Below are 72,089 nucleotides of genomic sequence, written 5' to 3'. Positions count from 1 at the left end.
CCAACCCCTCAGACAAAGACAAACACCTACAAGATCTCTATCATGCATTCCTACAACTACAATACCCACCTGCTGAAGTGAAGAAACAGATTGACAGAGCCAGAAGAGTACCCAGAAGTCACCTACTACAGGACAGGCCCAACAAAGAAAACAACAGAACGCCACTAGCCATCACCTTCAGCCCCCAACTAAAACCTCTCCAACGCATCATCAAGGATCTACAACCTATCCTGACGGACGACCCATCACTCTCACAGATCATGGGAGACAGACCAGTCCTTGCTTACAGACAGCCCCCCAATCTGAAGCAAATACTCACCAGCAACCACACACCACACAACAGAACCACTAACCCAGAAACCTATCCTTGCAACAAAGCCCGTTGCCAACTCTGTCCACATATCTATTCAGGGGATACCATCATAGGGCCTAATCACATCAGCCACACTATCAGAGGCTCGTTCACCTGTGCATCTACCAATGTGATATATGCCATCATGTGCCAGCAATGCCCCTCTGCCATGTACATTGGCCAAACTGGACAGTCTCTACGTAAAAGAATGAATGGACACAAATCAGACGTCAAGAATTATAACATTCAAAAACCAGTTGGAGAACACTTCAATCTCTCTGGTCACTCGATCACAGACCTAAGAGTGGCTATACTTCAACAAAAAAGCTTCAAAAACAGACTCCAATGAGAGACTGCTGAATTGGAATTAATTTGCAAACTGGATACAATTAACTTAGGCTTGAATAGAGACTGGGAATGGATGAGTCATTACACAAAGTAAAACTATTTCCCCATGGTATTTCTCCCTCCCACCCCACCCCCCACTGTTCCTCTGATATTCTTGCATAATCACAGGTTTCAGAGTAGCAGCCGTGTTAGTCTGTATTCGCAAAAAGAAAAGGAGTACTTGTGGCACCTTAGAGACTAACAAATTTATTAGAGCATAAGCTTTCGTGAGCTACAGCTCAATGCATCCGATGAAGTGAGCTGTAGCTCACGAAAGCTTATGCTCTAATAAATTTGTTAGTCTCTAAGGTGCCACAAGTACTCCTTTTCTTTTTTCTGATATTCTTGTTAACTGCTGGAATTAGCCTACCTTGCTTGTCACCATGAAAGGTTTTCCTCCTTTCCCCCCCCTGCTGCTGGTGATGGCTTATCTTAAGTGATCACTCTCCTTACAGTGTGTATGATAAACCCATTGTTTCATGTTCTCTGTGTGTGTATATAAATCTCTCCTCTGTTTTTTCCACCAAATGCATCCGATGAAGTGAGCTGTAGCTCACGAAAGCTTATGCTCTAATAAATTTGTTAGTCTCTAAGGTGCCACAAGTACTCCTTTTCTTTTTATCTTCAGCCAGTTTTTGGTCCCTTAATTTCTTATCTTGGACATGTCTAAACACCCCTCTCGTCAGTCAAATCTGTACACTTTTTTGCTTCCTAATTCATGCTGCCCTTTTTTGTCATCTTTCGGTATTTCATATTCAAATAATCCTATGGAATGAAAAGTACTGTCCCCTGTGTCTTTCTTGTAATTCCCACAGGTGTTAGTTGCTTGGGTGTTCCATACATCTTCTAATTCTAATTCTAGTTCCCCATACAGCTTCTAATGGAAGAGAAAAGTCTCCAAACAGCTCTGATTTTTCTTGCAGTTTTAGAATGAATTCTATGAGACTAGGACAGTTTTCCTTCACTCCTCCATTAGTGGAGATGACAATTTTCACTTGTTTAATGCAATGTCAACCATTTTCCCAGACAAGGACATGGCCATCAGATTCTTGACAAATTATTGATTTAACCTACACATGTCTGTGTACAAGCTAATGCAAAAAATTTAAGGACAAGTAAACTAATTAACATGCAGCGTATTTCTCATAGCAACAAGAACAAAAGCACCACAAGGTCAACACTGTATTCATCATTGCCCCATGCACTTGTCTGACAAAGCCTCATGTATTGGAGGTGGCCTGAGGTCATGCTGCCCTTTTATTCCTATGTAGTTTATTAAGAGAAATAGTCTCCTCCAGAACTGCCTGTGCCAACCCTCTCCTGCTCCTAGGCACTGCTGTGGAGAGGGGCATACACTCCCAGCATGTTCCTCTCATGTCCACCATCCCCACTTTTACTGCAGAACTGTACCAGTTCTGCTAGGAGGAGCTTCCTGGCTGTGGAAGTGAGGCTAGATTTTCCCCCTTAGACACAGCCACTAACTGAAACATATAAACACATGCAAGTGGAAGAGAAGAAAGAGAGAATATGTGTCTTTAATTGCTCTTGATTCACTTCCTAACACTTTGCAGCAAAGCTTAGCCAGGGTAGGGGAAGACCATCCTAGGCAACTATCCAATTGATCTAGGGTTTCTGTATTTCTGTAAAGGTTGGGAGGCTGCAGCTGGTTCTTTTCTCCAGATGGAGGTCTGGTTATAGATCCTACCTGACAGCGGAACCCTCAAGACCAGGCAAAGCAGCAAAGATCTGAGATGGTTGAGTCTAAAAACAGATACATTTAAGGTTAGGAAGGGGAGGAAAGTTAAAGAAAAAGCAACACATAAGTTTAGGGGTATATATCTGTATCTCTCTTCTATCTTTATACCACAATTAGCATTCTTAGACAATGACAGTGAAATCAGGAGTTTGGACAATAGGAATTGCAGGCCTAGAAAAACTGATAAATCGATATAATTTAGGGTCTTACCAAAACCTGGTTTATTTCCTAATATTTAGATTTTCATTTCAAATTAAGAATGAAATTCGTAGCCTTTTTGGTTGTGTGAAGAAACTTGGCAATGTAAAACCAGTGTGTTGGGGACACCGGGCATGGCCACTAGATAACTCAAGGGGATGGAAGACACACCGGTGTGATTCCCGGGGGCCTTGGAGGGGCATAGCCCAACCAGCCCCGTAGGGTACAACGGTGCAATGCACCTGATAAGTGGAGAACGGGCGACGGTGGGGAACCGGTCCTTCGGATAAGGTAGGAACCTTTTGAAATCCGGATTGTCTGCTCTGTTTTGAACCTGGGGATGCCCAGAGTTACCCTGTAGGCATGGGACAGGGACAGAGCTCGGGAGGGAGGGCACAGTGTACGCCCCTAGAGTGTATCCTAGCAAATTGGAAGGTATTTGGATCGGATCCAATGACTAAGAATAAATTAAAACGATACTGTACAGTTGACTGGCCTCAATATCAACTAGAGGACCAGGAGCAGTGGCTACCAGGAGGGTCAATTAATTACAATACGATCCTCCACTTACTTTTGTTCTGTCAGCGAACAAGGAAATGGAATGAACATCTGTATGCGCACTTGTTTTTGGCTTTGTGTAATCGATCAGATGTCTTACAGCGATGTAATGTGACTCCGACTGGTTCGGTAGTGGCTAATGTTAGTCCCCAGATCCCCACCCCAACTGTGATGGCAGGTCCGGTGTCCCGTTCGGCCTCCATGCCCCCACCTGATAGGGCCCCTACAGTGGGCTTATATCCTTTACTTACTGAAACTAAGATCTCCCGTACTGGCACGGGTGAGTGTCCGGCCATGACTATGCAGGTCTATACCCATGTGCCCTTTAACCCTATGGATTTGGCTGCTTTCAAAGTACAGGCAGGGGAATTTTTCACCAACCCGAGTAGGTTTATTTCAGTTTTTGAGGGCTGCCTTAGCAGCTATAATCCGGATTGGGACGATTGCAACGTCCTCCTGCGCACCTTATTGTCTGAGGTCGAACGACAACAGATCGTGTCTAAGGCAAGGGAGGAGGCACAGAGATGGTACGACCAGGATCGTAATAATGTCCCTGACCCAGATGAGCAGGTCCCCCGAGTAGGCCCCAGGTGGAATCCAAATGATCCTGCGGGTATGACCCAGCTTACCACCTATAAGCAGTTGCTTTTGCATGGACTCCGTCACTCGGCTGTCCGACATAATAATTGGGCAAAACCGTATGAGGTAATGCAGGATCTAAAAGAAAGCCCAGGGGCCTTCCTACAGCGTATTCGGGACGCGATTCGACAGAACACCAGTGCACCAAGTGCCCAGTGTATGCCCCAGCAGATGCACTTTGGGAAATAGGACTGTATCTCACAAGCTGGTCTATCTCCCCGAGTGCCTGACACCTCTGCTGGGACGGGATCTGCTTTGTTGCCTAGGCGCCACCTTGCAGTTTACTCAAGACGAAATAACCCTTACCCTACCCTCCGAGAATGCATGGATCATGACCCTTACAGTTGAGCCCTCAGCTATGCAAGCCCCAGAATGGAGCCTGTGGGAAGACTGGGTGTACCCTCTAGTGTGGGCAGCGGGGGTCTCAGGAAAAGCTACCCATCAAGTCCCTGTTAAAGTTCAGCTCCTGCCAGGAAAAGGCCCAGTGCAAGTTAAACAGTATCCAATTGCGAGGGAAGCCAGTGTCTACAGGACACTATAGATCGGTTCCTAACATATGGAATCCTCCGGGAATGCCAGTCATCCTGGAACACTCCCATCCTGCCCATACGAAAACCTGATGGCACGTATCGCTTGGTACAGGATCTGAGGGTGGTTAATGAACGGGTTAAAACTCTGCACCCCCTGGTTCCGAATCCGTATACCTTGCTGGCTTCTGTAGGAGGCCAGTATACCCATTTTTCGGTCCTTAATTTGAAAGATGCTAATTTGAAAGATGATCTTCGCTATTCCCATAGATACCTTGTCCCAAGAAATCTTTTCTTTCGAGTGGGAGGACACAAAAAGGGTTAAAAAAACAACTATGCTGGACAGTATTGGCCCAGGGATTTAAAAATTCCCCCACCTTTTTTGGCCAGGCTTTGGCCAGGGATCTGGAAGAGTGGAACAACGAGGAGGGGGCTCTTCTTCTTCAATATGTAGATGATTTGTTAATTGCTATAGTGGGCCTAACCCCATGCCTCAAAGCCACTGTGGGTCTCCTGTATTTTATTGGCCTCCGAGGATATTGGGTATCGAGAAGCAAGGCTCAAATTGCCCTCCCAATGGTACAATTCCTGGGATTCCACATAAGGCAGGGGGACTGTCAGCTTTCCAATGAGAGGAAGGAGGCTGTCTGCCAGGTTCCCGTTCCCATTAATCGTAAATGCCTCAGAGCCTTCCTGGGCATGGTGGGGTTCTGTCAGATATGGATCCCGGAATTTGGACTGTGGGCTAGACCCCTGTATGATTGTGTAAAAGGAGCAGATCATGACCCCTTCTATTGGACCCCAGAGGCCGACAGGGCATTTAAAATCTTGAAAAGGAAGCTGATGGAAGCTCCAGCTCTGGGCCTCCCGGATCTCACTAAGCCGTTTCAGCGGTATGTACATGAACGAAAGGGGGTGGCCCTAGGAGTGCTCACAAAGTTGTTTTGAGCATGGAAACGTCCCATGGCCTATTTCTCTAAGCAGCTGGACCAAGTGGCAAAGGGAAGGCCAGCGTGCCTGCGAGCAGTTGCAGCCACAGCCCTGACGCTGGTTGAAGCTGAGAAACTAACTTTGGGAGGGACAATACAGATATATACCCCTCATATACAAATGTGCATTTGCTTATATACAAATGCACAAAGCCTTGGAAACAAGCAGGGAGAACTGGAGGTCCTGGTGATGTCAAGGAATTATGACGTGATTGGAATAACAGAGACTTGGTGGGATAACTCACATGACTGGAGTACAGTCATGGATGGTTATAAACTGTTCAGGAAGGACAGGCAGGGCAGAAAAGGTGGGGGAGTAGCACTGTATGTAAGGGAGCAGTATGACTGCTCAGAGCTCCGGTACGAAACTGTGGAAAAACCTGAGTGTCTCTGGATTAAGTTTAGAAGTGTGTGCAACAAGAGTGATGTCATGGTGGGAGTCTGCTATAGACCACCGGACCAGGGGGATGAGGTGGATGAGGCTTTCTTCCGGCAACTCACGGAAGCTACTAGATCGCATGCCCTGATTCTCATGGGTGACTTTAATTTTCCTGATATCTGCTGGGAGAGCAATACAGCGGTGCATAGACAATCCAGGAAGTTTTTGGAAAGCGTAGGGGACAATTTCCTGGTGCAAGTGCTAGGGGAGCCAACTAGGGGGAGCGCTTTTCTTGACCTGCTGCTCACAAACCGGGTAGAATTAGTGGGGGAAGCAAAAGTGGATGGGAATCTGGGAGGCAGTGACCATGAGTTGGTTGAGTTCAGGATCCTGACGCAGGGAAGAAAGGTAAGCAGCAGGATACGGACCCTGGACTTCAGGAAAGCAGACTTTGACTCCCTCAGGGAACAGATGGCCAGGATCCCCTGGGGGACTAACATGAAAGGGAAGGGAGTCCAGGAGAGCTGGCTGTATTTCAAGGAATCCCTGTTGAGGTTACAGGGACAAACCATCCCGATGAGTCGAAAGAATAGTAAATATGGCAGGCGACCAGCTTGGCTTAATGGTGAAATCTTAGCGGATCTTAAACATAAAAAAGAAGCTTACAAGAAGTGGAAGGTTGGACATATGACCAGGGAAGAGTATAAAAATATTGCTCGGGCATGTAGGAAAGATATCAGGAGGGCCAAATCGCACCTGGAGCTGCAGCTAGCAAGAGATGTCAAGAGTAACAAGAAGGGTTTCTTCAGGTATGTTGGCAACAAGAAGAAAGCCAAGGGAAGTGTGGGCCCCTTACTGAATGAGGGAGGCAAGCTAGTGACAGAGGATGTGGAAAAAGCTAATGTACTCAATGCTTTTTTTGCCTCTGTTTTCACTAACAAGGTCAGCTCCCAGACTGCTGTGCTGGGCATCACAAAACGGGGAAGAGATGGCCAGCCCTCTGTAGAGATAGAGGTGGTTAGGGACTATTTAGAAAAGCTGGACGTGCACAAGTCCATGGGGCCGGACGAATTGCATCCGAGAGTGCTGAGGGAATTGGCGGCTGTGATTGCAGAGCCCTTGGCCATTATCTTTGAAAACTCGTGGCGAACGGGGGAAGTCCCGGATGACTGGAAAAAGGCTAATGTAGTGCCCATCTTTAAAAAAGGGAAGAAGGAGGATCCTGGGAACTACAGGCCGGTCAGCCTCACCTCAGTCCCTGGAAAAATCATGGAGCAGGTCCTCAAAGAATCAATCCTGAAGCACTTAGAGGAGAGGAAAGTGATCAGGAACAGTCAGCATGGATTCACCAAGGGAAGGTCATGCCTGACTAATCTAATCGCCTTTTATGATGAGATTACTGGTTCTGTGGATGAAGGGAAAGCAGTGGATGTATTGTTTCTTGACTTTAGCAAAGCTTTTGACACGGTCTCCCACAGCATTCTTGTCAGCAAGTTAAGGAAGTATGGGCTGGATGAATGCACTATAAGGTGGGTAGAAAGCTGGCTAGATTGTCGGGCTCAACGGGTAGTGATCAATGGCTCCATGTCTAGTTGGCAGCCGGTGTCAAGTGGAGTGCCCCAGGGGTCGGTCCTGGGGCCCGTTTTGTTCAATATCTTCATAAATGATCTGGAGGATGGTGTGGATTGCACTCTCAGCAAATTTGCGGATGATACTAAACTGGGAGGAGTGGTAGATACGCTGGAGGGGAGGGATAGGATACAGAAGGACCTAGACAAATTGGAAGATTGGGCCAAAAGAAATCTAATGAGGTTCAATAAGGATAAGTGCAGGGTCCTGCACTTAGGATGGAAGAATCCAATGCACCGCTACAGACTAGGGACCGAATGGCTCGGCAGCAGTTCTGCGGAAAAGGACCTAGGGGTGACAGTTGACGAGAAGCTGGATATGAGTCAGCAGTGTGCCCTTGTTGCCAAGAAGGCCAATGGCATTTTGGGATGTATAAGTAGGGGCATAGCGAGCAGATCGAGGGACGTGATCGTTCCCCTCTATTCGACACTGGTGAGGCCTCATCTGGAGTACTGTGTCCAGTTTTGGGCCCCACACTACAAGAAGGATGTGGATAAATTGGAAAGAGTACAGCGAAGGGCAACAAAAATGATTAGGGGTCTAGAGCACATGACTTACGAGGAGAGGCTGAGGGAGCTGGGATTGTTTAGTCTGCAGAAGAGAAGAATGAGGGGGGATTTGATAGCTGCTTTCAACTACCTGAAAGGGGGTTTCAAAGAGGATGGTTCTAGACTGTTCTCAATGGTAGCAGATGACAGAACGAGGAGTAATGGTCTCAAGTTGCAATGGGGGAGGTTTAGATTGGATATTAGGAAAAACTTTTTCACTAAGAGGGTGGTGAAACACTGGAATGCGTTACCTAGGGAGGTGGTAGAATCTCCTTCCTTAGAGGTTTTTAAGGTCAGGCTTGACAAAGCCCTGGCTAGGATGATTTAACTGGGACTTGGTCCTGCTTTGAGCAGGGGGTTGGACTAGATGACCTTCTGGGGTCCCTTCCAACCCTGATATTCTATGATTCTATGATTCTATATGGACTGAGCCTTATTGGATGCAAAAGGAGGCCTTTGGCTCACGCAGGCTCGGATGACTAAGTACCAGGCTAAACTTCTAGAGAACTCTGAAGTCACCTTACAGTCTTGCCCCTCCCTTAACCCCACCGCCCTCTTCCCGGAGACTGAGGAACAGGAATATGATTGTTTAGAGATCATAGATGCTCAATACTCTAGCCATCCGGATTTAAAAGATATACCCCTCCTAAATGCAGATCATGAGTGGTATACTGATGGTAGCAGCACTGTGATAAATGGGCAAAGGAGGGTGGGCTATGCTGTCGTAACCCTCCATGACACTGTGGAAGCCAAGGGTTTGTCCACTGGGACTTCTGCCCAGCTGGCTGAACTAGTCGCCCTGACCTGTGCGCTTGAACTGTCAAAAGGAAAGCAGGTCAATGTTTTTACCGATTCAAAATATGCCTTTGGAGTGCTACATGCTCATGCTGGCTTATGGAAGCAAAGGGGAATGCTGACAGCTCAAGGCTCCCCAGTCAAGTACGGACCCCAAATTCTCTGGCTCCTAGAAGCCGTACAACTCCCCTTGGAAGTGGCAGTGTTACACTGTAAAGCCCATCAAAGGGAAGATCAAGATGTGGCCAGGAGTAAATCCCGGGCAGATAGAAAGGCTAAGCATGCTGCCACCCTGATATCCCCTCAGACTGAGAATACCCATATGCATGCCCTTATCCCACCCGTGGGGGAGCTTCCAACCCCCCCAGTACTCTGGAGAGGAGAGACAGCTAACCGACAAACTCGGTCTCCAGGAAAAGGAGGGATGGCTCCATTCCCCGGAAGGGAAGGTCCTTCTACCAAAGGGCCCGATCCAGTCAGTGTTACAGAAATTACATCAAACCATTCATGCTGGCAGGGAAGCACTTATCCAACTGATGGGAAAATACTTAATAACTTCTGGACTCCAACCCCTGGCTACCCAGGTACAGGCGGACTGGTTAGTCTGTCAAAAGAATAACCCCCGACCAGGACATCCAGGGCCACCCGCTGCTCTGGAACCCACTCCGGGCCCCGGGCGGGAGTGGCAAATAGATTTTACTGAGTTTCCTCGGACTCAAGGGTACAAATATCTCCTTGTCTTAGTGGATTGATTCAGCGGATGGCCAGAAGCCTTCCCATGCCACAATTGCACTGCCAGGATGGTGCCCCTTAAGTTTGTTAAGGAGGTCATTCCTCGCTTCGGACTTCCCCAGTGGATGGAATTTGACAACGGGACACATTTCACATCAAAGATCGTCCAAAGCATCTCAAATGCCTTGCAGATCCCCTGGAAACTCCATACGCTCTGGAGACCACAAGCCAGCGGTGTAGTAGAGCATACCAATCAGACCCTTAAACGACATCTTTCAAAAGCGTGCCAAGAAGCCTCCCTGCAATGGCCTGATGCCTTACCCCTCGTCCTGCTCTGCATCCGCGCTCTCCCAAAGGGTAGATTAGGGCTTAGTCCCTTTGAAATTATGTTTGGGAGGGTATGGCCTATGAATGGCACACCGGTTCTGTCAGGGGAGTGGGAGCTGGGTAATGGTTTTTTGTCTCAGTATATGTGTTCTCTGCTGTTCTCTTGTCTCTTCACAGGTATACTAAAGACTCCCAGCCTCTTCCCTTGGACTCTCCCGTCCACTCCTTACAGCCCGGCAACTCTGTGCTTGTTTGCACCTGGAAAGACGAGCCTCTCCAGGAAAAGTGGAAAGGACCCTACATCGTCCTGCTGATCTCCCATACGGTGGCAAAGGTCGAGGGACACAAGAACTGGATCCATCACTCTCATCTTTGGCAGTACCCACCCCTTCATCAGCAGAGCAGTGGACCGTCCACCCCATTGACTCCTCATCTAGTGACGATCTCGGGCTAAAGTTACTGTTTAAGAGACACAAACAACAGGTACCTTAGCGCCAAAATGGGCCCACTCAAAAACTGGAAACCTGGACCGGGAGGACCCCGGTAATAATTAATCGTGTAACCCTGTTATTTTCTATGCTGTTATTTCTAAACTGTGCATATCGGGAACATAATTCCTTTGTTTTACTTGCACACCATGTTGCTACTTTAACAATCCAAACTGATTGCTCGGTGTGTGCCCCGACTCCATTTTCCCCCAGAACAGGAGTGCCCCTTGTCATGCTGCCCTTAACCCTAGCAGAATTAGCTGCCACCAAAGAGCAGGAAAGTAGAAACCGAATGGACTCACCGTTCTGGGATAAGATCTCTTTGCAGCAAGCTACCTACTAGGATCAGGAGTATTCAGTTGCCGTGCTCACTGAGAGAGTGTTTTGTTTTACCCGAAACCAATCTGATCACTATGGGCGTCCTGTGGGAAGGAGCTCCTGTGTCATTACACAGTGGGCCAATGGATACTGGATAAAAACCGAGAGGGGAGGTCAACAGTGTGGATGTAATGGTTCCTCCCCTTTTGGGGAAACTCTTACAAATGATCCTTCCACAAAAAGAGGGTCAGGAAATATAAATTGCCGTTCAGTTAATATTTCCACTATAGCAGGCCAATGGTGGGTTTGCAGCGGTCCTTATGGTGAATGCAATTTGAACGGCACAATTAGGAATACCCCCCTTGTAGCCACTCGGGAGGATGGAAAGCCCCCCTGGGGGCATATGAATTGTTTGGAAAAGCGGCCTTAAATATCCCAGGAATCCTCTAAGAAACAGTCCTCACTGGGCCCTACAGGGCCACTATTTTGCATGTGGCCGAAAGGCTTACAAGGTATTGCCAGCCAATTGGACAGGTAGCTGTTATATAGCTTATGGAGTTCCTCATCTTTCAATAACCACCACACTGCCCAAAGATTAGATTAGGAATACCCGAGATACCTCTGTTGAGTCACGAGAAGAGACCCTGCGGCAACTCAATGCGGCCTTGGAGGGCAATGCTAAGAATCCCCTCACAACTGAAAAGCTTACAGGGTGCTCCATACTGGGAATTGTGCCACTGATTACCGGGCCAGCCATAGCATGCATAGGCCGCTATATTGTAAGGCTTCAAATGGTGTTTGAAAAAGTAGCCTTAGAATTAGAGGACTCGATTCGTGATCTAGGGTCAGCAGTAATAACATTAAATAAGGAGGTACAGCAGCTCAGAACGTATTCCCTCCAAAACAGGCTGGTCTTGGACTACCTTTTGGCATCCCAAGGGGGTGTTTGTGCCCTTGTCGGGTCCCGATGTTGTGTATATGTAAATGACAGCAGTTATAAGATTTATGATAAGGTGGTACAGGCTGAGGCCCATGCCCGAGCCAGAGCACAGGCTGCTTACACTGCCCCCGAGGGTGATTGGTTGCATACCTTGTTTTCAGGCTGGGGTTTGTCACCTTGGCTTAGTGGTTTATTTAGTCTGTTGTTGAAAAGTTTTCTTCCTGTCTTAATCGTACTGATGGTGTTATGTTGTGCAATATCATGTGTCAGAGCCCTTTTAAAAAACATGGTAATGCATTCCCTTCAGGGCTACCACAAATTGCTTATGCAAAGTCCCCTTATAAAAAGATAAGAGTCCAAGTGAGAAAACTCAGAGACAAGGCTGTTGAGTATTCTTAAAGGAGGGAGTTGTTGGGGACACCGGGCATGGCCACTAGGTAACTCAAGGGGATGGAAGACCATGAGTGTCGATGAAGCCCCCTCGCTCTAGGCCCAGAAGGCCCCCCCTTCCCTTTTCTGCCTGGAGACACTCACAGCGGTCACGCTGAGAAGTTTGCAACAGTGTATTGCAGGTGCAGACTGGCTGGAGCAAGATTAGGTCAAGCAGGACAGGAATGTTAGATAATGCTGAACAAACAACTCCATATATGGGGGAATAGATGATAAGAGGAAAAAGGGGAACTGGCTGGTATACCGGATTGGCTATATGCATACTTAGGGCAGCTTGCTATTGGATAAGTATGCTAAAGAATGAATGTATAAAATATGTGTAACTGCTTGTATTGGTGTGCAGGATTTGAGATTGTTGTCTCCCTGTACCGCTTAAAGCTTCAAATAAACTTTTCTACTTCTCCATCCCATTGTGATTATTGGGCGACGCATACTGGGCAACGAATCCAGCTGTTGCCTGCCTCAGGCATTTTGTGCCAGCAACAGTTTTTGGCGTTCCTGGGTGGGCGAGAGGCTACAACACAAGCCTTGCCCTTGCGGGGACCGGCGGGTGAGGACTCTGACCGACGCCCAGTGCACACCGGCGTGATTCCCGGGGGCCTTGGAGGGGCATAGCCCAACTGGCCCCATAGGGCACAACGGTGCAACATGCCTGATAAGTGGAGAAGTGCCGCGGGCGACGGTGGGGAACCGGTCCTTCGGATAAGGTAGGAACCTTTTGAGGAGACTTATCTGTGATACTGTCTGAGGATTGCACTATATTTGAAAAGTGCATTGAAGATAAGTATTAATTATTAATCATACAGGAAACAAGAAACTCATGTGTTTGGCTAGTGTAGCAGGGTATCTGTAAAGTTATACCTACAGTCTAGAAATGCCTTAAAAAGATATGTAGGTAAATGCAGCTATTATTTATACCCTCTGAAGTCAGTGGGACTGGCGGAAGATTGGAGAATTAGATGAAGTAAGATCTGGGCCATGGTTTATAAAAAAAAAAAGTGTATATCATGTTAACTTTTTGCTGACAGATTGGAGAAACAATTAGCCGATAGCTGCATCTCTCAGAGACCAGATTGGACAGAACTTTTTTTTTTTTTTTTTTTTTGCGTCTTGCAGTAGCAAGTGAAAGCCTAGAGAGAGAAGCTAGTTGCCATTCACTTAGTTTATTTGGTTGAACTGAAGGCAGAATATCACACCAGGTAGAAAGAGCCAAATCACAAGTAAATATGTAGCACTCGGATTTTTTAGGAGCAGCAATTAACAAAACAGAGAAAATGGCTGGTAGGAAGCAGAGAAGAAAATTATATATTGATAACCCACACAGTGTTCTAGGTGATTTACAGAACATACAGCTAGACACAATCCCTGTTTCAAAGAGATTACAGTTCAATGACAGGCATGATGGAACAAGTAAGAGTTATAAACATCAGGACGGGAAGTAGGAAAATTGGTGGATGAGGTTTACAAAAATTCTGTCCTGTTGTTATTTAGTTGTGATGCACACATCTTATTCTAAACCTTTCCCCCTACATTCCCTGCATTCAACTCCCCTTCCAGGGCAAAGTATCCCACTTCCTAACCTCCCCATCCAACTTCCCTAATCCTCCTATCCAATCACCCTGTGTCCTCCCTCTACCCACTGACCCCCGGTGTACTGTCCTGCAAACATTCCACGTACTATTCCGTGTGATGATCAGACATGCCCACACCGAGCATATGCCACCTGCTCCCTGAACCAAATCCTGAATCTTTGGACATGAAAATAAAATCTGAAAGGCACTGACTGGGACATTGTACTGTAAACACGTACGGGTTACGAATCCATGGATGCAAGCATGATTTTTTTTCTTAAATAACTTTTCTCAAAACTTTGCCTGAGGGAAAAGATACTTCGTATTTTCTGCTACAAAATTAAGGTATGTTCAGTTAAGACAAATTATTAATATTAATTATAATTATCTAACCTCATAATGTAATCCCCTAGAAGATTACATAGATTCCTGGGACCCTGTCTGCTGGCAGCTCAGGGAGAGGCACACGGTCCCTGGTAGGGAGGGGGAGCCAAGGCAAACTCAGAGTCCACCCAGCAACCAATAGGGAGTGAGAGGCCCTCCCACGGAGTTGAGAAAAGGGGAGAAGTCATTTTGGAGTCACTCTGGAGCCAGCGAGGGAAAGGGCAGGACTGGCTGTGCGGGGAGCTGGTGACTCCCAGGCCTGCATGCAGGGTTCCCCCTGAGAACAGGCCTCTAGGGACCTGACAGCAGATCCCTCAGCTGGGTCTTTCCCTCTCCACTGATGATTCCCAATTTGTGGAGTTTGCTGGGAAACTTCCCCAGCCAGGCTGAGTTTGCCTTCCAGCTCCCTAGGTGAGACCAGTCACCACATGGTCAGCTCTGCTCTGGCTGCTAGTCCAGGGAAGCTGCCTACAGAGTGTGTGTCTGGAGGCTGGGCTAGGACGCTACAGTTTGGATGTTAGTGTAGTTGTGTAACATACACCTTGAACCCTGCACCCCTCTGTGATGAGGGGAAATCCTGGGACCGACGCAGCCTGATTCCTGCCTGAGGAGGATCCCTGCCAGCAGAGAGCAGCCCCTCTGCAGGGATGGAGGAGTCCAGAGTCATCTTCGAACCTGAGGATCATTCATGGAGTTTGTGAGTGTACCATCATTTGGTTAGTTAGTCAGGGAATTTGTTTTGGGGATCCCCACTTCCTGAGTGTCCTCAAGCCAGGGAATAAGGGTTTGAGGATGTTATAACCTGCTGCAAATTACACCTGTGAAGGCATTTACCACCTTCTTCCACTTGTGAGTCCTTTGGGCTCTACTGAACCCAGTCAGCCCCACTGCTAAACCACTGTAAAGAAGAATTTTGTGGTTATAGGTCATCAAGGGCCCCAGCAAAGTACGTGTACCAGTGGGACACTCATTTAACATTTGCTACATCAAGTCACAGGTATTTTCAGTGTGGGCACCGGTGACCCTAAAAATAGTGTTTTACCCTGTTATGTTGTATTTTTCTTCTGTTTAATATAATTATTGTGTTGAATATATTGTATGTTTTTGTGTTATTTCTTGGAAGTCTCCAACTATCTGGCAAGTAAGTGGGGATTACCCTGTAGTTAGAATTTTCTGCCCAAGCTGCCCAGGTGACCCTGCCAGGAAGGAGCGAGGGGGGTGGAGGCACCACCAAATAATTTCATAGGAAAAAAGAAAGAAGATACACCCTGCTAAATAGGTGGTGGGATCCAAAAGAACCCAGACCTGTAAGCAGATTGGCATTAAAGAAGGTAACCAGGTGGAGAGGGGGTGCTACATAAGTTGTTATAATGCCTGTTACATTATCTCAGTGCACTCATTTGAGTGTGCTTTTATAGAAATAAGGATATGTAAACTGTGAATATACCAACAGTAAAATATTCTGCTTAATAGTCTCACTTACTCAGTTATTAATAAAGGGCCCAGTTCTGTCACCCTTATTCACTCAAAGTGTTACATTGCCCTGTAAGTACTTTACCACCCTACTAATATATACCAGTGAAATCAATGGAGCTACGCGAAGAGTAAGCATAAGTAAGTATTGCAGAATTAGGCACAAAATGAAGGTGATTTATAATGTTAGAATAAATTGTCTTTACTCTTTATAGTACTTTCAGCTAAAGTTGAGAGATAGCACTGTCCAAACAATAGGACGCTGATTTGGAAATTAGAAGACCTAGGTTCTGTTTACAGCTCTGACACTGGCTTGCTGTGCAAACCTGGACAAGTCACTTCACTTCTGTTTCTTCTCCCAACTTTTGTCTGTCTTATCAACTCAGACTGCAAACTCTGCATGGCAGGGACTGTCTCTCATGTACAGGGCGTAGCACAATGGGGGCCTCAAAATCAGTTCGGGTCTCTAGATGCTGCTGGAATCAATGTAATACCTAATAATAAAGTGTGTAAACTTCTGGTATAGTTGACAGGAGGTATTGTGGAACTTTTGGATTGTCTTTACAACTTGGTCTAGCAGCAATAAAACCTGATGTGTGAGCTAATATATATGCTTTTGATTGACATCCCTTTCATTTTACATCTGGTATTAAAATGTAAGAGTAGAGCTAAACAGAATATTCTACTTAAAAGCCCCCCCCCCCCAAAAAAAAAACTCCCAAACTGACAGAAAAGATGCATGTTTTGGATAACCTCATGCAGATTTAGTGTGAAAAATCCCTGAAGATTTTTCTTGTCACAGGGCAAGAAGATTTTCTCTTGCTATATTTTTTCCAGGCTCCAAGAAATATTAGAGATTGGGTATTAGTCATTTCCCTCCCATTAAACAAGATTAATCACTATTGTGCCATGGCTTTGTGAAAACTGTACCTCATGTCACATGCCAAATAGCTTCTTGTAATGTTACTGAGTGAGGTATTGGGTGCAAAACCACTTGAAGGATTACATATTTATCCAACAAGGATAAATCCTCAGACCTATATTAGATTTCTGGCAGCACCTGCAAGCTCAGCCGTGCCCACACACCTGCATAGAGCAGCTATTTTTCTTCTTTGGATCATGTGGATTATCTGCATTGTAAGCTGTGCATTAATAAAAAGCAGAGCAAGCACTTTCCGTATTCCCTCTTTGTATTAAGAAATAAATTGGAACTTGGATAGTTTTCTGCCTTTGAGGAAACATTTACTGAAAAAGAACAGATGTAACCATCCTGCCAGGTGTTGATGGCAGCAGAAAGGGCCGGGTTCAATTTTCTAGGGGGTTTCCTTAAAGTAAAGACCTACCTAAAACCAGCTCAAGCCCCCACTTAGAAACTTGGGACACTATATACACAATCTTGGGCAACCCTGATGAGCAATTCTTCCCCACTTGCAAGTACTGAGTCCAGGGGTTACAACAGGGATGAATTTGATGATAACAGAATGAATTTAGGCAAACCAATTGTTTATACATTAACAAATTCTATGATGTAAAACTTCCCCCTACCCCCAGCATGTCTTAACCATAGTCCAACCTCAGTTCTTTGGTTGCTGTGAGTGGTTGCTGGTCACTTCCATGCTCCCCAGTTCTGGTCACTTCCATGCTCCCCAGTTACCCACTCACATTTAGCTGTCCTGGGTTGGAGAAGTCTGAGGATTTTAGCAGGTCCATGTTGCCTGGACTGCTTTGGGGGCTCTACCAGATTGACCAATCTGGACTGATTTCAGATACAGTTTCTAGGAAGGAAGGCCCACACCAGAGTCCATTGGCTAGGCTGCTGGTCTGTTTATAGTTTCAGACCAAGCTGCTTAGATCTGCTGCCACTCTGTGCCATTCAAAGATGCTGCCGCTGCTGCTCTGAGGTGTCCGTCACCTCAGAAGCTGCTGTTGCCACCATTCTGTGCTGTCCACCACCAAGCTGCTACCACTGCCCTGCAGCTGCCACTGCTCTGCACTCTTCAAGTCTCAATTCAGCAAAAGTGGTATCTAGGACACTTGACAGAGTCCTCACCAGAGACGTGCTTCCATCAGCAAACAGGAGTCGTTTTGGGGCTCTTTTAATTCCGCACAGGCTCCATTACCCAACTGCACCTGACAGCAGTCTTGGTCAGGTGATGGCAGGCAAAGTTAGTGTCAATGCATTTTCCAATAAAGTCAGTTGCATTTTATTGCCCCCTAACTCAAAACTTACCTGAATGTTGACCAAATGCCCCAAACTGTCATCACTAAAATGCAAATGAGGCCTGGCCCATTCAGTCAACTCCCTTTTCTCTCGAGCGGATTCTGGCAGAGAACTCTAGCCCCAATGGATATTCTGCCTATCTGCAGTTTTTAAGTAGCTCTGGACTGCCCTTCTCCCATGTCATCTACAGGTGACAGCGCAGAGCTTTCTTCTCTCTCAGGCTCCAGGCCACAAGGCTACTCACACAGAAGTAAAGCGCCATGCTAATCATGACTGAATAAAATATAGCACAACAAAGTGGCATTTAAGAGGAAAATGTATTTAGTGAAACAATAACCACTGGGTGCTAATGAGCAGCTGAGGAAGATGGCTATGATCTAGATTCCTTCCTTATTATCCACTGGAAGAGCATTTTTCAGGGGAAAAATGGTTAAAAATCTTTTAATTAATGTTAGTCTTCCCCCCAGCTTTGAGCTATGCCTACCAGAAATAAAAGAAATCAGAGGCCATAAACTATCTCCTTTCAACCTGCAACCCCCATGGTATCTACTTTGATTTCTCCGCTCCCACCCACCAATTCCATCAAGGTTCCAGCTTTGACAAGGATATAGAGCCTTGAAAAACTCTCAGGCATGATACACTATCTCACTGGCTATCAACAACATGATGCCTTTACAGGGGACAATTTCATCAACTGATTAGAAATTTGAACCGTTAGAGTCAAGGAGAGACTGCTTCTGAGGGGAGAGTTTAGCAGCGATGGCTGGGAAGAATAGCATGCAGTTTGTGGATATGCTACATGACAGCAACGCTATCAAGGTCAAGATGGACAAGTGGAGAGGTGCGCATTTGTAGATAGGAAGGGCTAGTCTGTGAACCCTTACTTCCTTATTCTTTGAATAATCCTACTGAAACCAGTGGGGCTATGAGCTAATATGCTAGTACTTCACATGTTGCAAGAGGGCTGGCTCTGACTGATTAGAAGAAATTTCTTATAAACTTGAATCACTGAGATTTTGCAGACTCATTTGCTACCAGTTGTATTTCAGTTTGACTTTGTCATATAGTGCCTCTTCCTGAAAAAGAAAAGTAATACTTCTTATTTTGTATTAGCATAACACATGGATATAACTTTCTATTTCTTGAAAATCTTTTGGGCCGAAAGTGTCTTCACTTTGTACTTCTCTATGGCCTTCATTCAGCAGAGCACTTAAGCAAATGCTTAACTTTAAGCATAAAAGAGTCCAAAGGGACTTGTCAAATTCTTAAGTACTTTGCTAAATTTGGACCTACATTGCCAAGTTTTTACAGACGGATTGTGACCAATGTGTTTTGGTTATTTTATTTTTCTGCAGTCTAGATCAAATGTGACATGTAGTCACTGAACAACTAACGTTCCTTTCTCTCTCCATTTTGTTTTCATGTCCTTCAGCTGTGAAATATTGTACAATTCAAGAAAAATACAAAGCTCAAGAAATAATTTAAAAACTACTTGCAAATCTATACCTTAAACTTGTATTTTTCATGCCCTAGCAAAACCTAAATCAATATATATATATATTTTCTTTAAAAGTATAGGCTTGTTTTTGAACATTTATAAAAAAAAAATCAAGTCAAAATCAAGTCAAAACTTATCAAGTCCATACCTTTCCACACCTACCTATCCCTTGAAGCAAAATTATTACACAGATTGTTGTAATGAATTCTGTGTTGTTTAAAAAATTCTGTTGCTCCTATTTGTTTTTGCAAGTTTCCCAGATAAAGCTGTCTCTTTTCAGATAGTTGGCTGTTCAGCCTAATTTGATTTAGTTCAATGAGTGCTCCTGCCAGTTTACACACGGGCCACCTTTGAAAAGCAAATTGCTAATTGAAAAAAAGCCATCATTGCCCAAGGCTATCAGCTGACTTGATAGAATGGCTGATTTTACTGACAACATTATCAGCTAACGTTTCCAACCCAGACTATGAAAATATGAATGTTTCAACTGAGGCATCATTGTGATACAGTTTTTAAAAATACTGTTTGTTGAGTTGTCAAGATTTAATAGTCTGCTAATGGCCATTTCAACTTTTAGAATCCAGTATATCAATGTCAGACTCAATTCAAGTAATCACATGTCATCTTAAACACTACAATTGTAATCTTTATCTTTTTTTTTTGTAGTAGAGCTTTTTCAGACACTTGGATTCATCTACACTGGAGATTTGTGCAAGAACTTAAAAAGAGAGAAAAGGTTCCTGGATTACTTCATAATTGTGAGGCCTTGTTTGACTTCTAAAAGAACAGTTTACAAAAGCTCCTCAAAGTGAAAGCCCAAAGGTAGTGTAACCCCACACAGCAGAGGTGACAGTCAGTCACAAGGGGAGGTCACAGAGGTGACAAGAGATAATGGAATTTTGAAAACTCTGCATAGAGGCTGCATGACTCAACACACTGAGCGGAGAATGAGCTCAGTGCTCTGAACAATTTAATGTCCCAGAGTAATGAAATGATAAGTTGGTTTCACATAATAGATCTGTCAATAATAATCATAATCATAATAATGTCCCTTCAGAAGAACCTTGGAAAGTTTTATTTGGTAGGTTTCAAAAAATTCAGTGTTCAGACGCTAAGTGGTAATTAAATCCAGTGCATTATTGTGGCATATGGTGCAATCAAATGATATATTATTCAGAAAGGGCAACTTCAGCATTCATTCTACATGGCTTAAAGAGCACAATCAAGTTGATGCTGTCATCGCTGAAGAACATTAAGACTTGCCAGAGAGGAAAGGGAGTTTAGTCCAAAAAGTATGTTCCTCTTAGTTTTATCTCAATCCCTGTTCACTTGATTTTTGCTCTAGCCTGTAACACCTGATTCAGTAGAAATGCTGATGTTTCTCATCAACTCATTTATGTTGTTGAGCCTTACTTCATAAAAGTCTGTTTTTCTTTGTGTGCATGCGTGCACATGTGTATAATATTTTAAATTATTATTTTGCATAAAAATCATTTTAACACATCTAGGAATAAAATTAAAATAAATTTCTGGGTAGATGTGTACCCACTGCTGCTATTAATTAAAGCGGAGGGCCATAAAGGGTATACAGAATATTTAAGAATCAGGAAAGAAGGATATATAGCCAGGAAAGAGAGAACTCAGCGCACACCAGGTTCCATGTTATATATACACATTCTGGAAGAAGACCTTATGCTTAGTCTTTGGTACATTGTAGCACTTGTTTCAGTTTGGAGAGTTTCTTTTGCAGTCCTCTCCCATGGATATAGCTGGATGCAGGACAGTCCTAGTTCTGTTTAATGAGCATTGATATAGGTTAGCTCTCAAGGCTGAGTAATTGAACCATGTTACATAAAATGTATTTTGTTATCATCGTAGATAACAAAGTACATTTAGCAAGCTTTAGATAATAAATCAGTTCAGATTTTCTAGTGTCAGATGCCAGTTTTGCTTTGGTTAACCACATATTTAGAATAAGCTTTTCACGATCAGTGAAAATAGGTTAATAACATCAATTTTACATCCACTAGTACAAGTCCTTGTTATATTTGCTGAATACCTAACAAATAGAGAGCTCGGGTAAAAGTTATTGAGGAATTTGCCACTTCAATTGTACAGTTTTGAAACTAGTCTCAGAAATTATATATAATGGGATAATGAAATAGGATTTTATAGGGAAGTAACATTCTGGACAGTTGTATGGTAGTTATATGCCAGATTTTCTAAAATGAGTTTCATATTTGAGTACCTGCAAAAGTGAACCTACGTTCCAAAACGTGCAGAATTTTTTTCCTTCTGCTTTCTATTGTGCTTGGCTCAAGTTTTATGTCAGAATACCAGTTGTCACTGTAAAAAAAAAAAGGAAGGTCATTCAGAAGCATATATATATTAGCTTCTTAAACTAAATTGCCTTTGTCATTGCAAGACCAAGTTTTAAAGAAAATCTTCAAAGTTCCACAATGGGCTTTGTAGATTGCACTACTACTAGCCTAAGTTTTAAGGATAATAGCAAATACCTTTAGTACCTGACTTAGGCTATGTCTATACTAGAGAGCTTACAGCGGCACAGCCCTACCGATGCAGCTGCACTTCCGTAAGATCTCTAGTGTAGCCGCTCTGTACCAAAGGGAGAGAGCTCTTCCATTGACGTAATTAATCCACCTGCAATGAGTGACAGTAGCTATGCCCCGCCAACATAATGCTGTCCACCCTGGTGCGATGTAACTTATGTTGCTCAAGGGAGTGGTTTTTTTACATCTCTGAGTGACAGAAGTTACATCGACATAAGTGGTAATTGGACATAGCCTTAGTAAATGAGTATTCAGCAGAAAATGTCACTGTTTTCATATTCAAAACTTTCAGCTTTATTCTTAGGAACATCCATTCAAGTGAATGCTGTACTAGGATGTGACAGGCATTGAAACAACTCTTGTTATCAGATAAATATATTAAGTAGTTTGCCCTTTAGACTGAGCACCATGTAGTTTCAAATCCATTCTCTAGTTTTAGGCCCCTTCTTATGTAAAAGCTTGAATGTAGATGTGCAGTCTGCATTTGTGTCTGCATTTAGGTGCATAGGAACGAGAAATGTATATGTAAACTTAGGGCTAGTCTAGACTAAAATCTTGCCTCAGCATAACTACCTCTCTCAGGTATGTGAAAAATCCACACCCCAGAGAGATGTAGCTATGGTGACATAACTTCCGGTGCAGACAATGATGGAATAATGCTGTTGACCTAGCTACCTCCTCTTGGGGAGGTGGATTAACTACAGTGATGGGAGAACTCCTCCTATCACTGTAATGAGTATCTACTGTGAAATGCTGCCGCTGTAGCATTTTAAGTGTAGACATAGCCTTAGGGCAGGTCTACCCTCAAAATGCTGCAGTGGAGCAGCTGCACCACTGTAATACTTCAGTGAAGATGCAGCTATGCTGACAGGAGAGCTTCTCTGGTTGGCGTTGTTAATCCACCTCCACAAGAGGTGGTAGCTATGTCGATGAGAGAAGCTCTCCCATCGACATAGCATTTGGCTACACCAGGATTTAGATTGGTATAACTGTGTTGCTCGAGGATGTGGATTTTTCACACCCCTGAGAGATGTAGTTATACCTCAGTATGCACACCCACATCCAGAAACTTTAGCAGGAAAGGGGCATGTGATATTGTAGACTTCTAAATTTGTAATAGTTCCGCAGTCAACCTGTGGAACTCCTTGCCAGAAGATGTTGTGAAGGCCAACACTATAACAGGGTTAAAAAAGAACTAGATAAGTTCCTGGAGGATAGGTCCATCAATGGCTATTAGCCAGAATGGGCAGGGATGGTGTCCCTAGCCTCTGTTTGCCAGAAGCTGGGAATGGGCGACAGGGGATGGATCACTTGATAATTACCTGTTCTGTTCATTCCCTCTCGGGCACCTGGCATTGGCCACTGTCGGAAGACAAGATACTGGGCTAGATGGACCTTTGGTCTGACCCAGTATGTCCGTTCTTATGTTCTTAAGATAGGTCGATGCATCTTTCAAAATTTGGCCTTATATATTTATTATTCTTTTGTGTTACCTTTATATAATGAACTACATATTTGCTCTTAATATAGAAGTTAGAGTTAGAAAATACCTGTTAAGTTATCTAGTCTATTTCCTTATCAGTACAAATTGAAATTCCTAATTTCCTAAGGCTTAGTTCATGACCCCTGGTTTTCATTTCTGCTCTTATCACATAGACAAATATTACCATATTAACCATATTTTTTCTAATCCCTCTATGGCTTTTTCTCCTACAGTATTAAGCAGTGGAGACATAGGAGCAGTGGAATCTTCCTATAATGTTGTCTCCTCCCTGTCACCATGCCTCAGTGGGTCACAGCTCAGAACAGCAAATAAAGGACAGATCACTGAGAAACAGGGCAGATTTACCCCAAACTGAAGAAGTCAGAAATGCAGTCTCCTTATGCATTCAGCTTGGCTCACCACCCTGACATTAGACTTTATGGTGAGTGGTTACTGAAAACCAATTTAATTAAACATGGGGTCCTCTTAGTCCCAAGGAATCAGCCACTTAGCCAGGTCAATGTATAACTGCCAGTCAGGCAGCGGCACAGGAGCTAGCAAACAGAGCTGTAAACAGGGGAGTTTGAGTGGGAGTTCTGTTGGAGGAGAAGGTATTTGTACTTGGTTTTGTATTTTTAGTATTTGTTTGTGTGTGTAGAGGCTTGTAGGGGCTTTGTGCTCGGAGAGAAGCTGAGCCCTGATTAGGGTGTGCGGCTTCTAATTAGAGGTCCTATAAAGGTAGCCAGCCAGTCAGGCAGTAGCACAGGAACTAGCAAACAGAGCTGTAAACAGGGGAGTTTCTATGGTGGTGCTTGTTTGAGGTTTGCTTTGCCGGGGCGGGGGTGGTCTTTTTGGTGTGGCTTGTGTTTCCCAGATTAACAGGATTTAGGTGGGAAGGAGATGACAGATACAGAGGCAGCTGTGGGAGTGACTCCTGTAGTGGAAGACACATTGAGGATGACTGGATGTGGAAGCTGTGGTAGGTACATGATCCAGGAGGGGGGACCCGGTAAGAGTTTTTTCTGCATGAAATGCCGTCTGATAGAGCTGATGGAGGAAAAGATCCGAGGTTTGGAGATGCAGGTGGAAAGTCTGGTTGAGTTTAGGAAGGGGTTTGAGCAGATGATGGAGCAAAGATATGAGGTATCTGAAGGGAAAAGCTCAGACTTTCAGATGGAAGCAGGGCTGGGGAATTTTGAGGGGAGACTGGGTGAGGAAAGTGGTCAGTGGAAGCATGTGACTAAAAGAACCAGGCAGAGGAAAAGACGGGCTAGTGAAGGAGAAATAGAGCTTAGGAACAGGTTTGCAGAATTGGAAAATGAAGAAGGGGCTCAGCAGGTACTTGTTGAAGGTGGAAGGGTAAGGAAGAAGAGAAGAGAGGCTAGTCCTATAGGAAAATGGGAAGAGTCAAGGGAGACTACACCAAATATGAGCCCCAGGAGGATACAGGATGGGTCGAAGAGGATTATAAGGGAATACAGGAATAGAAAGAACTTGCAGCCAGAGGGAACGGGGAGAGACTGGAGAATAGCACTGTCACCAGGAAAAGGCAGGTCTATGTGATCAGGGACTCTTTATTGAGAAGAATAGATAGGCCTGTAACTAGAGCTGATCCAGAGAATAGAAGGGTATGCTGTCTTCCGGGTTCTAAGGTACGGGATGTAGACCTGAGGTTGAAAAGGATCCTAAAGGGAGCGGGAAAGAATCCCCTAATTATCCTTCATGTGGGAACAAATGATACGGCTAGATTCTCGCTAGAAAGTACTAAGGGAGACTATGCTAGTCTGGGGAAGACACTTAAGGAAATTGAGGCTCAGGTGATCTTTAGTGGGATCCTTCCTGTTCCTAGAGAAGGGCAACAAAGGTGTGACAAGATTATGATTGTCAACAGATGGCTTAGGCAGTGGTGCTATAAGGAGGGCTTTGGGATGTATGGCCACTGGGAGGCATTCACGGACAGAGGACAGTTCTCTCGGGATGGACTTCATCTGAGTAGGGAAGGAAATAGACTTCTAGGATCAAGGCTGGCACAACTGATAAAGAGAAATTTAAACTAGGAATTAGGGGGAGATGGTTGGGAGATGTCCAGGTAATCTCCACGCCAGATTTTAGCATTGAGAGGGAAGAAGACGAAGTAAGAAAGGATACAGCCGTGGGTAGGAGAATGTATATAAGGAGCGAGGGCGGTGTGGATACTAGTCTAATAGGTTATACTGGCTGTAGAATGACTGTGCCTAATAGGGTACAAAATGTGAGCGAGGCCAAACAGCAAAAATTAAGCTGTTTATACACCAATGCGAGGAGCCTAGGTAACAAAATGGAGGAACTAGAGCTACTGGTGCAGGAAGTGAAACCAGATATTATAGGGATAGCAGAAACATGGTGGAATAGTAGTCATGACTAGACTACAGGTATTGAAGGGTATGTGCTGTTTAGGAAAGACAGAAACAAAGGTAAAGGTGGTGGAGTAGCATTGTATATCAATGATGAGGTAGAATGTAAAGAAATAAGAAGCGATGCAATGGATAAGACAGAGTCCGTGTGGGCAAAAATTACATTGGGGAAGAAAACTAGTAAAGCCTCTCCTACGATAGTGCTTGGGGTGTGCTATAGACCTCCGGGATCTAATTTGGATATGGATAGAGCCCTTTTTAATGTTTTTAATCAAGTAAATACTAATGGAAACTGCGTGATCATGGGAGACTTTAACTTCCCAGATATAGACTGGAGGACCAGTGCTAGTAATAATAATAGGGCTCAGATTTTCCTAGATGCGATAGCTGATGGATTCCTTCATCAAGTAGTTGCTGAACCGACTAGAGGGGATGCCATTTTTGATTTAATTTTGGTGAGTAGCGAGGACCTCATAGAAGAAATGGTTGTAGGGGACAATCTTGGCTCAAGTGATCATGAGCTAATTCAGTTCAAACTAAATGGAAGGATTAACAAAAATAAATCTGCAACTAGAGTTTTTGATTTCAAAAGGGCTGACTTTCAAAAATTAAGGAAATTAGTTAGGGAAGTGGATTGGACTGAAGAATTTATGGATCTAAAGGTAGAGGAGGCCTGAGATTACTTTAAATGAAAGCTGCAGAAGCTATCGGAAGCCTGTATCCCAAGAAAGGGGAAAAAATTCATAGGAAGGAGTTGTAGACCAAGCTGGATGAGCAAGCATCTTAGAGAGGTGATTAAGAAGAAGCAGAAAGCATACAGGGAGTGGAAGATGGGAGGGATCAGCAAGGAAAGCTACCTAATTGAGGTCAGAACATGTAGGGATAAAGTGAGACGGGCTAAAAGTCGAGTAGAGTTGGACCTTGCAAAGGGAATTAAAACCAATAGTAAAAGGTTCTATAGCCATATAAATAAGAAGAAAACAAAGAAAGAAGAAGTGGGGCCGCTAAATACTGAGGATGGAGTGGAGGTTAAAGATAATCTAGGCATGGCCCCATATCTAAACAAATACTTTGCCTCAGTCTTTAATAAGGCTAAAGAGGATCTTAGGGATAATGGTAGCATGACAAATGGGAATGAGGATATGGAGGTAGATATTACCATATCTGAGGTAGAAGCGAAACTGAAACAGCTTAATGGGACTAAATCGGGGGGCCCAGATAATCTTCATCCAAGAATATTAAAGGAATTGGCACCTGAAATTGCAAGCCCATTAGCAAGAATTTTTAATGACTCTGTAAACTCAGGAGTAGTACCGAATGATTGGAGAATTGCTAATATAGTTCCTATTTTTAAGAAAGGAAAAAAAAAAGTGATCCGGGTAACTGCAGGCCAGTTAGTTTGACATCTGTTGTATGCAAGGTCCTGGAAAAAATTTTGAAGGAGAAATTAGTTAAGGACATTGAAGTCAATGGTAAATGGGACAAAATACAACATGGTTTTACAAAAGGTAGATCGTGCCAAACCAACCTAATCTCCTTTTTTGAAAAGGTAACAGATTTTTTAGATAAAGGAAATGCAGTGGATCTAATTTACCTAGATTTCAGTAAGGCATTTGATACTGTGCCACATGGGGAATTATTAGTTAAATTGGAGAAGATGGGGATCAATATGAACATCAAAAGGTGGATAAGGAATTAGTTAAAGGGGAGACTGCAACGGGTCCTACTGAAAGGCGAACTGTCAGGTTGGAGGGAGGTTACCAGTGGAGTTCCTCAGGGATCGGTTTTGGGACCAATCTTATTTAATCTTTTTGTTACTGATCTTGGCACAAAAAGTGGGAGTGTGCTAATAAAGTTTGCAGATGATACAAAGCTGGGAGGTATTGCCAATTCGGAGAAGGATCGGGATATTATACAGGAGGATCTGGATGATCTTGTAAACTGGAGTAATAGTAATAGGATGAAATTTTATAGTGAGAAGTGTAAGGTTATGCATTTAGGGATTAATAACAAGAATTTTAGTTATAAGTTGGGGACGCATCAATTAGAAGTAACGGAAGAGGAGAAGGACCTTGGAGTATTGGTTGATCATAGGATGACTATGAGCTGCCAATGTGATATGGCTGTGAAAAAAGCTAATGCGGTTTTGGGATGCATCAGGAGAGGTATTTCCAGTAGGGATAAGGAGGTTTTAGTACCGTTATACAAGGCACTGGTGAGACCTCACCTAGAATACTGTGTGCAGTTCTGGTTTCCCATGTTTAAAAAGGATGAATTCAAACTGGAGCAGGTACAGAGAAGGATGATCCGAGGAATGGAAAACTTGTCTTATGAAAGGAGACTTAAGGAGCTTGGCTTGTTTAGCCTAACTAAAAGAAGGTTGAGAGGAGATATGATTGCCCTCTATAAATATATCAGAGGGATAAATTCAGGAGAGGGAGAGGAATTATTTCAGCTCAGCACCAATGTGGACACAAGAACAAATGGGTATAAACTGGCCACCAGGAAGTTTAGACTTGAAATCAGACGAAGGTTTCTAACCATCAGAGGAGTGAAGTTTTGGGATAGCCTTCCAAGGGAAGCAGTGGGGGCAAAAGATCTATCTGGTTTTAAGATTCTACTTGATAAGTTTATGGAGGAGATGGTGTGATGGGATAATGGGATTTTGGTAAATAATTGATCTTTAAATATTCAGGGTAAATAGGCCAAATCCCCTGAGATGGGATATTAGATGGATGGGATTTGAGTTACCCAGGAAAGAATTTTCTGTAGTATCTGGCTGGTGAATCTTGCCCATATGGTCAGGGTTTAGCTGTTCGCCATATTTGGGGTCAGGAAGGAATTTTCCTCCAGGGCAGATTGGAGAGGCCCTGGAGGTTTTTCGCCTTCCTCTGTAGCATGGGGCATGGTTGACTTGAGGGAGGCTTCTCTGCTCCTTGAAGTCTTTAAAGCATGATTTAAGGACTTCAATAGCTCAGACATAGGGGAGGTTTTTTGTAGGAGTGGGTGGGTGAGATTCTGTGGCCTGCACTGTGCAGGAGGTCGGACTAGATGATCAGAATGGTCCCTTCTGACCTTAGTATCTATGAATCTATGAAACTCAGATGTTACCCGATAATCACACAGATGCCAATCCTTTAGTAACTAAAACTACTGGTTTAATAATAAAAGAAAAGAAGAGTGTTATAAATGGTTAATAGATCATATAAACCTACAAATGATTTTTCCGTGTTCATAGATCAGGATCATAGCAGTGATGGAATAAACTGCTAGTTTGTAAAAGTCTCTCCCTGGAATTACTCAAATGGGTTGGGGGATCATCAGTCCATGTTTAGAGTTTCCTTGTTAGAAATCCAATCCAGAAAAATGAAGCAGGAAATGAAGACGAAACAGAGATGTCTCAGGTGCCTTTTTAAATCCTTTGCCATGTGCATGGAATGTTACTGTCTCAAACAAAGCTCACAGCCTCTATTTGTGGAAAGTTACTGGCGTCCAGGGTCATATGAGCATATCACTTGTCCTTACATGCTTCGATGATTCACAGGGGGGTAGCCATTGTCCATATTCTTTCTGAAGTATCCACAGGAAAGGCTTATTGGGTGGAATGAATTTTTTTGATGGCCCATTGTTAGAATGAAGTGTCTTTAATGGGCCATCAACATATAGCTGTCTAGCCTTGTTGTAAATCTTATCTGGTGGGTGTTACCCAGGAATACTACACATGTATAAGAATATTCATAACTTTAGCTACAAAGATGATACGTGGATTTAACCAGAATAATCATATTTGATAGATTGTAACTTTTCTGTTGACACCTTACATGATACTCTTTGTACAAGATTTGTTGCAATTGTATAACAGTGGTAGCAACAGTGATACACATGGTCATCTTTCTTTTACACAGCATCACACTGCCTTATCGTTATTATGTTGTATATCCTTCAATCTCAGAGTTTTCCATCACTTTAGTTCCAGTTTGTCTGAAAATTCAAATCCTTTTGATGGGCCTGAATTGAATGAGCATATCTCCACTTCAAGATCCTGCTTGATCAACCAAGTGAAAATGCAGTCTCTCTCTCTCTCGCACTTTGGTTTCCATGTAAGGGATTTAGAATGGATTTTTCAAAAATCTCAGATTACGTTTCTCACATTGTATATTCCAACATGCCCAGTTACAGCAGGTTCACTGTCAGGTCTCTTGTTTAACTTAGTCTGCTTAGTGCTGAGGAATCTTGTTCTTAATAAGTTTTTCTATCCCTTCACACAGCAACCTCACCACTGGTGAAATTCACTCCTGTGCCTAGATCCAGCTCAAGGTCCATAAATTACTTGAGCAATATTTTGAGGGCTTAAATTCAATTTAGGTATCTGTGTTGGCCTTCTGCGGGGGGTGGATTTCACCTATTAAGAGAGAAATTCCTTATAGCTGAAAAGCTCACACATTGCTATGCATTCAGACAATTCAAACTTCCCATCCCCTCCACTATAAATGCAGCTCACAATGAATGAATCCTCGGGTAATATGATGCTTAAGATTAGCTTGTACAGAGAGGAGCAGTGGTTTGTTACAGAATTTCCGGAAAGTCTGGAGGACCAGTTTATGCCATTGTTTCAGTATGTGCGTTAAATGTTGGGGTTTGCAAATTTTAAAAAGTCAGCAGTTTTGACAATATCTGAGAACTAATTAAAGGTGGGAAGGGGTATCAGGAAAGTGAATGCATGGCAATTCAAAAATGAAAAGGCTATTTGAAAGGAAATGGGTTACAATTTTGGTAGTAACTATCTATTTATGTAATGGTAACACTGTATATTAGAGACAGTTTAAAAAGAATTGATGAAAAATTATCTCTTTGGGGAAATGGAAAGGTTTTGTTTCTTTTAAATTTTTATTTAAAACAAACAATTTGGATTTCTAAAAACCAAATTCTATTTTTTTGAAATCCAGCCATTTTTAATGGTAAAACTGGAACATATTTATTTCAAATTTCTACCCCAAAATTAATTTTTAATGGAAAATATTTACAGTATTCTGACCAGCTCTACTATATCTGCCATGATTTCTGTTACATTTAATTAGTTTCCCCCTGCTGCTTGCATGCAGATAAAATTGTGACTACCAAATGAAAGGTTGAATGTGTCAGATCTTTGTGCAGGAGATGGGGATAAGTCTTCCCCACCTCCTCTTTTTCAGGTTCTTGCATGGCCCAGGTGCAACAGTAGTGATTTATCCCTCTGAGTGCCCGTGGAAGTGCCTCTCACTCCAAGGGGACAGGATGTATGAAGGTAGAAAGGAGCAGTTTAGGTGAACCAATAACATCTGTTAGTCTATAAGGTGCCACAGGACACTCTGCCGCTTTTACAGGAAGGGACTGTGCTTCTTTGAAGTATAATCCTAGTTCAACCTCTCCATTAGCAGTGCAGGTTCACAGCTACTCAGATCAGGTCAATGCCTCACAGGCACAAAAAAGGGTGGCCTTCATTGAAAACTTCATGGTAACAGTGCATGTGCTAAACAATGGCAGCTGTTAATTGAGCACAGCTTCCTAACAAAAATGTACATAATACAGGCTGGGGAATAAACTGGAGGAATTTGTAGAGACATGGAGACCATTTCTGAATTAGATAAGAGGAGGACACAGATAATTAAAAACAAGAGAAGCAACAAACATGTTGCATTACAGTCACATGAGAATTGAACTGTGACCTCCGTCACATATATTGATTTATTGTTTTTTTGTCTTTTGTGAAAAAATTGAGGTGAGAACAACTTTCCCCTCTATTCTCTGATTTTGCCATGTGTGAAAATATTTTTGCTCAGCTCCACTTTATTTTACTCCATCACTCCCTCATTCATTTCCCTGTGTTGTATATTCCCATCCTATGAATCACCATCAGTGAAATCTAATATTTGACACGTTAGACCATGCCACTTCAGCCATTCTTTTGCCACACTTCTTTCCTCTCTTAATACCTGTCCACACAATTACTCAGTCATTACCTTTCATGTTATCCTGATTCTTCTGCACTTTATCTCCACTCTACTCATATTTTCAAACTGTGCAGCTGGCTCTTTTCTTCTGTCACCTCTTTGGAGTCTAAAACCAGCCATGTGTCATCAAAGAAATACCTCTTATTCATTGATTTTCTTTTCCTGAGTACATCAGCCTGTCTCTTTAGTTCTGCTATCGAATCTTTCAGTAACATCAATGACAACATTTGTCAATGCTCAGTGTTCCTTCACCACCTCAACCCTTAAAAGGCAAAAACCTTTTCCACTCAAATTGCATTGTACCTACCTGAAAACCTGTCACTGCTTCTGAAAAAGTGTAATAAGCTAAAGCTAATGAATAATGAGTAGTTACTGTGGCCACTATAAAAATAATCATTTGCCTAGAAATAGCACATGGTGGTCTCTGAGGAACCCACAGCTACTTCTAACCTATTGTCTTTCTAAGGGCTATGTCTACAATAGAAGTTCTTGGAGTGATTGCTCATGTGTATTCCACAATAGGTGTGCCAGCTTGCCACGTGCACCAGTGCTGGAAGTTTTTCCCCTAGCAGGACCCATAGGGGGAGCGCCCCAGCAACCCCTGGAGTGGCGCCTCCATGGCGCGATATAAGGGGAGCTGCGTGCTCCCCTCACCCTCAGTTCCTTCTTGCTACCATTGAAGGTGCATTGGAACTGCTCTACTCCAGGTTTGCTGTAGCTCATCCCCAGAACTTTTCGTTTGTTCAGTGCTAGTACCTATAGTTAGTTAGCTGTTACAGTTAGTTCATTTAGTTAGAGTACCCAGGCCAGGGCATGCTCTGTGCCCCGGGTTTTAAGGTCTATGTCAAGGAGTGAGCCGCATGCAGACTGTTTATGCTGTTTGGGTGAGACCCATATCAGTGATCGTTGCAAGATTTGCAAGTCATTTAAACCTTGGACTAAGAGAGAAAGAGACATTAGGTTCCAGGCATTCTCTTGGAGTCAGCGCTGACCCTGGCTCTGGCGCACCGCTCCAAGTCAGCACCAGGCACCGTGGCATTGGTGCGCGGCAACCTCCAGTGCCTTCGGCTAGTTGGCACCGCTCCTCTTTTAAGGGGCATAAAAAGGCAAGGAAAGGACTTTCTTCACAGCGGCACCGAGAGAAACCAGGGGCAGAGACTAGACCCATGTTGGGCAGTCCTTGTTCCCCTCCGGTCCCTAGGCCTCTGACTCGCATTGAGCGGAATAGCCTGGCCGTGGCGGACCGGGCCTCCCCGGATGTCCAGATGCCTTTCATGCTGGAAGCTCTGCAGGCAGCCAGAGATGTCATGACCATACCGGTACCAGGAGTGCCACCGGTGTCGGCCCCCCGCTCCAGAGGCAAACTGCCACTGTGTTCTCCACAGTCGCCCCTGGAGCATCACCGGTCTCGGTCGCGTGAACATTCCCAACGCCATTCTCCGCTCAGTGACCGTTTGGGGTGCAGTCCACGTGGATCATCCTTGACTCTCACCAGACTGTCTGGTTGGGTACCGTCTGACCGGGACTCCCAGCACCACTCCATGCCACGGAGCGATTACTAAGGCAGACATTGTCAGAGATCCTCGTCTTGCAGGGGTTACCGCAGCTGGTCGCGGCATGGATGTTGTCGTGGTTTCCGCTCGGAATCCTGCTCCAAGTCTCCGCCAAGGCACCGTCTCCGCAGCCCGGGGCATAGATTGCTGCCACCATGCCGTCGCAGGTCCGCCCGTCGGAGCAGATCGCGGAGCAGCAGCTACAGGTGGTACCAGTCCTCCGCATCGAGATCGCAGCCCTGTGGGTGACGTTGCTCCTGGCACTGCCATTCCTCCCAGTCCCATGACAGCGGCAGGTCGTTTGTCAGCCCGGTCTCCTCTCATAGTCGCTCTTCCATGGGCCAGGCCAGCCAGGCCGAACAGCCAGGGCCGTCGGTGCCACAGCAGGTGCAGTGGCATGGGGCCCAGTGGCCAGCACAGTGGTACCAGTGGGCACTGTGGTCTCCGACGCAGCCCCTGGTGGGGGCCTGCTCAGTAGTGGAGCCTCAGAGGCGCCGTTGGCCTCTCTCTCCAGCCCCCGAGGAGAGGGTTGGTGGGACGTATGTCCTCAGCACTGTGTCCGGAGACTGACCAACTGGTGGATCCTCCGGTGCCAGCGGATACCCAGAGCACCGTATGGGCTTCCTCACCCTCCCCGGATGAGGTGATAGTGGCCCCGCCCCCCTCCATCCTGCAGGAGGACTTTAGGGCCCATCAAGAACTTTTAAAATGGGTGGCATCGATCCTTCACCTCCAGGCAGAGGAGCTGGAGGAACCCTCAGACTCCCTGTTCAATGTACTGTCATCTTCGGCACCGGGCAGGGTGGCTTTCCCCCTCCACAAAGGGGTGGCAAGGATTTCAAATGTCTTGTGGCAAACACTGGCTTCCCTGGCCCCCATCTCGAAGAAGGCGGAACACAAGTACTTTGTACCTGCCAAAGGTCAGAAGTATCTCTACACCCACCCGGCGCCCAACTCCCTGGTGGTTGAGTCGGTCAACCACAGGGAGCAGTAGGGCCAACCAGCCCCCACTCTGAAAAATAAAGACTTGAGGCTGGACTGTTTTGGTAGAAAGGTTTATTCATCATTGAGTTTCCAGTTGTGGGTGGCAAACCACTGGGCTCTCCTGGGCAGATACATATTCAGCTTGTGGGGTTCACTGCTCAAATTCGAGGACTCCCTCCAGGAGCGCGATAAAAAAGAGTTCAAGGCACTGGTGGAGGAGGGTGCAGCGGCTGCCAGGGCATCCCTGCAGGTGGGGTCAGATGCGGCAGACATGGCAGCTCAATCCATGGCTTCGGCGGTGTCCATGAGAAGGGCGTTTGTGGCTCCTGCTGTCTGGGCTATCCAGTGAGGCACAGTTGGTCATGCAGGATCTCCCGTTTGAAGGACTCCTGCATGACCTTGCAGACCCTGGATCTTTATGTTCTGGCTCCGGCCAAAACTAAGTTTAAGCCGGAGCAGGCCCCTGCTCCGGCTGCCCTGCCTAAGTACGAGGCTGCCTATAAAAATTCGAGAGACTATAAGAGGCACCCTCAGCAGCAGTCACGGCCTGCCCCGCAGCCTGGGTCCTCCAAGGGCAAGCAGGTGGGGAAAAGGCGGTTTTGATGCACCCTGACAGTTCCCTAAGGGGATCCCCCCTCAATAAAGCTTACCTTCTGCAATCGGTTGTGTGCTTTCCTCCTGGAGTGGTCGCAACTAACTTTGGACTGCTGGGTCCTCAACATGATCTCCCGGGGATACACGCTGCAATTTGTTTTGCCCCTGCCCAACCATCCCCCACCCCCGTTCCTTCTGGGGGATCCTTTGCACAAAGCCCTGCTACAGCAGGAGGTGGGGCAGCTCTTAGATCTGGGAGTGGTGGAAATGATGCCCTGGGGAGTTCAGAGGCAAATGGTTCTACTTCTGCTATTTCCTTATCCCGAAGGCCAAAGGGGGACTCAGGCCCATCCTGGATCTGCGGGATCTAAACCAGTTTAGGGTCAAACTCAAGTTCCGCATGATCTCCCTGGCCTCTGTTGTTCCCTCCCTGGATCAAGGGGATTGGTATGCTGCTCTGGATCTGCAGGACGCGTATTTCCACATCCACATATTTGAGGGGCACAGACGCTTCCTCTATTTCCTGGTGGGACAGACTCACTATCAATTTACGGTCCTCCCGTTTGGCCTATCCACTGCCCCAAGGGTGTTCACAGAATGTGTGTTGGTGGTAGTGGCCTACCTCAGGTGCTGGCAGGGGGTCCAGATCTTTCCCTACCTGGACGATTGGCTGGTCAAGGGCAGCTCCCGGTCACAGGTGTGGGATCACGGGACGCTTCTACTGTCCACGTGTGCTGCCTTGGGCCTGTTAGTAAACGACACCAAGTCCACATTAGTCCTGGTCCAGTGCATAGAGTTTATCAGGGCGCTCCCGGATGCCTCGTCGGCCCCAGCCTCCCTTCCACCGGATAGATTTGAGACCCTAAAGGGGCTCCTGGACATGGTCACGAAGTTCCCTGTAACAACGGCCAGAGCATGCCTCCAGCTCTTGGATCACATGTCGGTGTGCACGTATGTGGTCCGCCATGCCAGGCTCCGAATGAGGCCCCTCCAGCTTTGGCTGGCCTCTGAGTTCTCCCAGGCCCGGGACAGGATGGATAAGGTCCTCATCGTGCCCAACCCAGTGATCGCCTCCCTTCGGTGGTGGTCCACCCTGAACAACATGCTCCAAGGGGTCCCTTTCTGGGACAGGGCCCCATTGTTGGAGCTGGTGTCTGATGCATCGAACCTGGGTTGGGGGCCCCATGTGGGGACCATTCAGACCCAAGGGCTGTGGTCAGCCCCGGAGCTATCCCTACACATAAATATCAAGGAACTCAGCGGTGTGTCTGGTGTGCGTGGCCTTCTGCTTGAACTTACAGGGCAAAGTGGTCAGGATCCTCACGAACAATATGGCCTCGAAATTCTATAGCAACAGGCAAGGCGGGACCTGATCCTCTGCTGTGAAATCCTCAGGCTGTGGGACTTCTGCATAGCCCACGACATCTCCCTGAGGGCCTTCCACCTGCCGGGCGCCTGCAACAAGAGGGTGGATCGCTTGAGCAGGGACTTCTCCTCCCAGCACGAGTGGTCTCTCCACCCGGAAGTGGCCCACCAGCTCTTCTGAGTGTGGGTAACTCCCCAGGTGGACCTGTTCGTGATGAGACAGAACCAGCGCTGCCCCCGTTTTTGCTCTGGGGGGGGGGGGGGTCTGGGAAGGGGCGCTATCTCTGAAGCCTTTCTCCTGTCGTGGTCAGATCAGTTTCTCTATGCCTCCCCCCGTTCCCTCTCATCAGCAGGGTCTGGAGAAAGTAAAAATGGACAAGGCACGGGTCCTCTTGATTGCCCAGGCATGGCCCTGGCAGCATTGGTATGGGATCCTCATGGGCCTGGCAGTGGCTCCGCCACGGCCGTTGCTGCTCCTCCCGGACCTGCTCTCCCAGGACCGGGGGCCGCCTCCTGCATCCCAACCTGCGGTTCTCCACCTCACGGTGTGGCTGCTCAATGGCTAGGCAGGGAGGAGTGGATGTGTTTGGAGGGGGTCCAGCGCATCCTCCTGGAAAGTAGGTGGCCCTCCACACGCCGCGCCTACTTGGTGAAGTGGTCCCGGTTCTCCAGATGGGCTGCCGAGCAGGGTGTTTCCCCGGTGGCCGTCCGGATCCAGTTTATCCTGGACTACCTCCTTCACCTTAGAGCCCAGGGCCTGGCACCCTCGTCAGTCAAGGTGCACCTGGCAGCCATATCGGCCTTCCATCCTCTGGTGCAGGGACACATGGTGTTCTCCTATGCTATGACTGGATGATTCCTTAAGGGATTGGACCATCTTTTTCCTGTGCTAGGCCCCCTGTCCCACAATGGGACCTGAACTTGGTGTTATCCCATCTCACGGGGCCCCCATTTGAACCTCTGGCCACATGCCCCTGGTCTTACCTCTCATGGAAGGTGGCCTTCCTGGTTGCTTTCACGTCAGCCAGACAGGTCTCGGAGCTCAGGGCCCTGACCTGCGAATCCCCATACATGGTTTTTAATAAGGATAAGGTTCAGCTCCGCCCACACCCTACGTTCCTCCCTAAGGTGGTCTCCACCTATCACTCAGGCCAGGACATTTTCCTGCCTGTCCTCTGCCCCAAGCTGCAGGCGTCCAGTGAGGAACGCCGCCTCCACACACTCAACGTGCGTAGGGCACTAGCCTTCTATCTGGAATGGACTAAGCCATTCAGGAAGACCTCTCAACTGTTTGTTGCCTCAGCTGAATGCATGCAGGGTAGGTCGATTTCCATCCAGTGCCTCTCCCACTGGATCACCTTGTGCATTCGCACCTATTATGATCTGGCAGGTGTTCCCCCACCACCAATTGTAAAGGCAGACTTGACTCGGGCCCAGGCCTCATCGACTGCTTTTGTGGCCCACGTCCCTATCCAGGATATTTGTAGGGCCGCCGCTTGGTCTTTGGTTTACACGTTTACCTCACACTATGCAATTATCTCCCAAACGGGGGATGAGACCGGGTTCAGCAGGGCTGTACTCAGTCCCGGGGATCTGTGAACTCCTCCCACCTCCAACAGATATAGCTTGGAATCAATTATTGTGGAATACACATGAGCAGTCATTCGAAGAAGAAAAGACAGTTACCTTTTCCGTAACTGGTGTTCTTTGAGATGTGTTGCTCATGTCTATTCCACACCCCACCCTCCTTCTCCTCTGTCGGAATTGTCTGGCAAGAAGGAACTGAGGGTGGGGGGAGTGCGCAGCTCCCCTTATACTGCGCCATGGAGATGCCACTCCAGGGGTCGTAGGGGAGTGCTCCCCCACTATGGGTACTGCTGTGGGAAAAACTTCCTGCACAGTGCATGTGGTGAGCATGCACACTTATTGTGGAATAGACATGAGCAACATATCTCGAAGAACACCAGTTACGGAAAAGGTAACTCTTTTCACTGATTGCAACTGCATCACTGAAGTGCGTCTGGTGAAGACGTTTTGTGCCTATGGGAGAGAGCTGTCCAATCAATGTAATAAATACACCTCTGCAAGAGGCAGTAGGTATGTTGTGGGGGAGAAGCTCTATCACCGACATAGTGCTGTGCACACCAGTGCTTAGATTGGTGTAACTTACTTCGCTCAGGAGGTGGCTTATTCACCCCCCTGACCAACGTAAGTTATACCGACATAACTGGTAGTGTATATGAGCCCTAAGTACAGAGAAAAAATAGAGTACCTCAGCAAGCAATCTGAGATAATTGATGACAAGTCCTGATTTTTTTAAGGTGTCTTCTGTACCTTTTAGAGCTTCAGTATTTCTAAATAAGTGATTTTGGATGCCTGAGCATCCACCCTTCGAATATCAGGCCCTTTTAATGTGTCTTCATTTGGGTGCCCAGAAACAGAGGCATTCAAAATCACTAGTCATTTTTGAAAACAGTGGTGGAGAAAACATTCTTAAAGCTGGTTTGAAATTACGTTTGCTTTCTGGTTAGCAACAGCTTTTCTGACTTCCCTTTCTATGTAGATAGCAAAAACAGTCCTTTCTGTTTTGGAGTCCAGCAAAGCCCTTCAGGCAGCTGGAGATGAATAATCAGGTCCTTTCAGCTTCTGGTCAGTAGCTCCTTTTCTTGTTCTTGCTCCCAGGGGAGGGCAGGAAAAGTGCGCATTTTGCTTTCTCCCTCTCTTATAAAGCCCCAGGGGGGTAGCAAAGTAATCCTCGAGCTATAAATTTCAATCTTCAGCACCTATACAAAAAAAATCCTATTAAAAATCTGAAGTATTTAAGCCATGAAGGCCCAGAGGAAAAGGAGATTGTTGTAACAGTCTGTATCATACTAAACAATAATGTTTCTCTAAGCGCTGTTCCACAGATGTTAAACAATGTGTTTCTGCAAAGTGAGATAGGATTTTCACAAAACAGAACATAGGATTGGCTATGGAGAAGATTTGTTATTTTTATATTTTGGCTAACAATAATTAATTTTGGGTTGTCATTAAGGAATGAATCCTTTCCATGAGACAATGCTGAAGCTAAGGCATTCTAGAATACTGTTCTAATAAAAAAATAAAAAAAATCCAGTGGTATTCTTTTCTCCTTATACTCAAATCGAGGGCTGTATTCTCCTCCTTGCAGGGAAAGCTGCAGTGGGGTGGGAGGGTGGAGAGGAAAGGATGTAGTCAGAAAATCCTTGAATGTATGAACTTGCATAATTTTAATTTCATTCTCCTCTCAAGGGAAAAAGAGAGAGATGAGATGGTTGGGTGCATAGTCTTCTGCTCCTGGAGCTTAAGGATCCATTAGGCAAACTCTGGATTCTCTCCAGGGTGAATTGGAGGATTCTTTGCAGTGTAGATCAGAAATCCTCAGGAAAACTACTCAGCTAGTGTTTATTCCCAATCCTCTTCCTATAAGATATTGCAGACACAGAAGGGATGCTAATGATAAAGCAACATTAGCCCCTGTATAGTCATCCATTAGTATAACCATGATTCCTATTTGGTGCCACCCTCAACATGCTCACATGAAACCTGTGGAGCCTTGACCACATGGAGCTAGTATGGAGGGGCTTCTCCAGGCTGAGGTAAAGGGAATCATGCAGTGCTAGTTCCTCTTCCCTTTTTCCACAGTGCCCTGCTGCACAAATTGCAAACCTATACTTTCATCACAAATGAATTTTGATTTAGATCAAGGAAAACAATGAAACAAGAAAGCACAAACATCAAGTGTCCTTGGAAGAGCAGTGTGTGCCTCCTCTTTAACATGCTGCATCAGCTCTGCCCCACACAAATAGCAGCTGTATCTTGCAGACAGATTCACTAGAAACTTAAAAGTGCAATACAGAGAAAACAAAGTCATAAGAGTTATGTAGTTTTCTCTACCTCTCTTTATACTTTTTCTTCCCTCCCTTCTTCCCAGTGGGGGATAGTATAGGGCCCCTAACAATTTAATTTAAGATGTGTACATATAGTCATTATTATATCTGCAGCTTGCCTTGCAGCGTTCAACTCTGTCATGATTTTGATGTTAGCTATATAGATATTCTCTACTCTAAAAAAATTAATAAAAAGTCTGATACAGTGTTTATCCTCCACCACTAAAAATGTGCATATTAAAATGAGGTATAGTGAAAAAGAGCTCCATTGCACTATAATGGAGTCAAGATGTAAGGACCTCACATCAAAAACAACCTCCTAGCTAATATTTTCACAGTAAAGTTTATTTATATACAGCATGAGCAAATGATTCTCATATATGTTTTCCCCTTTGTCTCAACTACAGACTTTTCCTGAGGAAAGGCAGTTGGCTCAGATTTTAACCTTTCACCTCGTTCCTTGTTTTCTTTGGCTACTTGAACAGAAAAATTATTTTCTTTTAAAAATTAGAGCCAATTATGTTAGTGACTGCGCAATCTGACAGACCATCAAAATATAACTGCCACAAAAATCTTCTTACAAAAACTACCAGTGAACCTTCAGGATCAGTCCCTACTTAAATCAGTTAAACCTAATTGTGACCAATTGACTATATAATAGGGAAAGCGAGTTATTATTCATCATTAACATAACACCATAGAGGTACACACACTCCAGCAGGTAAAATGAGAAGAAGAAATAAGTCTCTGCCCTGAAGATCTCACAGTTTTAGTACGGATTTGATTTATTTCAAGTTTATAGTAGAATCAATGCTTTGAACGAGATCTAGCATATATATAAAACTCTGAAGATTCAGTCCAGGCAAAGTACCATATTAGGATGGGCATATCAAGTATATAACCCATGTACAAAGCATAATAAATAACATTTTATGCTGTAGGGACAAAGCTGGATTAACTTTCCTGTAGGCCCGGGGCTATTAGATTTTGTGGGGCCCTTGTATACAAGTCTTTTTCCTAATTTAAAACAAAATGATCACAATTATGGCATCAAGGCTATTAACGCTGCATTAAACTTGCCTTTTAATTAACATAAAGCCATTCTGTGGTTACATTGCAGTCTTAAAATATGTAGAATATAGTTAAGTTAATTCAAAATAGCCTACTTCTTACCTTAAAACAGCTGTTATATTAGTTTCTTTCTGGGAGGGAGTTTGGGTGCCAGGAGGGGATTCTGACCTGGGGTAGGGGGTGGAACGCAGAAGGGGATGTGAGGTGTAGTCTCTGGCTGGGAGGCGCTTACTACAGGCGGCTCCCGGCCAGCAGCACAGCAGGGCTCAGGCAGGCTGCCTGCCTGCATGCCATGGCCCCACACCACTCCCGGAAGCAGCCGACTGCTGGCACGTCTCTGCGCGCCCCTGGGGGGGGAGGGTCAGCATGTCTCCATGTGCTGCCCGTACCCACAGGTGCTGCCCCCGCAGCTCCCACTGGCCGGGAATGGGGATGGTACTGGAGGCAGGGGCAGCACACAGAGCTGCCTCCCTCCCCTCCGCAGGGGCCACAGAGACATGCCAGCAGCCGGCCACTTCCGGAAGCAGTGTGGGGCCACTGCTTGGAGGCAGACTGCCTGAGCCTTGCTAGACCACTGGACATTTAGCAGCCTGGAGATTGCGATTCACTGGCAGAGGCTCCAGGATCGACCAGTCGATCACAATCGACGGGTTGATGACCACTGAATTGTATATAATTATGGATTTTTTTTTTGCGGGGCCCTCCTTGGCCCAAGGCCCTGGGCTGCAGCCCATAAAGCCCCTGTATTAATCCAGCCCTGTGTAGGAATATTGCATGTGCAGTATTATACAGTACAGTATAAAATGTTCTTTAAGATGCTAATTGCTTTGTAGATGAGTTATATACTTGATATCTTCGACTGAAAAGGATTACTAAGGTGAAATTTTCCATCTCCTTCTATCAATGTGTTTTATGGAACATTATAAAAATAGAGTGGTATCATGGGGGTTAGCTAAAAAAATAAAATATAAACATGAAAGTATGTAGTCATAAGCTTATTTTCCAGTGTGTCAGCTGATAAAATAATTAAGCTTGGAAAGTAGATAAATAATAAAAATAAAAATCAAAGAATATAAATAACCCTCTTACACATATGCGAAGAATTATAAGTTCATGATTTTAGAAAAAACAGTCTCTCATTTTAACATCCACAAAACGGAGTGCCGTAGTAGTTTCACTGGCAAACTGCATCAGTTATTTCATTGCTGCAAAACAAAGACAAGTGAGTGACTGCAATGGAATTAGGACAGTTTTGTATCGTCTAAAATAAGTTAAGAGTTTCAGCATTAAACTTTGTTGTGAGTTTAAGTTGCCAGTAGCCAGAGGCCACTATAATTAGCCTAGAAATCTCCAGTCTTTGGTACAATGGGCAGATATTAGTAAAAAGGTCAAGGAACATCATTTGAAACTGGAAGAAAAATGCTTGATAAATTACTTGAGCATATTTAAGGTCTGGCCCTGCACCCACTGAACTCAATGGCAAAGCTCCTATCGATGTCAGTGATGCAGGAACCATAAGTAATAAGAGTATAGAATTTCAGTATTCTCTTTTCATATAGAAAATGGCTAGCAATAGGCCCAGTCACGCCCCTAATGAGAACATCTGTGAAAATGCAGAAAGTAGTAAAGAAAAGAATTTGGCAGTCAAGTGGTATATAAGCCAGCTCCACCTAAAACATTTTAACCTTCACAGGATTCCCCCCCACCCCCACTCACCCCAATTAGTAATAATTTTATGTAAAATTAATTGTGAGTTAATGATCACAAAAGTGAAGAGTTTAAAGGTGCTGCCCTTCACATTTTGGAGGAGCTCCCCCTAAATATCCACAATGTATTTAATTTGGTAGTTGAAAACAGAAAAACAAATAAACAAATACCAAAACCAAAATCATTTCCATTTTTTTGATGAAAACATGAAAAGTTTTGGTGAAAATGGAAATTTTCTCTCAACAATTTCCTTTCTGTGAAAAAGGCATTTGTAGTCAAAAATGTTTTAGTCAGCTCAAATGTGTACATATATTTCATTGCTTATTCTTAACCACCTGCAGTGTGACAGAAGCCTGTTGCTTCATGTTGGGCAGATGCAAAAAGACAGTCAAAGATGACAAGTCAATGCTTTGATTTCTACCAGTATAAAGACTTCCGTTTTTTTAAAATGGTCCCTCTGGTTAAAAAACACCACCGTTAACTCATGGCCTCCAAACCAAAGACATATAATAGTCTGAAAATCCCATCTGAAGTGCTGAGTGAACAAAAGAAAGAGAACTTCAAATATTGGGATCACAGATGTAAGCACGCAAGTAATATACACTGACTCATCCCTATGCTCCCCCTGCTGGCCCACAAGAACAGAACCGCCAGTGTCCAGACTGTTTGGTTGTTTTTCACCCAGCACATCTGCGGGACATTTAAGTCTATTACTTGTCTTGGAGGCTGTTTGTGTTTTTTGGATCAAAGGGACACATTCAAAAATGTAGGTTTTTGTGAGGTTCACATTTTGGGCCTATACACTTTCTTACTTTCCCACTGAAGATAGAAATGACACAGTATATGCACTAGAGCATATTGCCATTGGCTATTTCTATATGCAGACAAAACTTTCAGATAAACACACTCCTCATCCACTAGCTGTACTAACTAGGCAGGATCAGATTACAAGGGCTATCAGTCCTCATGCTTTAGGTCAGGACATAAGTTGATCACCAGCTGGGCTTTGAAAGAAATTTCTCCCTGTAGTATAGAATTGTACAAGTATGTAAATTATGGGGATTTTACAGCTTCCTCTGAAGTATCCAGCATTGACCATTGTCAGACACAGGATATGCTGGACTAAATGGATAATTGATGTGCTCCAGGATGGTGCTTCCTATACGCCTAAAATAGATTTCTTGCACAGTATTAACCAGAGAACTGAACATATTATAATATGGTTAGCCCAATCATTTATTCAGTAAGACATACTGAAGATCACTGGAAGGCTATACTAATTAATACACTTTCTAAGAGTAGAGCAGTGTTTTTTGGACCAAATTTGGCCTTTTTTTCTGAAAACAATTACAAATAATTCAGCCTATTGGATTTTTGTGAGCCTCTTTTGTTTATTTTAGTTTTTTTGTTTTTTACTGCTATTGTATAACTTAAGATTGGCCATATGATATCACGTGTCATTTATGCTTCTGTCCTGAGACCTATTCTGTTTGGTCATATGACAAATTTCCTTTTGTCACAAAACATAATTCAGAGTGATCATATTATTGATTGTGTTTGTGAACATTCACGTGAACAAAATTCTGTTTGGATGAATGTCCACAAACACAAGGAATAGTCGGTTAGTGAACATGCCAGAAATGGAACTCAGTATTTAATGTTCTGATTAACTTGCAAACATTTTTCACTACTGTTCACCAAGCTCTGTTTAGGAGATGATATCAACTCCCTTCTTCCTAGTTTAATTTAGGAACTTGGAATTGGATCTCATATATGTGACTCATGTTGTAGCCAGAAACAGAGCAAAATGCCCAAGAAAACTAGAACATCAAAGAAAGTGATTTGAGGATAATTACTTAAAGTACAGAACATCTGACCAGAACATTTATGTTACTAGTTAAGTTGGCTTATCTAAGCACCCAAAGTCATTTTGCTGTTATCAGACCATGGCTGTCCATATTCAGTGCATATCCATCTCAAATAATTTCTATACAATACATCAGATATTTAATAAATCTGCTTTAAAAGATTACTTGCAATATTGTATCTTATGAAAGTATGACATCAGATTTCATGGTCTTATCCTATTTTTACTACGTGTTCCCGGTGGCCTTAGCAACATAGTTGCTATGGATTACACAGTGGGAGTTGTAAGGGTCAGCAAAGATCAGAGCCCTGTCATTCTTCATTCAAAGGCAATTGTCCCTGAAAAATGTGACTTACTTCAATATTTAAGACCTGGGCACTGATATTAAGCCAGAATGATACTTCTGTTAAAAACCCATAATTAACCTTGTCTTCAACTCTAGGTCACACACTAATGGCAATTTCATAAAGTGGACATTCTTCTGTCTTTCATTCTTGAAGGCCTAGATAGGTTTTAAATAATACATCTCCTGGAAAAGTACATGGGTAATGGTTACAATTTATTTTGTGTCATTATCTAAGCCCTTGAGACCTCACATTCCCATCTCCTCTCCCGGAGGTAATTGCATACATCTTGGGAATGTGTGAAATGATGTTAATATTCAGTGCACCATGTCTTTTCAAAGGATCCGCAGCCTACAATAGTGCACTGTCTTGATGGCTTTCTGCAGAACGTATTTGCAGGCAAGTGCAGGATAATTCTTTGAGAAGCAACTTTTCACTAGACTAGATTATAGGATGTTTAATGTTTTCTTCCCTGTGATTGGGCAAAGTGTAAAATAGCTGCAGTTTAAGAACGTACATTTTGTAATTTGCTGATGCAAATAAAGCCAACTGATAAATTGTATTAGATTTCTTTCTACCTTCTCTCAGTTTTAGCAATGCAATTTCTATCTTAAAACATTTCTTTTGTCTAATAACTCTTTAAAAATACTGGATCCCAGTCTGGAAAATGGGAGTTTTGTCTGTGTAAGGACTGAGTGAACATTTCAGGATCAAGACCATTAGGATATAATGGGTCTAATTCTTCACTGCCTTGTACTATATATAGTCAGTTATTTTTAATTCTGCAAATTGGATATAAGAAAACTTATCCAAACACCAGGGGAAACAATGAACAATCAGGTGTGATGTGTTTAAAAGCTAGTAAAAAGAAAAGGAGTACTTGTGGCACTTTAGAGACTAAAAAATTTATTTGAGCATAAGCTTTCGTGAGCTACAGCTCACTTCATTGGATGCATTCAGTGGAAAAACTAATGCATCCGATGAAGTGAGCTGTAGCTCACGAAAGCTTATGCTCAAATAAATTTGTTAGTCTCTAAGGTGCCACAAATACTCCTTTTCTTTTTGCGGATACAGACTAACACGGCTGCTACTCTGAAACTTAAAAACTAGTGTAATTCATTTCCGGAAAGAACAAGTTAACCTAATAAATAATCACTAATTTCTTGTTTATTCTGCAATGTTACAAAACATTTTTACCAAAAATTGAAAATGTAAAACAAATACTGTTTTCTGTAAAGTAACTGTTATTGTAGCTCCTTCATTAGGATCCCTCATTACCAATACATTTCCTCCTCTTTAAACTATAATTGTTACTCAGAACAACTAGCCCTCCATCCAGTATACTCAAACTGCTGTGCAAATATTGATGAATTTAGCCTCACAACAATCCTGTCAGGTAGGCAAGTATTACGTAGTTCCATTTTATAGACAGGAAAACTGAGACACTGGGTTTGGCTTGACTAGGATAAAAAGATGCTTTTTAAAAACCATGTTTCCTAGCACATTCTGACTCTGTACCATAGATAAGGAAAATTGTATTTTAGAACAAGCTAGCTGTTGAATTTGAAGCCTGTAGAGTTTTAGAAAAACACCTTTTTTATCCTTGTCAAGACAAGTCCAGATAGGTAAAGTGAATCTTCCAGTCTTTGGCTAAATCCAGAACAGAACCTCAACTTCTCAGCCTGGAGTTCCACCACTGGACCACACTTCCTCTAAGAATCAACAGAAGGCACTTTACTAATGATAAAATTCAACCTGGGTCATACCGGGCTCTGACCACCACTTAATTCCCATATACTCCTTACCAAAAGCCTTGCAAGTTTTATCCAGTCTGCATTTAGGGCCTTATCCACAAAGCCCATAGACTGAAGTCAGTTGGAGTCTTTCCATTGCTTTCAGTGAGTTTTGGGCAAACTCATCAAGCCTGCTCCTGCTTCCATTGAAAGTCAATGCAAAACTCACTTTGACTTACTGTTTTAGCTATCTGAAATTTAAAAATAATATGCATTATTATTACATCAATTTTATATTTATTTTTGAAATGGACAACACTGGCTTTACTAAAGAGAGTGTAAACCTTAAAAGCATAAGATGGCCATCTTCTATAAATCTTACTCACATGAGTCCACAGTGACTTTAATGGAATTACTCATAAGAGAAAGGCTAGAAAAATTCAGCCTGCAGTAACTTCAAGGAAACACATTTGTTTTGTTAGATGATATTAACTATGTAGATGACAACATGAAAAATAATTACTTCCCCTAGCTACCATTTTTACCCTAACTCAATTTAAAAGGAATAAGATGCTAGTAATATGACGTATTTAATTCAGAAATCATATGAAGAATATAATTGATGCTGGAAAATATAATGATTCAACACTTATTCACTTATTAGAAACATTGATTCCTAAACAGTCAATTACTTTCTTGGATATTCCATACCTCGGAAATTAATATGCAATTTTGAAAAACTTTGATTATTTAAACAATACACAGAGAAAGTTGATGTAGCTGAGAGACTTGTTAATATCATAGCATCACATGGGCTAATGCACATAGAAAATTGTTACAAATTTTCTTTAATTCTGAACTTGGATTCAAACTTCAGCAGTACTTCAATTCAGCTTTTCCAATTAACAACCATGTATGGAATGATTTGCCTTTTTCATGTAACCATTTTAATGAACCTTCTGATTGAATACTCTCATTATCCTTTATGGAAAACTTAAACAATCTAACCCATCACTCAGAACAGTTAAAACTGCTTTCAATTCGTTTTGGCTTTATGGGAATGAAAGAATTTATGATCTTAAAGGAAATATGAATATTTACTTCATAAAATTCTTAAAAGCCTTCATAAACACATTCAAGTAAGATTATTGCTTGGCTGATAGAGACCTGAATATAAATAATACTCTTCATCTTTAGTTTTTAATTGTTGGAGCTAATTTTTTTTAAAACTATGCATATAAATGTAACAGCTGTGTTCTAAGTAACAATAACGCATCCCATTTAGAAAGGTATAACATAAGAAATCAGAGGTCAAAAGGTCCCCCTTTTCTAAAATTTGGCACCATATTTCTTTTTCTCTCAATTCTCTTGCTCTTCCCCCCTCCTCCCTTTGCTTTTTAACTTTGTTTTACAGGTACCACTTGAAGTAAATATTTATTTTTCCAGTTGGTAAGGTTTACCGACAACATCGTATAGAATACACTGGAGTAGTGAAATTTAAAAAAAAAAAATCATCTGAAGATAGGGTGACCAGATGTCCTGATTTTATAGGGACAGTCCCGATTTTTGGGTCTTTTTCTTATATCACTCCTATTATCCCCCACCCCCATCCTGTTTTTTCACACTTGCTGTCTGGTCACCCTATCTGACGAAGCTTTTACCAATTTATATCCATAAAAATAACAGATTGCTGTTACAGTCAAGTTAGCTCTTCTCACACCCTTGCTTGTGCTGAGCAATGGTATACTTTGCAAGTAGTTCCATTGAAATGAATAGGGCTACTCATGGAGGAAGGGGATACCCAGGACAAATAAGAAGATCAGAATATGGCCCTTACTATGAACTGTGTGTAGTAAAGCACTAATGTGAATCTAATTTTCCCTCCCCGCCTTTTATAATTATTGCTGTTTAATTTTTAAAAGATCAATCCATGTCTTTCCTTTTGCTATCCAGATGACTTACTACCACTTTCTCCCTTACTATTTCTAGGGCAGTGGAGTGGTATTTCTTGAATAACTTGTCTATAGAACCCTAAAAGTATAGTTTAACAAAGAGATCCAGGGATACCATAAAGACAAGATTTTTTTTCTGAAGCTTCACTAATTGCACAGACACACACTTTCCACCACCTCTTTACCAGTTTAAAGCCAGTTAGGCCACAAAGCAGGTGCACTGTTTATTGCCTTAACAAAGCATGGGTCCTTGTCCTCTGCCAGCTCACTGCTGAGTGAGATAAGCAGAACTCCTACTGCTGAATTATGATCTTGCTTTCAGGCGTATGCCCCCAGGATCCATGGCAATCCTTCCAACAGCTTGAAAAATGGAAGTGTTTTCAAAGAAGTGCTTGCCCGGGCTGTGACTGACTGAAACCTTGTTGTTCAGATTTAGAGCAAGGGCTATCCGTTCAGTTTTAGCTAACCTTTTCATTGAATTATTTCACAAGCAGTTATTTAAGTGACAATAATAATTTTAAAATTGCAGATTTATTTACAGGGAAAAGTTAATTATCTCATAGGTATAGCATTTTACATTAAGAAGGAGCCACGTCAAAAGAACTAAATTATGGAACTTTCAAATATTTAAGTTATTTTAATTCATAGATGTGATTTTGTTTACAAGGTGAGAGCTTAGCATGGTAGATTTCAAATGGTGGACTTGAAATTAAAGTGTTCATTAATCATAGAAAATAAAAGTTAGAAGGGACTTCAGGAGGTCATCTAGTCCAACCCCCTGCTCAAAGCAGGACCAATCTCCAATTTTGCCCCAGATCCCCAGATGGCCCCCTCAAGGATTGAACTCACAATGCTGGGTTTCTGATGAACTCAGATACCAAACTAAATTAAATTTACTTATCTCTACCAATAAGATCTATTAGATCAGATTTTTAGCTGGTGTAAGTCAGCATTACTTCATTGCCTTCACTGGAGTTATGCTGATTTACACCAGCTAAGGTTCTGACACATATATGTTATATTTATATGTTTATAACACATTTATGTTATATTCTGCTACATATATATTATATTTATTAATTATTAATTATTAATTATTAATTATTAATTATTACAAATGTAGGTGACAATCCTGCAATCTGTATGCAGACAGTACTCCCATTGACTTCTTATACACTCCTAAACCTACAATCCTTCAGTGGGAGTTTTGCCTGTGTAAGGATTGTAGCACTGAGCCCCAGTTTTGTGCAGAGATAGACAACCATGAACATATTCAGCTGCAGCTTCTGACTAAGGCCTCATGGGGAAAAAATCCCAATAATTTTTCATACAGTTTTCCAGATCACTACTAGAATAGCTATCTGTTTTTCAATACAGTAAATATTTATAAGGAAAACTGCCTAACTAAAATGATTTAACAGCTGTCTGCTCTAGCAGACCCCTTGCGATTCCCTTATTACTCTACTGCTGTTCCAGTCAATCACTCCCATTCTTCGAATCAGCAAAAGTCTTCAAAGGGCCTCATTCATACAGCAGGAAATGTAAAGACCTGTTGAGTGTTCTGTTCCTGGTGATCTTAAAAATAAACAAAAAACAAAATAAAAAAACAAAACAACTAAACTCTAAAGATGTTTAAAAATGCTAGCAAAATTGGAAACTCAAACTGATACAAGCACTATACATTCAAATTCATGGACACACAATTGGGAGAAAAGGAAGCCTTCCTGTCTCTTACACTCTCATGTAGGGTTCAGGTGCCATTGCAGGCGTTGAGCTCTCCTGATTGCCGGGACTGATCCCAGATAGTGTCTCCTGGGAGGGAGAGAAGGAAGTACAGCCATCATTCTGACCTGCCTCTGCTCTGGCCAGCTGCAGAGGGGAAAAGCATGTTGCCTCCTCCTAAGGGATGGTGCAGTGGGCATGGCCTCTATGCATGGCAGAGAACTCTGGGAGATGTTGTGCCTCCCAGTGCTCCCCTTGGAGCAGTGCACCGCTGCACCATCCCTCACTCAGGCCCATGGCATTTATTAATAATTATTATTATTATCGGCTTCTATGTATTTGTATTACAATAGCATCTAGGAGTCCCAGACATAGACCAGGAGGACCCCATTTTGCTACATGCTGTACAAACACAGCACAAAAGGAAAGTACCTGCCCCAAAGACCTTGCAGTTTAAATGGTGACAGAACTTGGCCTCACATAAGAATGAATAGTGCGGAGCAAGACTGAACATTACAATTTTTGTTTTATTACAGAGAGACAGTCTTTTGACATAGAGAAGTCCTGTTTATGAAAGTTTTCCTTCTTTTCTAAATGAATGTGGTGTGTAACATCAACTGCAATGAAATCAAATAAAGATGCTCAAAAACCTGGAAATCTAGTATATCTGCCACGATGGTGTTTAAAGTGACCAGGACAGCTGCAGAGTTATTACTGAAGCTACACATCTTTGTATTCTGGTCTATTTGGGTTCTAATGGCACCCTCATCACCCAGGTATCAGTGCATCTTCCAGTGGTGCATTAAACAATGTGACTAATGTCTGTCACACGAGGTTTGTTCTTTCTCTCCTTTGGGTGTGGGGGAAAAATGATGTGTGCAGTGGAGTGTTTTGTTTTATGTATAAATGATCTGAACTCTGTGCTATGGGTTTATGTTAGTGAAGGCCATGCAGGTGGGAGCTCCTGAAGGTTAATGAACAAAGGGGAGGCAATGGTAGTCTCTTTACCATCACTGGTTTCCTCCCCTTACTCATGCACATACCATCAGCACTGATTGGCAGCTGGGCCACGCTCATGCTTGGGGAAAGGAATAAGTATCACCAGTAAGCCGTCTTTTTGCTGCCTGAATCCTGGGGCTGCTTGGCAGCAGAAAAGCCCTTAATATAACTTAAAGCAGCCAAAGTGATGTGCACACTGGCCTTGGCCCCTTGTGCCTCTGGCTTGACCCCACTTTGGTTCTCCCACACCTCCTACAGTGTGCGTGTGGTGGGGGAGGGGAGGATCAGAGATCCTAGCAACAGCCCCCTCCCAGCCACCCACTAGGACTGCTTAGGGGAAACCAAGCTCCTCTGTGCTCTGGGTCCCCTGGGGTGTGTTAAACTTCAGGCTGCAGCATTGGTTCCTCCCTGGTGTATTTCCTGGGCACTGACTCTGTTTGCTACCCCTTCTTGGAAACTGGGCTCCTCAGTCCAGCTGTTCAAGGCCCCTGAGGACCAGTGCTGACCTCTGAGGTACTCAGTTACTTAAACACCCCCTCCCCCTTTCCCTAAACTCCACTCTGAAGATGTGAAGCTTCTGGTTTACAGTTTAACCCTCCCAGGGACAGCAGCAGCTGTGTAGGAGTTAACATCCGCTCATACACTGTGCACAGAGTCTCACTCATTTTGCTCTTTTACTTAATCACACGAAGCACAGGAGAATACAGCTCATACAAATCACTAAACATCTCTCCTGCAATTACATCCCTCACCAGCTCACCCTTCCCTTGGGAGTCCTTAGGGATGATCAGTGTCCAGGAAGGCAGGCAGGCAGGGTATCCTTTGCTTCATGTAGAGTGTCACATGCTGAGTGGTCTCTCCCTCATGGACTAGAGAAAATGTTCCACTCCCTCCCCCTGACACAACAGCGTCTGCCCTTTTAAAAAATACCCTTGCCAGCTTCCCCACATGAGCACCGTCAAGAGCACTGCCTCTGTGGGTCATAACTGAGAATATCAAATTCAGAACAAACTGCTGAGAAATAGGGCAGACACACCCCAAAACTGGCAGTTATTCTCCCATATGATATACCAGACCAGCAACGAAAGAAAACTTCTGTCTCACCGCACTGGCTGACAAGAAGTCAGAAATGCAATCTCATTAGTTATTCCAGTCCTAGATTCAACACCCAGACATCAGACTTAATGATGAGTGGTTGTTTAAAACTAACTTCATCAACCAAAGGATTCTTCTGATCCCAAAGGACCAGCCATATGCCCAGATCAATATACAAGTCAGATCTTGCCCAATAATCACACAGTTGCCAATTCTTTAGGGTCTAATATCTAAAGGTAGGTGTATTTATAAAAAGAAAGAAAGGTGAGAGTTAAAATTGGTTAAAAGAGTCAGATACATACAGTAACTGCAAAGTCCCTGGATCAGGCTTGTAGCTGTGATGGAATAAACTGTTGACTTGTTAAGTCTCTGGTTGCTTCCAAATCATAGGAAGGTCCTCAGTCCCTTGGCTAGAATGCTTCCATTAGTAAAAGTTCATAGTCCAGAAGTTTGATCAGGAAAGAAGCGAAAGGGAGATGCTTCCAGGGCCTTTTATAGCTTCTGCTCTGTGGAGGGAACTCATTGTTTCAAAGAAAGCCCTCCACACAGCTTGTGGAAAAATACAGGTAACAAGATGGAGTTTGGAGTCACTTGTGCAAGTCACATGTCTATGCTGCTTCGCTTAGTTATAGCAGAGGCTATTACCTGTACTTCAGAATGTTCACATAAAAGTCCATCAGGTATGGATGGGTATCATCCATTGTGAGTTAAGTGTAGCTTGATGGCCATTCAGCTTGAATAATCCTCTCATGATGTGCAGGCTAAATATCTTGTGGGTGTTACCATATGAGCAAACACATTTGAAATACAGATACATAGTTAATATTCATAACTTCAGATATCAAAATGATATGTGCATACAAATAGGATAATCATATTAAGCAAATCATAACTTTTCCATTGAAATCCTAGTTGACACACTTTGTACAAGATTTGTTGCAATTATGTAACTGTGGTAGCAACAATGATCTACATGGTCATATTTTAATCAGATACTGTAATGTCACAAGCACATAGCCCTGCCAGGTGACTTTGTTGCCAAGGTGACTTCTTCCCTGTGTTGAGGGAAGGGATTCTGGGACGGGACCAATCTTTTGTCTACAATGAATCGATTCAACTGCCCTCCCACAGAATTCATAAAGTATACAGCCATATTCAGAGATCAAGACTGGAGTTAAGAAGGAATAGAATGAAGTTTGTGGTGATGATTTTCATGTGCTAAGGATTCCCTGGACACAGCAGAAATTGCATCTAACTTTCTGAGCTGTTTTAAGGACTCTTTGTGTTGTGCTGGTAGCACAGTGGTACCTCAGCAGGCCTGAGAATCTGCTCCTTTATCTACAGTATGTACCTATAGCTAGTGCAACATTTTACTGGATTATAACCTGCATACATGCAATCGCTATGATCAGTTCCTGCATATCTGTATACAGTGACATCTGACCACTCATCTCTTGGCCAGATCTAATGGCAAAATGCAGGGAGTACAGTTTGAAAGTGATGTCACTTGTAACAATTATATGTATTCTCTTGGGATGGTTATATATATAATACTGCAGTAGGGCTATATTTGCATGGGACACTTCCAAGAAAATGTCTCAATATTCTAATAAATTTTTGCACTACTTAGAGGTATATACTGTAGGCAGTGTTGTCTTTGCTTGGAATTAAGAAGTCAAGCATAAAGAGTTTTACAAGTCTTTCAATAGCTTCTCCTGATCCATTAAACTTAAAACAGATTAATCTCCAGGGAGAGTTAGCTTCCCGGACACTGCAATTACAGTGAAAGATGGCAAGCCAAAGACATCCATTTAATGGAAACCTACAGACCAATACAGCTAACTGCATAACTCTAGTTTTCATCCTACCCACATCAAGGCCTCCATCATGCTGCCAAAGCATTCAATACCAACACCTCTACTCAGGCCCCAGAAGACAAAAGAAAATGCATCTCGGAACACTAGAGTATGTGTAGACTGCAATGAGGAAAATCTAAGATCATTGCTCATTTAAATCATCCTTTGGCTCACCTGGGAGATAGCTAATACAACACTAAGAAATGGTATCATAGTGTTTGTATGGTGACACTCATCTGTATATTAATAAAACTGCTATTTATAATACCAAAGAGTTAATGGAACAACTTTAATAGGAAAACATGCAGAGCTAAACATTTATATGCAGAGCGTGTATCCTCTGTACAGCCTTTTAAGCAGTGGGATTAGTAGGATAAAGCACAAGAAAGCTCCAAATATAAGCAATTTCAGAAGAGAAACATAATGTTCAAAAATACTGAACCCAAACCACATGATGACTATTGCTTGCAGCCATGTCATGTTGTATTATGCGCCTCTTTGTTCTCACAAACTAAGCAGGGACTGGCTGGGTTAATACATGGATGAGAGATTGTAAAGGCATGAGTATTCAGTATAAATAGTGCAGCAATTAGCACTTGATTCTGCAGGGTATTCTGCCCTTCAGGTCAGTAGTGATGCTAGGGAGGGATGTGTTGCTGTAAGCTCTGCAATTTTGAGAAGATGTAGAACCAAGGTCCTGATGGCACAAATAAGCCATAAAGCTGGCATAACTAGCCACCTGACAATTCACCCAACATAGAAGGGAATCCTCAGGTAGGTAGGATCTGCTGTTCTTTGGCAATCTCTTGCAGTCAAAATGGCGCATGGGGACTAGGCACCTGAATGCAAGAATAGGCCTGAGGTTGCTTTAAATTATGAGGGGGCCTAAACCATCCCCTTTGCCCCCAGGATCAGAGAATAGCAAAAGTGTCATAAAGATATTTTTGTTATTCCCACTCTAGTCCTGTGCCTGTAGAGCTTGGCTAACTTGAAGTATCCATCCTATATTATGAAGGTGCTCAAGTAGTGACTCCACGGTTAGGTTCTAAAATGGCTTAAATGGGGGGGGCAGTATTGGTTTTGTTCTCTTCATAAAAGTGTGAAATTGAGTTCTGTCTGGGAATTGTTCCTGAGCAGATCATCCATTGCTGACTAAAATCTCTCAAAAAATCTTGTGCATCGACACAAAACTTGTTAGAGAGATGTATACTGTATAGATTTAGTGCAAGTGGTAATTTAAAAATATTTGGATTTCAGATAGTTCTTGGTAATTCTTATTATTCAGAGTAAGAAAAAAATAAAGGCATAAAATATTGCATATGGAGAAACTTTTTGCACATTAACTTTACTATGTGAAGCTTCTGATTATGGGACAGTAGGCTTTTTTACGTACGTTTTTGGAACAGAAGTGTTAATGCACAGCAGCTGCAGGTGCATAAAGTCTTTTATGTCAACAGCTGGGTTTATGTCTATTCCACAGATTAGCCCACACCCCTTCTATCCCTCACACTATCATGCAGTGCTAAACCCCTAACTAAGCAATTAAAAAAGTCCTAGGAAATTAATATACAAAAAACTTAATTGTGAAGCAGTTAGGGTTGCTCCACACATGTCATAACTGACTCAAATCTTCAAAAGCAAGCAATGAGAAGAGAGTATGTAATGTTAGGTGGATCAACTTCTCATTTCCTTGCTTTTGTAGTTTTGAGTCAGGTATGCTATGGGGTAGCACCCTGTAGTGAAGCAGAATGTTCCCTTTTCCATGAAGTCAGGAGGGGAGCTGTATGCAGAGGGTCACCTCCACCTGCAGTCCCATTTGGATTATTTTAATGACAAAAATATTTTCTTGCTGCTATATTTTTGTTTATTTGTTATAATGTTGAACTTAGGTATAAGCACACATAAGCATATGTATATGTGCAGTGTATGAGTATGTATGTGATTTTACATACATGGGGCATATAGGATGTGTCTGTGTGATATATACATGGGGGCATATAGGATGTGTCTGTGTGTGTAAACACCTAAATAAAGCATTATATGAACATATAAAGAGGAGAATATTCTAGTCATTCCAGTAACTGAGTTATTGTGTCAGGCAATGTTTAAATTCAACATTCAAGTGATTGATGTTTGAACCTCAACAATCTTTTTATTTGCTCTTAAAAGTAAATTTTAAATAAAAGGTTTAAAGTTTTCCATTACTACTGGGTCGCTGTACTCTACCAAGTATTCGTTTAATGGGAAATTTGTAATAAAACATTGCACAGTCCATTGTGTATTTTATATTTAACATATTTTCTTTTTTTTCTCAGCACCACTTAATATCTTTTCTAAATCTTCCCAGCCTATTTTCTTTCCCAGCCTATATCTTATCCATCTTTGATCCATAATAGTTTTCTCACACCTCTGTTGCTTAATCAGAATCTGTCTGGATGAGGCAGTAGCAGCGTTGCTTGAGAGCTCTTTAATCATTGTACTGAATTAATGCAATTACATGGCTGATGCATTAGAATTCTCACCTCTGGTCTATATATTTACAGCTCCTTTTGAGTCCTTTGTAGCCTTTTTTCACCATCCTGAAGGCAGGATCTCCATCCTCTATGAGCGTATCTGTTAGTGTTATTAAACAGAGCAGCACACATGAAGATATTTGTAATAGAAAGAAGAATAAATAGCACACTAGCAAATAAAATAAGTGTTTTATTTTCTTAACTAAAATGAGTTACTTTCAGTTTTCTGAAATAGGTTATGTATTCAGGAAGGAACTTTTACCATTCCAATACTGTACCCTTGAGGCTTGAAATCCAAGTGTTTAGTTATACATGCAAATTGCATAAGGTTATTGTTTCTTGCATAATGAAACACTAAGGATTTTTTTAGGCCTGTGTATCTCAAGGGGTAAAACTCAAGGGGAGGTGAAGGTAATTCACAGAGAAGCATTTAGAAGATCCAAGTATAATTTAATATAAAATTTCAAAGAAAACTTCCCATTGTGAGCTAAATGGATTCTGACTAGGACAGGCATAGTAGACTCTCTGCCAGTAGTTCATGTTGCTATGTTTCAGCACATGAATCTTGGGCCAGCTCCTCAGCTGGTGTGAATGCACATAACTCTAATGACTTCAGTGGAGCTATGCCAATTTACACTGGTTGAGGATCTGGTCACTTATGTTTAATGGACTGTCTGTTTGATTTAGTCTTGAGTTCACACTGGGTGGATTGGTTAACGAGTGGGAATTGTTCCCAAACAGAATTTCAGCACTCAGTTCTGATCCATGTTTGCTTATTAACCTGATATATCCAGTATGTTGCCAGCTGTGACAAATGTCCCTAAAAAAATAACATTTTGTCTCTGCAACTCACTGAACAATACTGAAGAAATGAGTGGGAGGCAAGAATTAGAAATCCAAAACTAACCCAACCCAGATGCAGAATTATGTAGTCAGTCCATAGTCAATGTTGAAGCTAACTTCCCTTTATAAGCTTGATTGCTAACTTCTCCCCAAACTTCTTCCAAAAAGAAACTGATTTTCCTAGAATTTTCAGGCCACAGCTCATCCTACAGTACATTTTTTACTGGGAAGTCTGGTGAAAACCCAGTTAAGTTTATTAACACTCTGATATTCTGAAAATTTGGCTGTGGTTTAGTTTGATTTAAAAAGTTCTTATTTTTTCTTGCTCATTACATCTCTAAAATTATCAGAAATTTCACATTTGTTTTGTTTTATTGGCTTTGATCAGGAGACATGCCGTTTAGTATTTTCAGGACAGATTGGTCAGGGAAAGGTAAAAAGATCTAATGAGTAGTTTTTAAGTGCATCAAGGACAGCTTTTACAGTATAAAGGTTTTTAAATATACACTGATCTTCTGATTCCAGCTGACAGGCTGAGTCAGAGGTATGGGGGAAAGGGATTGAGAAAATGTAGAGGAAATGCAAGGAGGGCAGAGTCTGAGAAGGGATATAGAGAAGGGAGAAGGAGAAGGGGCTAGGGGACCAAAAGAACATGGGCTATATGTATGGGGCTGGGGCACACAGAGAGGTGGGAAGAAGCTGTGCTTCCCAATATCAGACAGGATGTGAGGCACCAAGAGACATTGGAAAAAGGGTACATGCAGTGGGGCAGGATGCTAGTGGTGCAGGGGTGCCTGGGATTATAGTGCTAGAGGTGACATGGGATGGGGAGAGAAGGTGTGGAAGCTGAATGCAGTGAACTGGAGAGGCATGCAGGATGGTTTTTTGTGTGTGGGGGGGTGGGACTTGCAGTGACATAGAAGGGGACAGGGAAGGTGAAAGTTTTCTCTTCCATTCCCTGCCCCCATCTAGTACTTCTGTATCCCATACAGGTATAACTCCCCCCATTATACATTCTCCTATGGATTTGCTAATCTTTGCAGCAGAGAGAGAACTGCTTTGGTCAGCTTCATAGGATCTGTTGGATCCCCTCCTGCAGGCTTTAGGTCTAAACCAGTTTAAAGTGATGATTGTTTAAAAAAAAAAAAGGGAAATTCCTGAACAGAAACCTCTGCTAGTAAGGGAGTTAAAGTTGAAAGTATATTTCAGTGGAGATTGGCCAACACACTTCCCACCAAAATTACCCCTTTCTTTACAAAAATCTGCACCTTTAAAAAACCCCAAATATTAGGGAGGCTGGCAATGAATGGTACCAGAGACACAGCCTGTTCCCTACTGTGATATAATCCTTCATCACTCCTGGCCACCTCACTTGGCATATGCTGCCCACCCCAAGTTAAACTGCCTAAAAATAAAACTTGCAAAAAATAAGTCTGAAAAGGTCAAAATAGCAAATTTCTATTAAACAAACTCCACTGTGGGAATCAAGTGTGACAGGTGAACAGTGTTAACTAACAAAGACTGTACTGTACAGGCACTACCACTTCTGCCCTCTCCCTGCCCCCCATGGCTTCGTAATGTCCTAACTCAGTAAGAGTTTTTAATAATGTTCTGTTTTATTAATAAACAAATTATTATTCTAGTTTTAATAGATTCTACTATAAAATAGGATTAGGCTTTTCTCATTGTTTACATATCTAGATCTTTAAATTGTTCCACATTTTAAAAAATCTGCAAAAATCTCTCTCCCTCCCCCCCCTCATTTAGCCTACTATAATAGTGGGTGCTAGCCAGGATGACAACCCCCCCTCCTTTTGTAGTATAGATGTGAATAAATAACCCTTCTCCTTAGACTGCTCCTTTTTCTCAGTGGGATCTTCCAGATCTCCTAAGACAGTCTGTTTTCTGCTGCTCTTCTTTGGACAGCAATCAAAGAATCCAGAGAAGGATATTTTTTCAAGAGAGCAAAAGAAAAGCATCTGGTCCTATGGCCAACACTAATTGAATTTGTAGCCTCTGGGTCTGTCATCTAACTGTATGTTCTTTGTCTTAATGAATTTCAGAATTTCTTTGTTTTCATGTATTTACAAATGTCCCATGCTATTCCTGTCCCAAATAAATACAAAAGACCAGCTTGAGGTTGGCCTGTGTGCATCCATACCAGTGCATTCATGGTGTATGCATCCAGACCAGCTTATGGCTGGCCTGGGTGGTTCATAGTGTGCAGCTGGCCTCTGTACCAGAATGTACCAGATTTAATTTTCATGGTGGGTCATTAAATGTAGAAATGCATCCTGGTTTTCAGACCCTCAAATACATGAATACTAAAAAATTATGGGGTGACACTGAAGGCACTGGGAGCTAATCATAGCTTGCAGTGAGAGAGTAGGGCTTCTGGATTCTAACATCAAAGTGGCCATGCATCATTTATTTGGGCAAGTCACTTGTTCTCTTTTTGCCTTATCTTCTCTGTCTGGATCACTAGAAATCACTGAGAACCACCCCATATTTGATCCCAGTGTTTACAAAGAGAAGAGTTCAAAAAGTATTACACCACTAAAAATGAAACAAAGCTTACACTGGAACTTACTCTTCACCTAGATTCAAAGAGTTTAAGACCAGAAGAGACCACTGTGAACATCTAAAAATTGCCAATGATGGAGAATCAGCCATGACCCTTAGTAAAGTGTTCCAATGGTTAATTACCCCCATTGTTAAAAAATTGCACTTTTTTTCCAGGCTGAATTTGTCTAGCTTCAACTTCCAGTCATTGATCTTGTTATATTTTATATATGTACGTACATGATTCTGTGTGCTCATCTCATCAGATCTATATTGAGGCAGTGTAAAGCAAAAGAAACAAAAAGAGACTTAGCTACTGCATACCAACAGAAAGTTATTTTTTAACAAGTGACATGTTATACCATGCATAGATAAAAGATCCTACAGGTTTGAAGCCTCTGAAAACTTTCCATCTTTTAAATAAACACATTCACTAAACAGAATCCTTGTATTGTCCGTCAGAAGCACATCATTGTCTTTTATGTAGAGAGTGATTTACAGTAATTAAATATAGTAGTCAGGGGGAAAGAAAACAGAAAAATGCTTGTATAAATTAAAGACATTTTCTCAAATGGTAAAGAATAAAGCCACCTTTGGTGATTAGGATTAGCAATCTTCAAGAAAACACAGGAACTGTTTTTCATTTTGTATAAGAATGATATTTAATGAGCTAGCAGGTTGGTTCTTGGAAATCACGATAGAACATTTGTCAACTGCTTGATATAAATGACAGATGTTTACATGTAATAGAGCAGTGGAACAAATTTTGTTAAGAAGCGTATGAACCAGATGTTCACAACATTGGCTTTTTGAGAGGAAAACATCTTTTTTACATTGTCTATGACTCATGAGCCAAAGGAAAATGTGTTTATCACAGGAACTAGCATTTGAGACATTACCCTTTCAGCAGCAACAAAAAAGTGATGAAGTAGCAAGCATAGGAAAGTACCTAAACAGTGCTTACATTTTATAAATACTTGTGGGACGTGGTATGAAATCCTTTACACTGTCTTTATCAGTATTTTTTCAGATTGAAATCTAAGCACAAAGGGTTCAGAGAAATTACTACCTGTAATATCTGCTCAATTAGCTTTAAACAATTATAAATGAAATCTGAAGGATTTTGAGCAGGGAAAATTAAATAGCACTCCGTTTTCTCTCCAATTTTGTTAATGTACTCAGGGAAACCAGAGCCTCTTTTATATATGGAACTGTATGGGTTTCTTTAAATGCTTAGTATCCTGAGGAAGAGTTAAAGTTTTGGTGCTGTTGACAAAGCTTTTCATCTTCTCTGTTAAGAGAAACAACACTGGAAGCTTTAGGTAATCCAGAAGCTTCAGATTTTACCCAAATAACTCTGAGTTTTTAAAAAATCCTTTAATTTAGATGAGGGGAATGTCAAATTTAATCCTTAGTTTTAGGGTTTAAATTAAGAGGGAAATAAGGTGTTAAAACAGATGATTTCATTGAAAGTGTACAAGTGGATGGAATGGAAAGAAAGCTCCTTTTGATCAATATTCAGAACTCAGTCCCTCATTAGGGTGGTAGGGGTTTTGCATTTTGAGAGTCAAATGATTATTGATTAGCTAGGAAGATATTTATTAACAGATATTCATGGCAACCTTGAGGTTAAGGATATTAGTCCAAGCTTGAGAGTGAGTCTGAAAATGGTCACATCACCAGCTGGATTATGAGAACTTTTCATATAAAATGCTTTCCACCATATTCAACTCTTCCACCTGTGATGTACAATTTCTAGTTTTGCTGATGGTGAGATTCCCACCAAAAATATAAATTTTGTTGCTGTTGAAAATGTTTATGGCCAAATGTGTGGGCTGAAAACTAAATTCCTCTCCCACCACTTTTGAAAACAAGGGCAAATATTGCATTTGCTTTATGATAAACTTCACATCTGCTGAGCAGCCTGATGCCAAAATACCTGCAAGACAAGTCAGTATTCTCTGTTTTCTCTTTCCTGGACTTGGTATATCAAAGTAAAACAACAGGGCTATCCTGTTTCTTGTTGTATCATCCATTTTTATTTAGCTAAATAGATCCTACCAAGGATATATAATAATTGTAATATAACAGTAACTTCATGCTCCACTATAATGATTAAGGAATATCAGTTATGTAGGCTTCAAGGCACAGAGCAGACTCAATGCTATTTTCTTTCCAGTCTGGAGGAAACAAAAATGAACTGTCGATGAAGGCTATAGTCCAGCCTAAAAATCAATAGAAAAACGAATTATTGCCCAGCACTTTTCATTCAAATCTTAAAGCTCCTTATGAAATCATAAGAAAAAGGAAGAACACACTTCATTTTTAGATCACTTTCATTATATTTAGCATTAATATTGAACCGCACTGAAGTGCAAAGATACCAGCAGAGCTATAAGTCAGGTATTTGTAGTTTATTTTATTAGTACTACACCGAACCACAAAATAGATAAAGCTGTTTTATGGCTTACATCAGTTGAATAATAAACCATACGGCTGTGCAGAAAAGCCTGTGCAGTTGTAATTTACTGTAAATATCCAACCTACTCAAGATAGCTGTGGAGATAAAAAACTTGTGGCATGCACTCAGGTTTTATCCCACTACCCTTCACTAGATGAATATTTATGGTACATGAACACTTGTGGTTTATGTGTTAATTACGCACTTCTTAGGAGGTTTTTTTCAGGGCATTTTCTTTTATGTATAACAGATATTATGGGTTCACTTTGAATGGAGAACATAGAATGCCCCCCCCCTTTTTTTCTTTTATTTTTTTCTTTTTGATTCTGATCTATTTAGTAAGTTGTTCACTACAGAGTCAAAGTAATGGCTCCATTGTTAAGGTTGTTGTAACTTTCCAATATTTGTTGACACTTTCCAATATTTCATCTTCTCAATTACTTTTGAAAAAAACACTTCTTTCTGCATCAGATTCCCTATGTGCAGCCTCTGCACAGGGGGCAGGATTTTTTTGATAGTGTGAAGTTAATTTGGAGGCCATTTTGGGGTTATAAGACTGCAAAGTGACGATTTTGAAAACTGTTAAACATTTATTTTGCACACACAAGTCAGAAATGTTGATGTAAGGCCTTCTGAACCATTTTAAACATTAATCCTTGGGTAGAACTAGTGCAGGGGATTTGCTTTTAACTATATTTGAGTGCAGTAGGTTTTAGTGATTAGTATAGATGGGTACTGACAGCAAACTTTCATATTTTGCACATTCTCAAATTTCAGGTAAAGTGTTGGGATGGGGGTTGATTTTAAATTTGAAACCTCACATATGAAATCTGTTGTGACAGAATGTATGCCTGTGTTCACACACTACACGCTATTGAAATAATTTCTGTACAATGATGCCTTGTGAGTTATCATTTGGAAACATAATTTGCTGGTCAGTATTGCCCTGGTTGAAATATATGTGGCAACTTTGTATGTGAAGTTATAAGGTATCCCTGTATAGTGTTATTAACACATGTTCCAAACCACACTGTTCTGCCTGAACAGAAGTTGGCAGACAGGTCTGTCCTAATCAAAGGAATGTGTGCTCTGCTTCATTTACATTTAAGCAGTAAACAGAATCATCAAGCAGGAAGGGAAACAAAGGAACCTGAAATAGGCGAGGAAAATGCAGCAGGGAACATCCTTCCACATAGACCTTTTGTCTCCTGGTGTGCAATTGGAAATATTTTTGAAGAAGGGAACTGAAACTATAAAAAGGGAGGGATAAACATGCAGTCACCCTCTCTCTCCCTGTCCATTGCATTCATTGCACCACAAGTGACTAAGGAGGCAAGTGTTGGACTCTGGAGAAGCGGTCCTAACTTATAGTGTTTGGTCAGTAAGACTGCTGAAAGCATATGGTGAGAAATTTTGCTTGAATCTGCTATTTGTTAGGTGTTAGTAAACATTTTATCTTTATTTTTCTTGTAACCATTTCTGACTTTTATGTCTTATTACTTGTACTCACTTAAAATCTCTTTCTTTGTAAATTATAGTTTCTTCCCTAGCAGTGCTTTTGTCAAATCCCCATCCCAATGTCATTGTTCAGAGCTCCTCTCCCAGACAATAAATGCTGGCCTGGCTCTCTATTTTCCCCCTTAGATCCCTGCTTTTCCCATAAACATTTTATGATGGGTTCCCCCCAGGTGCCACCTGGAACTGGGTTACCTCTAAGCCCTCTGACCCACCAACCTGGCCTGCCTCTCGCACTGTGCTGCTGTGACATGTTTCAAAGCCCTCCAAGCTTATACTTTCACCAGCATTCACACATGTAGGGACACACCCAGCTGCAGTTATATGCAGGCTCTCTAATCACCAGCCTCCCAGCTCAGGATCCCAGAGCAGCACTGTCCTACCCTGTTCAAATCTGGCCAGTATAGGGGTTTAATATCCAGGTTGCCTCTCCCTCAATGTGAAGAGGACCAGGCACACTTGTAACCAAGCTGAGATTTTTCCCCAGACACCTTAGTCAAACGCACACTGGTTTGGCTTAAAACATAAAACAAGTTTATTAACTACAAAAGGATAGATTTTAAGTGATTATAAATGATAGCAAACTGATCAAAGCAGATTACCTAGTAAATAGACAAAAACACAAACTGGGCTTAACATACTAGATAGGTACGATATGAATTAGCAAATTCTCACCCTGAGTGATAAACAGGCTGGAAGGTTCTTAAGGCACAAGCTGCCTTTGCTTTGCCACTTGGGTTTCCCACGTTTTCACACACCAGTTAGAAATCTCTTTAGCTTGGATGTCCCTCAGTTCAGTCTTTGTTCCTCAGGTATTTCCAGGAGTGTTGTTGTAGGGAGAGTGAGGCACCATCATGATGTCATTTCCCTCTTTTATATCTTCTTCCCACTGGCTGGAAAGCTCTTTTGGTGTGACCTGGGTCTAACAGTTCCCATTGTGTAGAAAATATCTCTGAGAGGTTTCTATTGTACACAGATCCTGGGGTAATCCCTGTGCTTGTGCGCATTTCCTCAATAAGCCATTAACATTGTTTGGCCTTTTTACTATTGTACCTGAAAGGCTGCTTGTGGGTGTTTTCACCTCATGTGTTTCAGTAATACATACATAGCCAAATTTCATAACTTCACGTATAATGATAGCACATACAATCCAATGAGATATTAATTCTAGCAGATCAAGACTTTTACAATGATACCTCACATGGCATACTTTGTGCAAAACATATCCTAATTACATGACAGTGGTAAATAAGAGGGTGCCAAGTGTCAGACATTTCTCCCAAAAGAAGCACTAGGAGAAACTGACACTATACTTTCTACTCATTGAGCCACTACCACTTCCCTTAACTCCTATATGGGATTTCTGCATGTGACGCTGGGGAGAATGTCTCTTGCAGGTACTCTAGGGGGCAGCAAATAAAGGAACACCATAGAGACATGAATCTCCTCCACCATACTTCCCACATAAAGAAATCTCTTTTCCCCTCCTCCATGCCTCTTGGTATGAGACACAAAGACTTTGAGCCTTCTCCTCCCAATAAGAACTTCAGTTGGATAGCCTCCTCCTCAAGATGCAGCAGACAGTGAAGAGATCTTCTCTAGCTTTATTCAATACTAAAGTTTTTGGCTGGGAATACAGTTGTATCTGTGGTGACTGAGATCCCTGATACATTAGGTGAATGTGAATGTCAGCGAGAGCGAGTGACACAATGGGTGAGGTAATATCTTTTTATGGATCAACTTCTGATGGTGAAAGGGACAAAATTTCAAGTGACACAGAAGTCTTCTTCAGATTTGGCAGTGAGTGAGGTAGTGATTGCAAGAACAGGATGAAACAGTTGAAAGAGGAAACCCTGTATTTATCCAGTGAAGATTCCTGCAGTCACAATGAATCAGCAGTATAAATGACACATTTTTATCTGTTTGTAAAGGGTGATGGGAATGTGATTGTTCCTGTGGATAAAGAACAGAGGAATACATGAACACTGAGGATAACATATTTTTTCACTGGGACTCATCTTCCCCTATTTCCTCTCTGTTCTGTGTTTGGCCTAGGTGCCTTTTGGTTGCAGACTTTGACACAATAGTAAGCTGTGCCTCTTTGATCCATATCTTCAGGATAGCTTACTGCAGTGCACTCTGTTTGGGACTGCCTATGAAAGTATCTGGAAAGTACAGCTAGTGGAAAATGCAAGGTTAATCCTTTAAGTAGGTCAATCTGCTGTAATAATAAAGAATATTAATTAATAATATTTACTTCTTACATAGTACTTGTTATCAAAAGACAACATACAACACTGCTGCTGCATGCTCAGTACTGGCTGCTTGTTTATTTCCAAACACATTTCCAGGTGTTGGTTATGATCTCTAATATGCTGAATGGTTTGTGGATCCCTTCTTCTCTATGTCCCATGGGATTCACAGTGTGCTGGGTCTTTCTAGTTGTTGGTTTCTGGGGTCAAACTCTTCAAAGCTCATAGCAGGGTGGCCTTAGTAGGTGTGCCATGTTTCGTTGAGGGATTTATTGGCATCCAAGTCTGGGGACTGCAGGATACTGTGTAAGATATGTTTGTTCGGTCTCGCTCTTGGATTATCCTATAGATCAATGTATTAGGGGATCGGGAGTTCTATGATGCTATCAATGTGCACAACGTTTTGTTACTATGTCACTAAAGCCTTTAGAAAATATTTTGGTATTTTACAAGTGATTGTTTTGAATTATGTGAGGTGTCCAGCCACTTTAATGATGGACACCGGGACACAATTCAAAACAAATGGCATCACTGTATTGTTGTTTGTCTTCAGCAGCTGAGGGAGCAAGAGAGCCACAGTCTCTGCACTCCCCCATATTGCAGTTCTGTGGGTCATCAACTCAGTGATCACCTGAACCAGCCTCTGGAAAAGAAAATCAATTGGATCAAATTGAATCAAAAAGGAAAGACCTTAAAAATTAATCAAAAGAAAAGAAAAGATCAAAATCAAAGCAAATTTCAGCAATCTACAAGCCCAGCAAGGTAACAATTACACAACAAGGGACTCTACAAAAAGATTTTGCCCTGTCATTAATTCGTCTTGCTCAGCAACATACTCAGTAACTAATTATGAAAGAGACACGGACAGAAACCTGATTGATCAATGCTGAATACCCTGGAAGAAAACAACAAAATTCCTTCTCAATAAACTTTCTACAAAGCTAGGGGAAACAAATGAAATTTAAATTTAATAAGTTAACCATGTGATTAACACACAATGGGATCACTGTGGCATTTAACTTTGCTTCTTGCCAAGATGTAATCCTCCTGAGAGTTAGCTACTTCAGCATTTCCACAGTGGACTCATAAAAGGGATTCAGTGAATTACAGAATCCACAGCCCTCTACTTTCAAAGCTACAGTTTAAAACAAATCTATGTTTTAAACATTAAGACATAGTTTACTACTACTTGCTAGAGAACTAAAGGGATGAAAAGGGATGCTCTTTTCTGGGACAGATCCTGGGTTTGAATTTGACAACACTTTTATCACATTCCTTTTGAAAGCTCCCTCAGTGCAGCCAACCTCTCTAGAATGATAAAAGCCTCTCCTCCCTATTGATGTAGCAATGTGTTTAGGTGCATTATGTATATTTATCCACATGGTTAAATGATGTAAATGAAGGGCAGAGGACCTAAATTTATAGACAATTCAGAGTTACAGCAGAAATTCTCTCCTTGATGCAACCAGTTGTGCCTAAATATTATGGCATATACCATATAATATGGTATATGCCATAATTAGGGCCCTACCAAATTCATGGTCCATTTTGGTCAATTTCACAGTCATAGGATTTTAAAAATAGTAAATTTAATGATTTCAGCTATTTAAATCTGAAATTTCACGGTGTCGTAATTGTAGGGGTCCTGACCCAAAAAGGAGTTGTGACAGGGTTGCAAGGTTATTGTAGCAAGGTTATTGTATTGTACTGCTACCCTTACTTCTGTGCTGTTTCTGGAGGGGTGCTGCCTTCAGAGCTGGGCACCTGGCCAACAGCTGCTGCTCTCCTGCAACCCAGCTCTGAAGGCAGGTGTTATGAATTGGCAATAGTATGACCCCCCTAAAATAATCTTGCAACTCCCTTTTGGGTCAGGACCCGTCAATTTGAGAAACTCTGGTTTCCCCCATGAAATCTGTATAGCATAGGGTAAAAGCACAGAAAAAACCAGAATTCACAGTACGTGATGCATTTTTCATGGCTGTGAATTTGGGAGGGCCCTACATATACTGCATAGGTCAGTTGTTGAGCCCATACACTTGTGAGTGGGAGAATGGGCCCTGGTATGAGCCTGGGACGACAGGAACTCCAGGGTCCTGAGGTGTCCCACCTCTGTCACAGACCTCCTTCTGTGACCTTAAGTAAGTAAGGGTGGTACAATTCGGCCTGCTCTGAAAAAATATCCCACAAAATGTTATTTGGCCTTGTACTGGATGAATAAGAAACATCTTTGAATAATTTTTTATTTAAAAAAATGACAAACTGGCCACTGAGTTTTATTGAAACAAATTATTCAACTGGCTTTAGTTTATGCAAATATTTTTTTCCTGTCTCACTCTAGTGTTGATTTCCATGCTAGGAGTTTTTGCAAGGTTGAGTACAGTACCTGCTCAAGCCCTCATGCCCCAGGGGCACACAGTGCTCCAAAGCAGGCCAGGGCTCTGCTCCATATATATTGGAAACAATACAGGGGAGTCTACGGTGGGTGTACACATGCTCCATATACTGGGAGCTCTGCACAATGCCTGCCAGTGCTCTTCCTGCAGCAGCACCACACTACCCTTTACTGCTGACTGTGCCTTAAAGGATGATCTAGGCCACAGTATTTTGTGATCCCTGTGACACATGATATCAGTGGTGTGGGGGGCTGAATGCTGGTTCACAGGCCTAGGCCATCCCAACCTGCCACCAACTGCTAAAATGGCAACTGAACTCTACCAGAGGACTCCAGTCCTGGTTGGTGGAACCCTGGGGGTCCTAATTGGTCCCCAAACTCTATTTAACCCAAGCACAGGAACAGGAAGTGGTCCAGGCAACTGGGTTTTCCCTGCGGAGAACTGTTTTCCTTGCAATACCTGCTCCTAATCTCCTGCTAACCTGACCCTGTCTGCCACCTGACTCTCAGTTTGCCCTCTGGCCTGTCTCAGACTCTGATCTCCCAGTAATCAGACTCCGCCTGACTCTCGACTCCTGCTGTGACCAAAAGGTCAGACTGCCCACGTCCTTATTGTGACACATGCCCACAAAATGGTGTGTGCAAAATAGCATGTCAGCTGTGGAGTATTATAAATAGCTGATTTCTTCTCAGGTTTCTTCAACCATGAAAAAACAGTACCTGTTTATGTTATGGAATTTAAAGTGCCTCTAAACCTATTGCTGTATTAATTGATCCTTTAAATTTAGCCACGTATTTTTATTTCTATTCAGTGGACATACATATGTAACACCAACTCACACAGGAATGTCAGCAGCAGGGATCAAAGCTGGGACTTCTTGAGCTAAATGCATGAGCCTCCACTGTCAGAGCTAAAAGATACATCTCTCTTGTAGCCAAGGCAGTAAGTAGTAGGCTTATCAATCTCAACCTGGTCTAGCCACCACTAGAGGGGGATAGAATGCCACTCTGAGCAGGAAGTTACATATACAAACTTGGATTTCAGGCAGTGTAGAGTATTGGACTAGGACTCAGGAGACCTTAGTCCTATTTCCAGACTCTGTTATTGACCTGCTGTATGACTTTAGGCAGGCCACTTCATCTCTTTGGGCCTCTGCTTCCTCTTCCACACATTGTCTGTCTGGTCTATTTAGCGTGTAAACTCTTTGGGGGCAGGGATCATCTCTTACAGTTGTTATCCAGGGTTTTCAGAACCTGCAACAGGGAAAAACTAACTAGTTCACTCCAAGTGGATCAGGAATAAATTCATAGGAACACAGCAATTCCATCTGATAAGATTAATGCAAGTCCACGTGTTCTGTTTATTAGATTTAAGCACACAATCATAAGCAATAGGTTTACAATATCCCAGATATTTATCTAACATCTGGAATGGTATTGAGTAATTAACAGCGAGTTCGCAGTGGCCAATTGTTCACTGGGAGAGAAGGCGTGTCAGAAAAACATCTCTCGATAACTTCAGAGGTCTGCTGCAAAGTACACTTTATTAGCTAATATTTTATATCTAAATTCTACAAAACACATAGGTTATAATAACCCCTACTGGATCACCACTTTTCCTAACTTTCAAAAACTTTCTAATAGACTCAAGGTTTTCCAGCCACCAAGGTTTTCTGTTTCAATTGTTTACTTGTTTGTCCCCTCCTCCCATTCTGATGAGCAGAAACTGCCAGCTAGATATGACCTTGCTTTTAAAAGCCTGTCTCCAAATTAACCCTTAACTATGTGGTGTTCTATTTCATTAATTCATTGTAGCTAAATGCACATAATATGGTTGCAATTGGATTGATCACATTCTGGGATACACACCCCTCAAATCCAGGGCAACACAGTGTCTAACACAATGGAGCTCTGATCTTGGTTGGGACCTTTAGACACTACCATACTACTAATGCAGCATTGTATCATACACCATTATCAATTACTATTAATACAGGGTCTGACCCTCAGTCTTTTACTCAGGCTAACTCCCATTGAGGTAAGGACTCAATCTAATGGGGAACATAGTAGCTTCCTCTTCTTCAGAACCATTTCAGTGTATCCTAAGAACACCTATCCTATCCTATTGCACTTTGTGATTTTTATCCCAGGATCTCAAAGAACGATACCAACTGTAATTAAACAACAACCCATGATAAATTATTGCAGCCTTTTTGCAGATAGGTAAACTGAATCACAGAAAGACAAATTAACTTGGCCAAGATCAGCAAAAGAGCTAGGAATGTAAATAAGAAGTCAGAGACAACCCATGCCTGCCGACAGAGAGAGAGAGTGTGTGACAGAGTGTGGGCAGCTGGCTTCAGCAGTGTTACTGAGCATACTTAGTCCTTGTGAGCATGCTCAGTACAAGCCAAGCAGCAAACCTAGGGGGAGCATGTGGCCCTGTATACTCCCTGCTACTCATTGCCTCTGTGACAAGTCATGATTGTCAAACCTTTTGTAATCACTAGACAACACTTCTTTGCACGTGCTTTTGTTCTAGGAGCCAGTGTAACCGTGCCTCAGTGGGTCACAACTGAGGATACCAAATTCAGGATGAACTGCTGAAAAATAGGGCAGTTACACCCCAAGACTGGTGGTTAATCCCCCATAGGATATACTAAACCAGCAACAAAAGTAAACTTCTGTTTCACCACATTGGCTAACAAGAAGTCATAAAACCCGTTTCCTTGGGCAGTTCGTATGTCACCACCCAAACCACTGGATTTAGAGATGAGTGGTTCTTTACAACCAGTCTCATCAAATAATAGGTTCTTCTGATCCCAAAGGACCAGCCACACACCCAGATCTTACCCAAAATTCACGCTGATGCCAATCCTTTAGTATCTAAAATCTAAAGGTTTATTTAGAGAAAGAAAAAAAGAAAAAGGCGAGAGTTAAAGTTGGTTAAAGGAATCAAATACATACAGTAATTGCAAAGTTCTTGGTTTAGGCTTGTAGCAGTGATGGAATAAACTGCTAGCTTGGTAAGTCTCTGGCTGCTTCCAAATCATTGGAAAGTCCTCAGTCCCTTGGTTAGAATGCTCCCATTAGTATAAGGTCATAGTCTAGATGCTTGTGCAAGAAAGAGGCTGGAGTAGGATAAAGGCAAAATGGAGGGGTTTCCAGGGTTTTTTTTTTAGTTTGTCATGTGGAGGGAATCC

This window comes from Dermochelys coriacea, chromosome 1 (genome assembly GCF_009764565.3).
Source record: "Dermochelys coriacea isolate rDerCor1 chromosome 1, rDerCor1.pri.v4, whole genome shotgun sequence".
NCBI lineage: Eukaryota > Metazoa > Chordata > Testudines > Dermochelyidae > Dermochelys > Dermochelys coriacea.
This window is presented reverse-complemented; position numbering follows the sequence as displayed.